Raw genomic sequence first — 72089 nt, forward strand, 5'->3', positions numbered from 1 at the left:
AGCTGTCTAAGATGACAATTTGGACATCATTCAACAATCATAATTTCAGGCCGTAGCATCAGCTCAGCACCAAAATATAGGTCAAGAACTTGAGGTGATGGAAGATTGAAGGGCTGTACAAGTTTTTGCTCGTCTGTATTGTCGACAACATACGACCAGCGGTGACGATCGAATCTGACTGTCATGAGCACATCTACAAGCAGGAAAAGGCTTCCGCAGTAAATATACAGCCTTCTTATTTGGCCAAAAAGTGGCAGCTGTTGCTTCTCTAGGATGACTACATCGAACTTTTTGAAAACCAAGTTTTCCACCTCGGCAGAACCAACTTCCCACACTGGAATGCCAGGAGAGACAACTTTGCGCATGTATGAGCACAAGTCTTCTAGCTTCAGCTGCCTGGATCTTTTAGTCTGTATGCCACGGTCCACTTCTAAGTTGGAAAATTCGAAACTCTGCAGCAACTGGTGTCTTTCTGCGATAGACTTGCATATATTTCGAAAGTTTTGGTTGCGCTGTGCAATAGTTTTCATGTACTGGTGTTTGGCTTCATATCGCATGCACCAGTATTGCTTTAGTGGACCAAGTTCACTGATGAGCCGAGGGTAATGAATCAAGAAATGCAGTTTGGGTATTATTGCACCAGGGTAGAGAGCAGCAAATGAAGATAAAAAAAATCGTATTTCATCTTGCAGATATGCCAAATGGTCGTGAGGAATCTTGTCGGCAAATGTTATATCTGCAATGCTTCTCAGAAGTAGGTACACTTCCCAGTGCTCATTTTGTTTAGGAACAATATCTGCAAACATAAGAGAAAAAAATCTGAATAGGCACCACTTTTGAGAAGCTGTTCCCTTGTATGCACTTTGCCCATTAAGAAAGGATTTCACGACTTCTTCCGGTTTGTTCTTTTTGTCGTGAGCACCAAAAACGAATGTGCGGATACGATCAAGGTCTGAGTGCCTAATTACTCCAGAACGAAGCAGGCCTTGCAAAATGTGCCTTAATACATGTGGAATGGCTCCCTCCAGCACATCGTGCATCAAGTCCGGAGGCAGTTGCACTGTCACATCAAAATAGGCAACATCTGTGAGTGGAGATTCATCTTTAACGCCGTACAGTGCTGTGCCTAGCTGCCTATTTATTTTAGCACTTGCAACGTGGTTTTGGTGCAAGGGCAGATTTCGAACCTGAACATCACTCTCGTGAAAGGCAGTGTTGAACGCCGAGTTTGGTGAAGTACAAAATCTGCATGGACGACCACGGCTGAAAGAACACGTGAATCCGCCAAGTCGATTCATTGAAAGGTTATCACCGGAAAAGGCAACAAGAATCGCTCTCACCTTTACCGCAACAGAGTTCTTCCACAGAGTGAAACCAGTCATCCATAAAGCTGATACGTCATCTACAACTGGCTTCAAAATAACATTGATTCCGTGCTTGATGACAAGTCTATATGGTGCAACTAAAACTACATGGATAGAGCTGAGCTGTGATCTGTATTTGGCATGGATGTTTACCACGCTGAAATACACGACAAGGATTTTGTGAACACCCCGCTTTGACCCCAGCGGATTCACTATCTCCACTTCGTCGCTGTACAACACAAAAAAAAGCGTATACTGCGCGCCATCCTCGAGTAGTGCATGCAACTTTTCTTTGTATATGCAGCCATCCCTAAAATTATGCAGCGTTGGTGAAGGCGCTCCTGTTGAGAAATCTAGCTCTATGTGGTCGCGGAAGTTCTCAGAGGACATAAGATTTCGCATGACACCACTTATAGGAACAAACTGAAAAGTCTCACCAGCACCAAGATCACGCACTTCAGGCTTTACGTATGGCAGGTGACGCTTGGCGAATTGCTCTCGCTTATATTTACTACTTGCTGCTTGAAAAATATCCTCTAAGAATTCACCAGCGAGTAACTTGCGCAGTTCGATTCCTGCCGACTCCATCGCGATGTTATTTTCAATGACAGAAGCGAATGTCCGAATTATGTCGAGAAAGGTAATCTTGAAGTCATTGAAAACACTTTCTGCCGTAGAGTGCGGTAGCTTGTGCACTTCTGCAACACGAAAAAAAAGTAAGCACAGCTGTTTTTTTATTTTCAGCACGAAGTCGTTGATTGTGGTCACTCGAGCAGTGGGAACAGAGACCGCATCGCATTCCGTGTTGATCATGTTCGACGAGCAACCAGATGAAAACATTTCACTGTGATCACCCACTGTGTCGTGCGCAGCGCAGCTTGTTGTGGCACGCACCGGTGGTTCTTCGAGGACTGTTGGTTCAACACCGGCTTCCTCTGCGTCATCCATGTCCATATATCGTCTGTGCACACGGTAAATGTGCCTTCGATAAGATTCGAACTCACTGTAGGTTTTCGCACACCCATCCACACCGCACATGATAGAAAATCTATTGTCGTGGCGATGGTCTCTTATGTGCCAGACGACTTTGCAGAGCTTCGTGGACGAGAACGCACATCTTGGGCATGAGTGTAACATGTTCACTCGCGGCAGTATTTGCGTACAGCCGCTGGGCGGTATTCTGGACTAAGTACGCCGACGGCTCACCATGATTACAGGTAGCTACATGGCAGACGTAACTGCAGTTCTATCCGTAGTTTTCACCAGCCGAACTGGGCCAGCATGGCTTACCATTTAGGACCAAAAAGTTGACAAGACGGCGGAGGGCGAAAAACATGAACCGGCAACACGTGGAAGCTCCGCATTCTTTGAGGGTTTTTGCACGGCCGGGCTAGACTGCACCTGGAAGGCGGGCGTCGTGGAGGAAGGGGGGGGGGGGGTGGGTGGCAAGGGTGAGATATTTTCACTGACAATAAGGATAAGGAGTAGTTGCCTTTACACGGGAATTCATGTGCCGTCTTAGCTGCGGGTAGCGAGAGGGTACACATTCCTACACGTGTCTAGCAGCGCCGTGAATATTGGTCGATGCAGAAACGGTTTCTTTCAAAATCAAGTTCAAGATCTAGTGAAGGATTCGACGAAACACCGTCTGGCGAGGGGCATACGTGTCTTGCAAATAAACAAACACTCGCCAAATTTGCAACGATATACGTTGCAATTAGCGAGCGTTTGTTTATTTGCAAAACAAGTTCAAGATTTGAAAAAGCCACGCTAAACTGGACGGACATGCTTTTCGTGGAAGTACACTGTGCAGGTGGATTTCTTGGACCTGCCCTTCATCGTGCCCGAAATACAGGCTGCCCGTAGGGAAAGCGCATGGGTTGGTTTACTTCATGCCACGCACGTGCTTATTGTGACATTTCATTCGTAGGGCAAGTATTGAACTTCCTGAGAAGCTACGGCAACATAAGAGCGATGTCCCCAAGTTCCAGTGACAAAGAGTACGTTCGCGGACCACGGCATCTATTTTCACAATGCCGGCGTCGTCGAACAAGATGCAGCTTATTTAAACAGGTTTTCGCGAAATCCTGGCCTATCCAAGACAGTCAGTCAGTCAACAAACTTTTTACACATTCCCCTGAGGAGCTGACGTCTTTCAAGACGGCTGGTCGGCTGCGGGCGGCACCCACGTCGGTACAGGAAGGGCATGCCCCTTTCGCAAGGAGACAGCCAGTAACTTCAACCGGCTTAAGGTGCGCTGCTAATCGAGTGCGCTCAATATAATTTCGCTCATCATGAAGAATAGGCACGACCCCACGGCAGGAAGAAAAAGTACGCGAATCGTGGAATTTTTTCTTGCAGCTAAAAAAAAAGAAGAAAAGAAGTGGATATTTCAAGGGCTAGTTTTTCTTTGTTAGTCTTGATATTGCACCTAAGAACAACAAAACAAAACATTTGTTTACTCCTTACTTTGATTGGCGTCCCTCTGTTTCAAGTAAAGTCCATTAATTAAAGGACTGCACAGCAAGCATAACCGCAATTAGTCTCCTAACCATGGTTATAGAAATTAAACGGGTGATTCCACGGGAGATAAGGTAATAAACCGAACTGAAGTGAGATCGACAGGAATCTGAAAAGGATGTATCACATTTGATTGAGTATTTCATATTTTATGTATATAGCACCAAGCAGCCCGAAAAGGAACCCAGTTTTCTTTTAAACTGCATAATTTATGGGATCAAAAATATGGAACATATTCAATGCGGGGGACCAATTTCATCACCCGTCGTTCTCGACAGGTGATGAGGGTGTTATAAGCAAACATTACCGTTGAATTTTTTGTGTGAAATGTATGCGACAGAAACAGTAAAGTAACATTTATGAAACGTACTTGTAAAGCGAAGGAAACTATTTTTGAAAAATTTCTGAATATGCAACACTAAGTATAAATTGTTGTTGGGCGATTTGATTTAACGTCAGTAGGGTACATAATACCGCAAACTTGGAAAAAACACAGATTCTAGTAAATAAGTAGGAGGGAGCAGAAAGGTCGTGCGATAAACTTCTTTGTTTATTTGAAAGAACAGGCCACCAGATTACAAATCTCTGCGAATGCGTGCGTCAAAATCGGTAAACACTGGTCACATTCGCGTGTCAGAAAGCTGCAGCTCGTTTTGGTAAAGTAAAATAGTCGTATCAATAATGTAAGCTGTGCCTCTTTTCTTAATGTCAAACGCCCCCAATAGCTCGCACTAATGTTTCGTTGCTTCTGCCTATTATCTTGACCTCGCGAAGCCGAGGATCACATCTGCAGGCTATACCATGCGCAGGTAAATACGCATTTCTTTTATTCTTTAGAGATAAAGGATGCTCCCGAGTCGGTCGTTGAGACAGCGTCCTGTTTGGCCTACGTACGTATTCCCACACGACAGCGGTATTTATGCAACCGTCACGCATTTCACATAAGGTATGGTGTGCTTCTTCAGGCATCCAGGCATTTCTGTCAACGTGGCTGACCCACGGACACCGTCCAGCCAACTTGTGTGGTGCCGAGATTACGCCCACGTACCATGCTTATTCCAGCTCACAATCATCAAAAGGTAGCAAAGGTTTGCTTTTGCGTCCACGTCTGGTGATGATGTAAAAATTTGAACGACTCTCGAGTGCAACGATCCCGGCGGCGATACCAAATGTTTGTTTTGTCGAGAAGTGGGTGACACGTGTTATTGGTACCTACTTTACACAGTGTTTAGACTTGAGTGAATAGCCGTTTGTAGAAGAATTATTAAGATGCTCGCTTAGCCGAATGTTTACACACCGACACCAACTCGAACAATCAGCCATTTTTACACACCAACCCGGTTGCCCCACGTACACCCACCTCAGTTGTCTATTGGCACAATGGTCACAGTAACTTAGAGTGGTCTAGAGTGGCTATAGACCACTCTGGGCTCCGTGTTTCGGAGCACAAACCGAGATCTCAACCAAAAAGTGTCACTTTTTTTGGTCTAGTGAAATATGCCGATGGAATATGCATGCCGATTCGACGCTGCAGTGTACTGGTTTAATATGGCAGACAGTGTGCCATCTTAAGAAGCGGAGGTTGGGAATACTTTCTAAGAAGAATAATAAAACATTAATTGGACAACTGCAGATCGAGAAGACATACGCGCCCGATATGTTTGAACTCTTTAGTGTGATTCAGCGGTCCTCTGGATACCATTCAATTGTACGATATGCCGGGGCCATCCTGATTAAATGCGTCGCAGTGGTCTAGCTAAACTATATATGGTCATATCTCCGACGAGCTTTGTAAAGGCAGCCACCCGCCCCATTATTCTGTCAACTAACATGATTTTAATTAGAACTAACAGACAATGACTCCAAGAAATATATAGAGGGTGTTATTAGAAGTAATTGCAATGTACATGTAAAGAAAGAAAATGGCATGGAAAGATAGCAGTCCGCTGGTAGGGACCAAACCTGTGACCTTCGAATAACGCATGCGATGCTCCAGAGCAGGGGTTCGCAACCTGCGGCCCGCGAGGCACTACTATATATGTGGCCCCGGCAGGACGTCCACCCCCCCCTCTCCTTCTAACCTTATTTCTTCGTATACTTAAAGGACCAGGCAGTTTTGGCCTAAAATGCAATTTTTTTAGTAACCAATGTTTAATTGGAACCTCATGACGCGTGCTTAAAATAAACATGATTTTACAGTTTTTTTACATTATCCCTTTGCTCGCAAAGCCCCCCCCCCCCCTTCCATTTGGCCCGTCGCTGTGCCAACTTCTGCTCTAGAGCATCGCACGTGTCGAAGGTTCGGTCCCTGACTGCGGTAAGTTACCTTTTCGTCCACTTTTATTTCGTCAAACTTACATTGCAATAACTACGAATAACATTCCCTATACTATCTCTGGCATCATTGTCTGTTAGTCCTCATTAATATTCTGTCGAACAAAGAAAAACGAGCCGTTCAGTTTTCACTTCTTTCCTTCAGCCAATGTATGTATATCTTTCCTAACAGAACAACAAGACCTTGAAGCAACAAAAAAAATTTCTCACACAGGTTTTGATAGTGAATATTACCTACATGCAACACAATCACTCCATTAGAGTCTCTCTCGGAGTGAGACCGTGCGGAAGTGACATAATATCGCTTGTAGAATAAATGATGTTGACACCGGTGATTGTTTTGTCACGAACTCAATGGCCACGATAAATGAAATCTTAGCACTTCATTCACGTGCTCGGAGAACATATTCAAGTTCTCATCGAATGGCCGAGAGATAACAGAATTCTTTGCCTACATTATGCTTGAAGCAGTTTGTTTTTACGAGTGGCCTTGAAAACTGTGTCTCACACCTTTCAAAACAACACGTGGGGAGCTGCATCACACTATCTGAAATAACACAACCGCTGCTTAATTAGTATTGAGCGAAGTGGTAGCTGCACATGACTTCTGTCGTCGTAAATTCACGTTAAAACGGACGTGGCATCTGCCTACACGAGCGAGTCATGCAGCAGAGAATTAATATAAATTAATTAATTTGTGCGCTCGATGCACACAAATTGAATTGAGTTAGCTTCTTTGTGGTGGTCTTACTTATTTGTACCATGTCCATCTGGTTAAGCGCATAATTGTAAGCTATATAAACATGGAAGGTGGTGGCGCGTTACAGTGTCGAACGTTAGGGGGGGGGGGGGGGCAGTGGTTTTCAGAATCGGAAAAGAAAGGAAAAGTGAACCCCGCAAATATTTGCCGCCAACTGCGACACCTGAGCAGTGGTTCACTGGGGAAGGGGGATAATAGACTAGAGTGGAGAGATGAAATGGGAATAAGAAAGCGAGAGAAGAGACCAGGAAAAAAAAAGGGGGGGGAGAACTTGTTCTCTTTTCATGCCCTTCTACTCACTCGCTGTCCCCAACTGGACCGGCATAATGAATAAAATGTTCTTTATTACCTTCGCATGCCAGCTACAGGTTTCAGACAGGACAAATTTCCGCTGCACAGAGCCAAATGGTCTTCAAGATTCAAAATTTTAACAACAGACAGCGTCGTTGTGATAGTTACCTTCAGGAGGCGCTGATTACTGAAACGCGGCAGGGGGCGCACACATCGACGGAAGCTGAGCCAGGCTAGGGTGGCTAGCCAGGCAAAGAGCAGGTTGTCGCAGTGTGAACGTGTCAGCAGCTTTCCTCCCGCGCCCACGTGCTTGTGTATTCATGGAGCCGCCGGAATTCCAATATTTGGTGTCATTTCAAGGCCGCAAGAAGATTATTTCTGCTCGTGGACCGACGGAGGCGGACATTTTGGAAGCCTTGAAGACGACAGACTTTGGCCATTCTTTGCAAGCATGCCGGATTGAGGTATGTTGTCTCTATCCTGAAGTGCATCGAATTGCATTGTGACAGTGGCCCAAACAGTACTGATTATATTCCGTTGTTAGCACGTGCTTCAACAGTTTTACCAAGCATGCGCTCGCGCTTTTCGAAGCGTGGGGCTTTTCTTGCCCTGCTCTCTCACTGGAGCTGTCGGCCCGCGAAGCGTGCACGTGGTCTCGGAGTTGCTGATGGGAGATGTAAACCAGGTTTAATCTCCGCTTCGGCGGCGCGCAACCACCCTTTGCTGGCATTCGCAGTGGTTGTGTTGCGATAATGTAATGGTGCGAATCGGCTATCGGGGTGGTTTTAAAAAAAAAGTGAAGAAATAAGTGTGGCCTCGTAACTGTGGCTCACTTCGGAGGTCAACTCAACAACACTGCACCGAGGATGGGGAAGTGGGAATGACAGATGTAGAGGATGAGAGGTGAAAATGGTAAAAAAAAATGCGCACTCGATCTGTCTCTCGGAGGCACGCACGAACTTTCATTAGCGGAAAGTGGGGCAGCGCGCTTGGTCATCCAGTTATCGAGCAGGCAATGCACCAAGACACGGCGTTGGTAAGATGAGTGGCCGTCGCTGAGTTCGTTTCCTGGTGTTCAAATTGAGCGAGATTGTTCACGAATAAAGGCATAGCTAGGATGTTAAGAGGTTAGGTATGTAAGGAGATCAGCAAAAAAAAGTAAGACTTTTGTACCGCACGTAAAACATGAAATCAATAAAATTGGACTACAAGAAAGACTTATTATCAATTTCGAAGGACATGGAATAGGCTAATTTCTGTGGTTACTGCATGTATCTTCCATAGTGAAAATAGCGTGGGTGCAGAAGCTGCTTGTTAGCATCGGCATGCGCAGGGTTCCCCTCTGAAGAGGGGGGCTGGGTGAAGGTTGCACGCCGGGCACGTTCTCTCCCCCCACCCCGAAATTTTTTTTCGCTCTGCCTACACAGAACAAAATGAACGTTTACCTGCCCGGTACCCACTATAGATCAGAAACGTGCCCTCCCCTCTGAAAAAGATATCTGCATACTACCCTGGCTGACTTTGCGCTGCCTTCTGAAACTCAGCACCCCTCTCCCTATTGTGTCAATGAGTGGGGCAAACATGGCGACCCCCTTCTACGTCTTAATTGACAATAGGGTGAGGGGCGGGGGGACCGCCAGCTGTGCTCCCAGGTATGCTCGTCAGAAACTGAAAATTCTCAAAGCTAGCGTAAAGTGTGTGTGTGTGTGTGTGTGTGTGTGTGTGTGTGTGTGTGTGTGTGTGTGTGTGTGTGTGTGTGTGTGTGTGTGTGTGTGTGTGTGTGTGTGTGTGTGTGTGTGTGTGTGTGTGTGTGTGTGCGTGCGTGTGTGTGCGTGCGTGTGTGTGCGCGTGCGTGCGTGTGCGTGTGTGTATGTGTGCGTGCGTGCGTGCGTGCGTGCGTGCGCGCGCAGTCTTGTGTTCTGGATGCTTGTTCACCAATGCTGTACGTTTGCCCCACGGTCGGCATTTCTGTCTCGCAGGTGTCGTTAGGTGTGTTTAATGCTTTGTATTCTTTGATATATTGTGTTGCTTTGTGTAGTGAAATCATCAATAATTATTAGGTGTGTGAGTATTCAAATTACCAATGGAATAGCGACGGATCCTTTATCTCTATTTAGCTATTTCATTGCCGAAATGTGTGCACTCGAAACATTAATGGGCTATCAACACTGTATTTATTAGCGCATGATTTCGCTTCTGCAAAAAACTATGGTGTTGCCAAGCGGTGGTGTTGGATGTTGAAACACAGTTTGAATTTTAGCCATTTTTGTAAAGGTGATAGCTGCCAGGTAAAGCCAGCTACATAGGTCAGAGAAAGTGTTTCCCAGAAACAGTCTGGAAGATAGAAGTGCAGCATAGCGTTCTTGCAGAGTAATATGAGAAGCACGATCATAAGATCGACTTCGACATCGCTTCTGTTCTTGAAACAGAAAGGAATCTATGAAGGAGGCTCTTGTTCAAATGCTGTTACATTCAGAACACACCTGTAAACATGAACCGGTCGTTAGGAACAATTCCCTCTGTATACGTTCACAGCCTCCGATACGCGAGAGAAAGAGAAAGCAGGGGCCATTGTCAAACAAGACGGGGAGATGCTTCCATGACCAATATAGTCATCTCCTTAGGAAAATACCGAATTGGTTCCGAAACGTCGAGATCTCTACGAACTTGGCTAGAGCCATTTCTAATTTCTAAATTGTGATACACTGTAGAAGAAAAGTTTGACGACAGAGATAACAACAGAGCTAAAAAATTTGCTTCAGCTTAGCGCACGCAAGAAATGCAGCCTAATAATTCCTTCAACGTGCGAAAATATAAGGCTCCATGGTCTATTGAATGAAGACTTGTGCCATTAGCGTATACAGTATTTTATAGATAGCAGATACTGTGAGTGTGGTTTTTCGTTGTAGCACAGTGATTATCTTCTGCTAGTACAGCAATCATTAAATGCTTTTGTTTATTTCTAATTGATGTTATGAAACAGTGAAATTTCACAAGTTTAATTGTCACTATTTCACAAATCTGAACTTACTGATACCGAATGTCCAGACGAGTAATTTACAATGCTCTTTACAATACATACATTAAGGGTTTCTCGACAATACACACGGCATCATGATAATAATAAAAAAAAACAGGACAAGTAAAGTGATTCTAGGGTGCTATTGAATATAACATTGGTAGTCTGCTTACTTCAGGTTCTGTGCCTATTGAGGTAACTTTATGGGAATTTGAACATCACATCTGAATCTCTTTCAGGTATACAACGTCCGACATGATGAATTTGTGGACCCACCAGCTGGCCATGTCTTCTCTGAGAAAGATAAAATCAGGCTTGTGTGCAGTGAAAACTTCTTAATGAGCTGCAGGTCAGTACCTAAATTTCAGGTGCCAAGTTTAATATTGCTTTTGGAAAACTGCATCACTTACTAGCCTCTGTTTTCAGCACAACTGACAAAGTGACAGCAGTGCATGAAGGTAGCCTGCCCAAGACCCTTGAAAGTAATGAGCAGTCACCTAGTCAGCAGCTTGCCTGCTGTGAAAATGATTATAGGCTACCACCTGTGCCCTTAGATATTAAGGATGCGATTGAAAGGACACAACCAGGAAAAGTGTCCAGTCACACTAAATCCCGCATTGTAGGGTGGATTGCAAATCATCTCATGACTATAACAGTGTAAGTATAGGCATGTATTTGCATGTGTTTAATTCAGTACAGGTTTTAAAGTTGCTCTTTTTTACAGCTATCCAGGAAGCCTCTACGAAGCAGCTGCAAAATCTCTCGTGTTGGAATATCCAGTGCTAAGGGACACTATTGGCACAGGCTGGGTAAGCACTAAAGCAATGGCATTCCTATAACTTTATTGGGATGTCATACATGTTGGTGAGCTAGACTGCAGGTGCCCTTCAAGTTATTTTGTTCTTGGAGAGCATTCAAGAAGTTTCAACCCCATATTTATTACATTTGAATAATTGCCATGCATGTTCTTAGAGTCGTTTCATCGAACTCTGATAATGGCAGACATTAACTTGAGGGTTTGATAATAATCATCAACTAGGTGCCCATGGCCAATATATTCATATCATGCATTAATAAAGTTAAAAACTGGCCCTGGTTATAAGCTTTAACACCGGTTTAAGAGGATAAATACAGATGTAATGCATCGCTTCTGGGGATTGAATATTACCACTAATGGTATATGTAGTTTCTAATCACAGCTTGAATAGAGGCTCACACAAGCTCAGTTCTGCGACTGAAATGCCACGATCTTCGCCATGCCGCATGGCTCCAGCACATACATAAAATGCAGGAACCGGAGTTTGGAATGAGCAGATAAAGCTAAAATACAACAGATATGCTGATATTACTAGGAACAGCTAAATTTGCCAGGTATTGTCACCTGAATCTGCTTCTGCCCCATAGCAGGTTAAAAGCAGTGTATCAAGGTTCCCAAAGAATCATTTGCTTCAAAAGTGACCATGTTCAAAGAGGACAGTGTCCACTGTGCGGAAATTTGAAATAATAAAAAAAATTGTTGTTTCCAGGACTCATGGAAAGTCTCCTTGAAATACAAATTCGCATATATGAGGAAGTCTCTGTGCACAGTTCCAGCTGTTCAAGCAGCGAGAGCAGCTTACGGAAAACGCAAAGACTTAGAAGAAAGCACCAATACTAAGCGGCACTGCCATGTGGTAAGTGAAACGTCAAATGGACTGGTACATAGAACTCAACTATGAAGTCACTCTTATTTTATGTGTGAGCTACTGAAGTAAAACATTATTCATGTTTTTAACGATATAACCTCTTCATATCAACACATTAAGAAGCCAGGCAAGTTTTCAGGGCCATATTGACAGTTAAAGTATAGTAAATGCAAAATAAGACAAAATAAATTTGGTAAACAAAAAAATCATCTTATCTCCTATGGAGAACAAAACAACAACTTTCACAGTTTTCATGCAAGGCTCTATTATTTGAGTCAAGATGGTAACGCTCTATCAAACTTCTATGTGTCCCTGTATGTTTAAAACTCGGCGTTTCAGCAAGTGCCGCGGGCATGTTGCTCGATTCCTCATTCTTTTCTTCATTTTGTAGCTAGGTTCCCGACTTGGCTGATTCCATGCTCCTTGGTTAGCAAGTAGTAGATTTATTGCTCGGTATCAGCTTGTTATTGACATCATGCATCATTCCAGCTTTAAATATTGTGTTCTACATTTTGCACCATACTTATCACTGAAAGTGACTGACAATCCTTTGATTCAACTATTAAACTCGCATGAGTACTGAAATAAGTGGACAGGTGAAATCAAACTACTGCAGCTCAGTGAGCATGTGATGTGAAAGCTCCAACCAGCGATAATTAATGCCCTTTCAGTGGCCACCATAAACAATGCCCATATGCTATGCTTGGCTTCAATATCTGTCTGTCCTCTACATTAGAAAAGCTCCTTATTGCTCTTTATTTGTTGACTACACCATGTAACTATACATAAACCAATGTTTTTCCAGAAGCTTTTTAGAGGTGAACATTTTTTTTTGGGGGGGAGGCAAGATACATATTAGGTTCGAAATTTCAAGTTTTCAAACTTTCTTTTTATATGAAAGAACAAGCACTACTAACTAATATCTGGTCAAAGTTTTACATATATGACATACATATAAAGGCAACAACTCTTGTATTCTAACACCGACACCGCAGTTGGCAATATTTAAAATCAGTGTTACCTCTTCAGACTCCTTCTGATATAGGTAGGAGGCGTGGTTCACTGGTTTTACACACACATTTGCGATATGCTGGTTCACAAGGTGTAAATTTGGAAGTGGTGAAGTGCCGAGGTGGTCGACATTGGAGAGAATCATTGTGAGAACTTTGATATTAACATAATTTATGACACACTCGCAGAGCAAGATGGTATCAGTACACACTGCTTCAGTTCTCTTACGTAAGTCAACCCTGTAATTGAGTTCTCTACACATGTCCAGTTCAAAAAAATGCCAACATTCTTCAACTGAGCTAGCAAAAAGTTGAGTTTTCATGTCTGCCTATTTCATGTCATTTGTCGTGATCTTTCACTGTGCAGTACCATCTTTTTTTTGCTGATTAGATTGTAGATCTCTCCCAACATGTCGCTTCTCAGCATGATGAGGCTACAATTAATAGCCATATTGACTACATGGTGAAAGAAATCAAGCGGCCTATTCCTGACATGCAAAAACTCGGTGATTCTATGGAGCAGACAAGACCATCTAGACAGAAGTGGATGAAGGAAATGAGGCCATCAACAGCAGATGTGGTGCTGAAATACCCTGCTTTGGCAAAGGCTGAAATGGTGAGCAGAAACAGCTGTGGTTTTGATCCTGCTGCAGAAATGTATGTGAGAGAACTTAACAATGAGTTTTTTTATGTTATCGATAGTTGCAAATTTGTTGGTGATTCGGTACAATTTTTTTGTCGTTCTAGCTTCATGAGGAGTTCATTGCTCTCACTGGCGTTAACTTAGAAAAAAAGGTCCTGGAATTTATAAACCGGTATGGAGACCGGTGTTTTGAGCTTGCGAAGTGTCGTCGTTGCGCGAAGGAAGCTGTGAAAGCAATTGAAGAAGAAGTCGAGGCACTGGATGGTGACGAAAAGAAATGTACGTGTAGAAGCTTGCCAGCTTTTCCAGTTTTCCCAAATTTCCAAACTTTTATAAGTCATTTTCATAGGAGTATTACTGTCAATGCCCTTATATGTGAAAGTTTGATGTGCCTAAAAATATTTCGTCAACAGATCGCTTTGCCGTTGGCATTGTCGAGTTGCTGCCCATGCTCCTAAAGGAGCAGCCGCGATTTCTGCAGGGACCGGTGAGCTTATTTGCTTTACCTTTTTTTATATCAGCTAGTATACTTTTCATCAGTGATGCTGATTTTATGTATTACTCATTTTACAGGACACCTACCCTGCCCTTTCGCTGAAGGGCAAAAATGCCTCTGAAGCTACAAACATAGTTGCGAGCTTTGAAGGGCTTAGTGTAGAGGTGCTTGATGTAATTGCAGGTATGACGGCGCTTATGGAAATATACTGGATATTCGATGTCAAGTACAGTGGCGCCAACAAAAAAACATTCACTCTACTTGAACATTTCTGTGGCTTGCCGACAAGTGCAAAGCAGATGCCGCTAGTCATACGGCAAATATCATCGCTTGAAAAGGCAACTTAAGTTATGCCTACAGACGTGTGTTATCAATAAATGTTTTCATATAAAAATGCACTGTGTGGCATATTTCATTGCTCCCTGGCTTTTGGAACAATGCATTGTTTTGTTCCTGACAATGTCAGCCGCATAAACCTGTGGTTTTATACGGCCGTTGACACTCAGCAGTGAATTTGGAGGTGTGTTCGTAGTGTCTTTCATGATAATATATTTCGCAGTGTGGAACAGAACCAGGTGTTTTCCAAGAAAAAGTGCTAAATACCATGATGCAATACATTGGCAATTATTCTGATTTTATATGTATAGTGCATATCTATATTATTGGTATATATACCCGCATTTTCGTCGCATTCATTACAGCTACAATGTTCTCGGTAAAATATGGCCATCAGAATAATCAATTCAACTAACCTGGTGTGCACACAATTGTGTATTCGAAGAGTCTGTCGTACCTCCATACCAGCCGTAGCTAGTAAGAACGTAGCATCGATTACTAACATATTAGCTTCGTAACTTTGGAAGAAGGTAGTGGAACTTGCTACTTTTGGGTAGCAACGGCTTGTCACATATGTTACAACCATATTATAGTAATGGGAGTAGTAGTAACTATTGCTACATATGCCGTTACTAACAGGAAGTAGTAATGGCAAGGCCAGTAACAGTTACTACCCTTGTTGTTGCTACCTGCTGTTAGTAACAGCAACGGTAGTAAGGATTCCTACCCTTGCTTTTACTAGCTGCTGCTAGGAACGGCAAGAGTAGTAACAGTGACTACGCTTGCCGTTACTAACTCCCGTTACTAACAGGGTTGTAACATATGTGACAAACTGTTACTACCCAAAAGTAGCAAGTAGCACTACTTTTTTTTTAAGAGTGTAGGAGCATATTTTTACTAGTTTATTCCACACATGTTCTGCCTCTGGGATATAAAGGCGATGCGAAGAAGTTCAGTCTGAGAAATTCAAAGAGATATTTTAGTGCTGGCTGGCTAAAGGTGCTTTCAAAAAATGTAGACATGTAGAAATTTCGCTGTTCTTATTGAGCATCTTGCCCGGACCAGTCATCATCATTTCACTGACATGTGTGAACCACTTCCCTCCCACGCAGCACACGTACGCTACAGTCGAAAATTTAGTTCTGCTTGTGAAAGGTATTGGGCTAGGCACAATCCAAGAAAAACGCTAGAGTTTAACACAAAAAGCAACAAGCGCGTAGAGTTGACCGCTAATAACTCATGTGATACACAAAATGCTGGAACACGCAACGAAAGCGAGTAGCAAAGTATGTAATGTGTAAGAATTATAGCACTAGTGCGCGTTCCTCCACGTTGTTGTTTTTTCCTCTCTTGGCCGTTTAATTCCTTGTTGTTCTTGTTGATTCAATTGCCTGCGCTTCTTTCATTTTTTTTTCTTTCGTGCACTGGAAGGATTATTTGGACCTTACATAAAAGTGAGGTTCTATCCTTTCATTCGTTTACGAAAACATATTTGGGAAAATAGTCTTCAAGAGAAGCTTCAAAGTTGCCATTCATGGGAGACATTTACATAGCATATTATTCCTGCCAACGGCAGCATTGCAGTGACCTCGTTTGTTTAGATCATTTATTCAGATGGTGTAGCTGTAAAGTCGTAAATTAGTGAGAACGTTCAGTTGGCTAGGAATTGTTCGGTCTCGTAATATATCAATTAATACTTTTGCAATACCAATTTCGAACGCGCATAAATTAGTGGCCAAACTATACCTTTAGACAGCGTGAAAGAAAGTCGCTGAAGCTCGGTAAACTTTTATAGGATATTGATTTAGAACTGATGTTTGCATCAATATTACACACACTGCATTGCAATAGCACTTTGATTGTGGTCGTGTTTCCCTTATGTGTCTTTGTCGTTTAAAGCACTCGGTTACAGCACGCCGTACACAGAGGAAACGTCATTAAAAGAACAAGGCGAAGCCGCTAACGAGGCAGATCTATGATATTACCATGGCCAAAGCAAAGTGTGATCACCGCTTGCAGTTGCGGCTTCCTTGATTGGTACACGTGTGACAGCAACACCTGAACGGTACAAACTGCTAAGTTCAGTGACTCTCCTAAACTACAAGTGAGGGTAATTAACTTCTGCAAAACGCGAATGGGTGATAAAGAATTTTCGTGAGTATTGGGGCAAGCCAAAACAGTGCTAGGCACCCCCGTACATCGGCAGTACCAATAATACAAGACAAAAAGATGGCAGTGATTTCAGGGATATGTGCAATGCAACTTTTGCTCTGACATGCTTGTATAAATTTTATTGAAATTGCGTCGAATAGGATTACTTGTTGCATGACGTGTTACATATTTATAATGAACTATTGTCTGAAAATAAATACGACACTTTACCGACAACTCTGAAAATTACGAACGTCGACGCAAATTGAAAGTGCGTTTTTAAATGCAAATTCGGTTAAATGGTCTTCTCATCGAGCTCTGCAAAGTTCATGAATGCACCTATTTTTAAATTTTTTAGGACTTAGACAGCAAAGAAATACTTTTATAAAGTGAACGATACAAATTTCTCAAAGTTCGGATGTGCCGCTACCTATTCCAAATGAGTGATTTCAAAGGTTGGTTGATCAGGTGAAATTTATCTATTAGAACAACTTGCGACAAAGTTCATCGCTTACCCGCAGGATCCTGAAGTGTAGCACGAATGGAGGGCAGACAGCCTAAAAGTGTCTTATATATATAGAGTGAGGGTTCAACAACAAGTTTGGGTAATACACGAGCGAGAAATCTTTTCACGATGAAATAATAAAAATGAAAAAAATTCAAACTGTATTTGTTAGTGCTGCAGTGGAAATCTAACACGCATAATACAGGGAGAGGCAGAAATGGAAATAGCGTTACCGCAGCTGCTTAGAGAAAGTGTACCTGCCTGCTCGACGGGAGAGGGTAAAAGCGCTCAAAGCGTACGAGCCACTCGCATTTCCAGGCAAAGCCAGGTCGAGGTCAAAACGGCGCCTTCGTTGAGTTTGCGCAAGGGGTTGTTGTACTTGGCGAAGAAATCCGGCAACTGGGAAACGGACCGTGATAAACAAGATGCCCATGCAAAGTGCTGAGGAGTTTGAAAGACTTTCTGCAGTTGTCTGCCAATGGGGGCTTGTTTTCAACAGCGCTTCGAACAGAAGCTGGGAAAAAAGCGTAATCTTATGCACATGGCGCGCCTTTAGTGCTCCCTTACGAAATTGTGTTTGCACAATATAAGCGCCGAAGTTGATGCTGAGTTTGCACATCTTTCAGAAAGGAGCTCCACGTTTTTGTAGTCACCATAGTGTAACGCTTACACAACAATAATCTCTTCCTCGTGTATAACGTGGTTGCTAAAAGCTTTAACAGGGAAAGAGTCGTACTTTACATACATTTCTTATCCCACTACCGGAGTAAGACTTGCGACGTCATGCACAGAATAAGTAGGTAGGCAAGCCAAAAAAAAAAAGAAAGAAACCAACGCATAAAAGCGTTGTAAAACATATTTGGGGAAACCTACATTGGTGTGCTTTTCTGAGTTCAATTTAGGTGCGGATACTTCTATGCATACACATAGGACAGCCGGGCAGTTTTGTTAATCGAAGATTATAGGATGATAATTGCCAAATTACTGAAAATTTTGATTTTTTCGCCATTTAGCACGTTAATGCGCACTTAACTTAGGTGAATGCACAGCTTTAAGAAGCTGCTAGGACAAGAAAACGCATCTAGTAGTCGAGGTTTCACATACTAGTACCAATGGAAGCGCACCAAAAAGCCCTCTGTTAGTCAGCTTTCTCAGTGAGCAAATAAAAAAAAATATCTAGGCTATCTTCTCTATCTTACACCCGCGTGTGAGCATTATTGAGAAGTCAAGCTTTCATACCGTAGCATACGCAAATAAGGTCTAGTTCCTACTATATTTCCCACTGCCGTGCCCCCCTTTGGTTGACAGTCCGCATTCGCAACCTCTTTTAGATGCAAAGCAACGTTAATGGGGCATCTGTGGGTGGATGAAGAAGTTATAAGCATGCTTTGCCCTGATAACACTAACAAGATAACGCAAGGTTCGTGTCCTACCCTCTTGGTCCTCCAGCGTGGCTGTTTCAGTGACGTCAGTGCAAGCCTTTTAGGGAAGCTGATTTTCGAAAGTGCACGACAATAAAGTATTTGTTGCTGGTATTTGAGGTTTCAAATCTACGATGTGATTACGCCAGATGGCGGAGTACAGGACGTCAGAAATTTTGTGCTGCTGGGGTTGTTTAACGCGCACCTAAATGTTCAAGTACAGAGCTAGCAATTTTCTTTATTGAAGGGTAGGAGGACATTTGCCCATACCACATGACACGGTCATTTTTGTAGAGGGAGGTGTGAGGCGGGCACCTCTTTTAAATTGTCAGTTTCTTTCCTTCATATGCCATGGCGAAAAAAATCGGGTTTAGGAAAAGGGAGGACGCGCCCAGTATTCCCTGGCTACGCCACTATGCCACTTGATCAATAAAAAAGCTACGCAAATTTATTAGCGCATCAGCTGTCGGTGACTTTGTCATCTGCTAATTTTGCGCTGCAATTACTACATGCTGCAAGGTCAGTACAGTAGAATAGTAATAACATATTTTCATAGGCCCTGAAAGACTCAAGAACATTTCGCTTAAGCGTCACTGCCTTTTTGAGAATTGTTGCTCTGTGCGCATTACTTACATGTAATTATAGCATGAACTCTTCTGCTGTTCTTATTCACACGCTAACTTACTGCAGTAAGATTTGCAAGGGCAACGAGGTTGAAGCCAGGCTGTGTTTCCAATGCTGGAACTCGGCGTGCTTTGCCCTGTCATCTTAACTTTAACAAAAATAGCCTCAAAAACAAAATTTGATTATTCATCTTCAACCAGACTTCACAATTTAAATTTGAACTAATATTATGATAACTCAACCAATCAAAATTGGTCTGCGGCTTCTGGGGATCTCGCCTTCTGGCCAATGACGGAATGCAGCGTTGCCTCAAAACTCAGAAACCATATATCAGTAGAAAAACTCGCAACTGAAGGTCTTCAGAGCCACCATACGTGCCATCTAGCGTTCAGGCCTCGCCACCCCGACCGCCGAACACACGCGCGCACACGCCCCGCCAGAAAGGGGGCGGGGGGAAGTGATTATGAATGAAAAGAAGAGAAAAGTGAGCCCAGTAACTGTCTATCAGGGGGAGGACGCCTCAACAGTAGCTCACGAAGAAGGGGGGTAGAGGGGGGATTAAAAAGATAGGATAAAAGGTAGAGAGATAGAAAGAGAGGAAGGAGTGAGCGAAGCGGTGGGACAGGGAGCGACGGAAGTAAGGAGAAGACAAGAGAGAAGGACACGGTTGCAGGAGTCCGAAGACGGGGCACCACTGGCGGGAGCTCTTGTCGGCGACAGGAGATGGCGTAGGGCTAATGCAGTCTGTCAGAGCTACGCTGTCGTCATCGTTGGAGACCAACGACACGAAGTGGCGTGGGAACTGCGCGGCCCTAGTGTCTAGCACGTGTAGTTGTCGGGTGGCAATTCGTGCGATTCCATCAGGCTTCAAGTGAAACCTTCTTCCTATTTAATATTTCAACTTATTTTACAGGGAAAGCTAGCGGTTACAAGATCACAACAGGGGTGGTTGTCGTAGTTGTCCGCCGCTGCGAGACATTCCGGACTGGTGTAAGAAACAGTATCTTGGATGAAACGAGGTTAAATCTGGGTCTTCTTTAGGGCAGCCTAATGTCCTATTACAGAGCCATGCCGGCGCTCAAAACACTGCTGCAAGAATAGCCTATACAGGAGTAATGTCAGGAAGGTGCTGCGTTAGCATGTGTAACATAGAGTGTAGAAGAGTAAAAGAACAATCAGTAGTCACCGAAATGCGAATGCTGTAACAAAGCGTCAGACAACCGAAATTGTGCAATGAATGGGTCGTTGAATGCCTGTATCCCATTACAAAGGGCTCAGTCAAATTTCTTTGTTATTAGACACCGCATCAACGAAGTGCGCTTAATACCATGGAAGTGCGCAGTGCTGGCTAGCTCTCTTCTCCGCAGGATGACGAATATTGCGCAGGGGCACTTCTCAACTTGACAAAAATTGTGAATAAGGTATATTGCAGAGGGTATACCTTGCAAGCGTACTTGTATTTGTAGCATCAAGAGATTTTACTTATGATTCTGGATATACCACTCTTTCCCGCTTTTGCTTTGACTGTGCTGCGCTTTAAGAGCAGGTCTGGGGTCTTTCAGAACATTTCAAAATTACCTTGCCCCTGGCAAGAATTTTCTCTGTTCTACGTATACATACACAATTTGCTGGCACACGGAACATAGTTAATTTCAGTTTTATACGCAACGTACACTGTTGTGTTGAAGGCTTTCTTGGCAACAAATCTAACCGTTAACCGTCATGGAGGCCAACGAGTCCAATTATGGGCAAGAATGACAGTGAAATATTATTAGTTTTAAATGAAAATGCGAGAATTCGCTACACAGAATACGGGTACTATAAGCAGCAGCGACAAAAATGCAGGCCTACACACAATATAAAAGTCATACAGGAATACGCAAAGACTGCTGCCAGAAATTTATCGTAATCCAAAAAAATTACAGAAAATGTGATATTTGCTCGCTGCTTTTACTATTCCTCTTTCGGTAGCAGCGCCGGCACCATGAGAGTGTTAAAAACATCCTTTGGGGCAGTAGTTCACCTAGTTAATTAGAGCCTAACCTAGTCGACTTGAGATGTTATGTCAAACGAGACATAAAGTTCTTAATGAAAGGGACCCATCGCAGCTTTGAGATATAAAAAAGAGACCTCTATGAATTGTTGTGGTGCAGTGAAGTTCAACCAAATTCATCAGTGAAGCCGAAGTCGATGAGCGCTATAAACAGGCGACCAGAGTGGCGTCATTGTTCCAGAGAGCTCTTACAGAGGTGAAGGAAAGAAGGGGAATTTCAGGGGCTTTGTTTTTCATTGTTAGACACAATATTAAGAAAGACTAGCAAACAATGATGCCATGGATATGATAGCGGATGTTATTAGCAGTATTTTATTAAATAAATGGAAAGAAATTTGTAACGACAATGTCATTCTTGAAGAATTGAGGCTTTCATGTACGCCCTAAAGATTAAATGAGTGCTGGGCACTCTCATTGGGAGAGTACTTTCTTGTCCCATATTTGACTCTCTTTTCCAGAGTAAATCACCTCTTGCTGAGGAAGAGTTAGGTGGTTCCCCGATAACGGGTAAAATCCCTCCCCCTCAACAGAGTAACGTAACGCTGCTTCAAAGCAGAGTAACACAACCCCACCGAATAGACTAGTAGTACACCTCACAAAAAAAAAAAGAACTTGAGCACAGACTGGGCTTTTTATTTGTTTTTGTGGGATTTCTTGGCGCCTAGATCATAAGGATGGCTAAACAGGGCAGTAAGACAAAAGAGAAAGAAAGTGAAAGGTAAAAAAAAATTGAGTGAGACTCAAAACTTCAAACTCAAGATGCCGTGCACATAGCGAGCCTGCCACAGCAACCACTACACCACACTGAAAGGAGTTAGATAAGCGCATAATTCTTCAAGTCTTTAGTAATGTTTGGAATCTCTCGGAATTTTATTGTTTTTGAGCGTAGATTTGAGTGTCTGCGCGCTTCTCAAAATATGCCACACTGTTGGTCACATGTTTTGTGTATTCATTTTATGCTTGGTGGGATCAGAACGTCTATCCGACACGTTTTTCACAGTAGAGAAACTGAAGATTAGCGCAACCGATGATATGAACGGCATTTGAACTCACTCGCTATTGTTAGCGATTTATGCGTACGGAACATCGTGCTTCTAAAGTGTACATTGAACCATCCCCCCCCCCCCCGCCCCTGGACATACTTTCGGTCACTCGTTTTTACGTTCTACGACTAAAGCCAGAATACTTCCTTGTAGCCCTACCGTACGTTAGGCTTCTGGCAGCAATTCCCGTGTGCGATAGTCATAGCGAAAAGCATGAATAATAATATAAAAAGAATGTCATAGCCGTTTGGGTTGAGTTTCAATCGTGACTGACCGAATAAGATTATATTTGCTCATTTCAATACACACATTCAAAGCTAAAAACACCGACATTAAGAGTTCCAAGTGCCTTCAGTGCGCTGAAATTCACCGGCGTACCTGAAACGCTGTTTTTTTTTGCTAATTGTCTCTAATGCTGAAAATAAATGCTGTACGTTTTACTGCATATATTTGTGGTTATTAAGTAGTGCTAAAAATTCTCAGTGTGCTGACGTATCTAAAATCAATCAAGAGCAGGAAATTAATCACGTTTTACTTTTCATGCCTAAGAGTATATGGGCATATAGATTATAAGGGCATTCCACTCTCTCAAAGAAAGGTAGAGTAGAAAGCAATTTCACTATCTCATTTCATACCGAGTGAAAATGCATTTCACTCTAAAGGTCTGATGCTTTGCGAGAGTAGAACACTTTGAAGAGTAACTTGGCCTTTTTACTCCAGAGATACCCTCCTTGGGGTTTCGAGAGTGTAGTATACGAGGCGGTCATTAATAAAATCACGTGCCACGTCATGACAGCAGGCAGCGAAACAGTATTCCACACTATCCACCATGGATGTTATCGACACTGTCAATCACTCCTGGGTATAAATGCGCATATGTGAAATAAATGACGGGATTGTGCCTCAGTTGGTAGAGCAGCGGACGCGTGACTCGAGGGTTGCACGTTCGCTTCCTCCAGGCGGCAAGTTATCCTTTCGTCCTCGCTGCTTTCCTTCCACTTATGCCCTAACTGTAATGGCGAACACTTGTCAACAGACAAAGACTGTCCCAAGTTAAAGATAGATTGGAAGGTCCCCCCAAAAAAGCTAAAACGATAACATGACGAGAAAAGACGCCTAGCCATCACCATCATCATCATCACCCTGACTACGTCAACTGCAGGAGATAGGCCTCTCCCATGTTCCGCCAGTTTACCCGGTCCTGTGCTTACTGCTGCCAATTTATACCCGCAAACTTCTTAATCTCATCTGTCCACCTAACCTTCTGTCTCCCCCTAACTCGCTTGCCTTCTCTGGGAATCCAGTTAGTTACCCTTAATGACCAGCGGTTATCCTGTCTATGCGCTACATGCCCGGCCCATGCCCATTATCTCTTCTTGATTTCAACTATAATATCCTTAACCCCCGTTTATTCCATAATCCACTCTGCTCTCTTCTTGTCTCTTAAGGTTACACCTACCATTTTTCTTTCCATTGCACGCTGCCTAGCCACAGTTCCCATCAAGTAGGTGGAAACGGCACAATTGAAGATGCACCTGCACGTGCGAAGAATAGTATACAGTCAGAGAGAATTGAAGTGACGGAGGGAGGCACTATATCAGCATATCGGCAACATCGTGGCCGGCGCTTCCATCAAAACCGTCGGACACAACCTTCTCAAAGGCCACGCCTCAGAAAACGTCGGAACCAGCTTCCACCGAGGCCCTGTCAGCCGTACAAAATACTGTAAACAGGGCGCCAGAAACGGCTTCAGCCAACGATGATGCGCAACTTGTCACCATGCTTAAGACGCCTGTTGATGTCGGCAGATCCTTCACAACGGGTCGTCAAACGCCAACAGCGTTAGCCGTGCTTTTGGAGGTTCTCATTCTATTTATCGAGAGTCTTAACTAAAAGCAGCATGAACACCCATTGGAAGCCCCGTCCTCATGTTCTGCAATGAAACGTCAGGTCTCTACGACAGCGCCATGATGACCTCGTTCTTAGGCTCCTTGCAATGAAGAATTTGCCGGATGTTATAGCCCTCCAAGAAACCAATTTAAGAAATGACGAGCTCAAACTTTCGGGTTACGTAGGCGTTCGCAGCAATACCCGATGCACGGTGATGGCGTGTGGATTTTTCCACTGTACAAACACCACGCATCCACGATTTGCTTCAAAAGCGCCATTGTAGTAGATGCCATTGGATGTTCATTTCGCAGTCATTGACGCAAGTGACCTCTGCGGACGTGGCCACCCGTTTAGAGCCAGATTTTTTTATTTTTTATTTTTTGCCTATACTTGTCTAAGTCTTCGTCATTTTTTCTTCACTCTCTGCTCTTCTTTTTTTTTCTTCCCTCTTCGTCCCCTTTGTTTCTTCTCTCCTCCCGATAGAGAGAGCAGGCGTTGTGCCCCTCCAGGTGGCAGTTGATAGCTTGCTCACTTCCTCTTTCCTCTGTGTCCCTGTGTTTCCGTGTATACAAATAAAATACTACAGATTATGTCCTCTGTATTTTCTTTGGCACTATTGTTTTCAAGTTTTCATTGCAGTTCATCTTGTGTGCCACCGATGGCAGCACTGAGAACGGTGCTCTGGTGATGCAATGAAGAATATTCATGTGTCAACTTTTTTCAGCGCACACACAATAAAAAGACAATAAAGAGACTGACGAGCGCGGGTTTTCGACTATTTATTTTTGAAAGGGACTATACAAATGAGTAGTCGACAACAAGCATAGCGCATGTGGAGCGCAAGTCACGTAATTAGGGGAGCGAAAAATGCCAAAGCCAACCTTTAGTGGTTCCAACAAATAAGGAGTTCTTATTTTTCTTAATATTGTTTAGCACAATCTTTTCTGTTTGCGTGTCACGGGACTTGCGTCGCACATGCGCTATGCATGTTCTCGGGTACTAATATGTATACTCCCTTCCAAAAATAAATAGTTGAAAGTTAGCGCTCGTCGGTGTTTTTCTTGTCGCTGTGTTCTGGGCATGCTAAGAAAAGGTTAAATATTGATACATACCAACTCCCCTAGCCATCAGTTTTACTACACGGGTTATTCAGTTTTCGTCTTCATGCTAGGCTCTGGCTAAAACAGCTGCACTTTCGTAATAATTCACTCACGTCGCACGGCGTTCCTCGTGAGCTGGCTTTATTTTTCATAGAATATTTTACAGCGCAATGCGTTAGATGGCGACAGAGAAGGAACACAGTGCTGCTTTCTTCTAGTGACAGTTTATATAGCCTAGAGCGGATACTAATGCGTCTAAACATGAATAATTTTAAGCATTTAGCACTGTTCTTACCTCTCGTCTTCAAAACTATTCAGTTATTGACTCCTTTGACACGTTCTGCTATCAACTATCCAACCGGGTGATATATTGGTAATCTGCTTCCAAGTTGTAGATTTCTGTATATGTCAGAATAAACGCGGAATCACCACCCTACTTCACGAGAAAACACATCGAGAGAAAAAAATTGGCCCCGCATCTGTGTGTTACACTGCAAATGTCGTCGAAAGACGATAGTCTTGCGTCCGGGGAGAGTGAACAAAACATTTACTTGATGTTCGGCAGAAGAAAATCGGTGAATGGTATTCTGGAGGCGCTGCATTAGAGTGCCTCGAGCATGCAGCGGAGGTGAACGAGCGCATCGAGGCACGTTAGACATGATCGCCATCTGGCAGTTATCTTCAAAAACGAAGGAAGGTGCGCGCGCCCGCGGAGAAAGATGTGCGCTTGTCTTGGAGGTGATAAGGTGTAGAGCGCAAAGCGATGGACAGGGGCCACCACCGTGTAATTTTAGCAAAGCGTTGGTAACACTTGCCTTTTTGCGCATCGCGTTGCACTGTCTGCGCAGAGTGTCTAACGCTACGATCGTTAGAATTACTTGTGTGTGCCTTCTCTAGTATAAAGGCACACATACAAAACATCAACGCGTTGTTATGGTACCTCAGATATGCGCAATGACTGCTTTTTATTTGACAATCGCACTAGTATCAACGCTGGATCTTGAGCAATATTGGTGGGCGCTAAGGATGTGGTCGGCCGTTTGAGGTATCGTTGAGGGCAGACAAACAGACAAAAGTACAGACAGACAGACCAAAAGTTTTTGTCGAAGGTCCCCACAAAGAATATCTTCTTTAAAAGTACGTGACGACAACAGAGGAACAGAATAAGAAAGCGCCATAGCTTTTCTAGCAATCAAGAAAGACTCGAGGAGCTCAGAGTCCTTACAGCATAGCATGTTTTTAGGTTTTTTTGGCAACCTTGGCCTCAGTCAATACGGCAGGCGAATTTAAACTAATTTCTTGAAAGCAATGCTTTAAAATTAAAAACAGTGTAGTTGAACCATTGGTCACAATTTGTTTCTAGTTGAGCTGAACAGGTCGAGTGAAATATCTTAGACATTGGGCAATAAATGATCCTGTGGGCTTGTGAACAGCCTCTGCAATGTTCTGTATTTAAAATATAAAAGAAAAAGTTTTCACCTAAACAAAAGCGAAACCAAACCTAAATGCCATGGAGGGGAACAAATGCCACAAAAAAAAATCCCCTTCCAGAGCCCCTTGGGATTCAAATTATGCAAGCGTGGAACCAAAATACACGGTTGCGTTATTTATTCATCAGTCTATTGGCGTATTACAGTGCAGTGTTGAAAAAAAGAGAAACAACCATTCAGCTGCATGCCTCTACGTCCGTCTTCTATCATTATGTCATTTCCCTTTTGCTAATGTGAAACCACAGCTTGTGAAGATCAATAAATTATAAGCGTACAAACCGACGAGGAACAAGAAACACGCATGACACATAACCGCATTGTTCAGTATTGTCTGTGTTAGAGGGTAGCTTGAGGTAAAATGAGACACAGGCAAACCGCAACATTTTGACTTTGCCGGCCTTAACAGCTAATGCAAGAACTACTTTTGTTTGTTTCTCTTTTCCCGCGATAAGTTCGGGTTCTTGTATACATATTCATGTGTAAAATTTATGATTGCACATAGCGTTCACTCGGAAAAGATTACGCTGCTCGTGTCAGTGCATTCGTGACCCGTCAAAAGGGTTGAAATTTTGCCTGGCCAAATTTTCGGATTCATTCATGAAGCTGCTCCTGCGTCAGTGCAGTGATGCAAATATTTATTTGTCGCTTTAGACTACGAGCTACAAAGCCCGAAAGTTCAGTTCGATTGGTGCCGGGGACAAATCGGAGTTTTTTTTAGTTTGGCATGTGGAAGAAGGAAAACGCGACAAAAATGCATAAAATTGCCTTACAAAGTGTCTTATTATTCGAACCATTAACTTGCACTCTTTGTATATAACACTTCTTTGTTTAAAAGGGCTTCGACATACAAGAGAATATTATATAGAGCTTCCTGGGAAAATCAACACGAAAGGGCACTGATTGCTGTTCAGAACATGACTTTCTTTGTTCGCGCTGCGTCGAGGTTTTTCTGTGTTCGCAAGGATGTTGTAAAAACACGCATGAAAAAATGGAGGAACCTACAAGTCAAGTCGCTCACAAACACGTCTTGGGAAGGAGTTGGGACAACATTTCTCTAATACCTAATTTGAAAAAAAATAAGCGCTAGAAAATCTGAATTTAGCACAGTTTTAAATACATTGCTGCACAAAGCATGGTGGACGAAGTCAAAAGCTATGAAATGCCTGAACAGTTCTGCATCAAAACGGCAAAAAGAGGTGACGAAATTACGTCAGAACATATCTATCATCCAATTGTCGAATAATTTAATGAGATGCAAGAGTTCACAAAAGACACCATTAGCACAAAGGAAGACTGACAGTGTTCAAACTGCAAGGAATAATTTTTTTCACACTGTCTTGTTCTGCCCCACGCAACCTCACCCTTTTCCCCGCAGGTTTGGGCAAAACGGGACATCTGGAAGATTTTTTATTTACTTTTAAAATATTGTAAAGAATGGCTGCAACATGGCAATATTTATGGAGCACATCCGCTGTACCATAAAGAAAGTTTATGTATTAAGGTTTATTGTAAGTAGAGTAATGAAAATAAATAGCCATTGTTTGGAACTTTTTGGTGCATTTTACTCCGTGTGAGCCTATGTTTTTTTTGTATTCTTCTATTCATGCACTCAGAATATAATAAACATGTCGTACCGACATGCCCAAACCCTCATAACAATGCCTGCGAATATTTTTATGTGTCGCTTTCGTGTGCCATTGGTTTTGTGTTAAGGAACGTCATTTAAGCACGACAGATGAATTTCGCTTAGCCACATGTGTGTAACCGTGCAAGTTGACTCATACTTGACGCGAAGAAGACAAGCGCTATGAAACGACGACATCCTGTGTGCCTCTTGGCTATGTTTCCCTTTCAAAACACTCGTCTGTTTCGGATCAAGCGAAAGAGAAGCTCTTCGCTTACGCTGAAAATAGATGCCTCATCCTCTGTAGTCTTCAAAGCGTCAGTTTTATTATAAGGAAAACCAAAAGGCAGTAAAGCCTGCAGCAGAACCCGCAGCAAAGACGACTCTCTAAAGCCCAGGCTTTTGTTTAAAAAAAAAACGCAAGGTTGCTCCACCGCATGTAATGAGCCCTTTTATAAGAAGGGTGACATTTTTCCGTGTAATTGATTCTTTGAAAAATACGGAGGTCAACTGCTATATGTGTTGAGGCAGGAATTATTTATTCCTCTGTGCGGCTGTTTCTTAAAATCACCATTCTTATTGCTTTTATTCGCATTGCTTTCTTATTGCAATATTATTGCTTTTTTTCTTTTACAGTATGTCAAAGCGATTTCCCAAAGTAACGCGAGTGCGGGTAGCCTTAGGACCAATACTTCAGGTCATATACACTGTGGAGGTACCTGCAGAAACAGATTAAGTAGCATACTAGGAGTCCGGTACGTAAGGGCATGTCCGACAGCAAATGATGGCTGCTATATGCATGACTGCTGGCGATCCCGTGTCTCTATCTCTATCACCACCGCAGTAATAAATGTGTACTTAGATCAAATGGAAGGAAAACACCTTCTGGACGACCTCCAGCAGTCTGCATGCGTCTTGCACTATATCCGACGATTTGCATGCTTCATCTCCTTTGCGAATGTAGTCTACCCTACCTGTTAGTATAATAAAACAAGCTAGATATTGGAGTTTACTCTTTGGCTTTCATTTGCAGCGAACTTAGTGGCTCTGTCAATTACCATTATGCTTCGAAGTTTTAGTGAAACATACGTGCCTCATTATAAACGTGAAAGTTTGAGAAGAGTTCTAAGACTTTTACTTTTATTTAAAGCTCTCTGATTAAATGCAATGATACTTTCTTCCGGTCTCTATTAAAGAACGCTTCCTTATATGAGTTGCTAACTGCTTATAGCCTGTGAAACGCGGCTAACACAGCCTGGCTGCTGTTACCATAGCGTACACGTCTACAAATGAGACGTCGATTATTAAAAACTAATGCCAGAGCTCATACAAGAAAAAAAAATGGAGAAGCTAGTTGAAAATACTAAATGCTCAACCGCGTTTGTTTAGTGTGAAAAGTTTTGTTTTGCTATTAGCCGCTTTGAATACGTCAGCAGAAGATCTGCCGCGGCGGGTGCGAAAAGCGGCGGGTGGTCACATTCCACCTGTGCTGCTGATATTCAGGTCGAGCTCCGCTTGCTCGCGGCAACGACTCTTAGACGGTGAAACAGATAAGGAGTACGTTACTGCGTAAACTGAAACGGATAAAACACTGCCAAGGTCCATGTTATGGAAAATGGAAAAACGGGCTGCCGATTTCTTTCCTGCAGAAAGCGCCTTCAACAGCATGCATCTGTATTTTACCCTGCTACAATGGTAGTTATTGGGGGCAACATTACGAGCAGATGGCACAAAAAGCTATCCAGCGAAACAAGCAGAAAAGTGCAGCATATATTCACACTGGTTGAAATACTTATATTGCGATTCTGCTCACCGTGCGGCAACACTGTTCAAAGACAGCTGTTGGCTTAGTACAACAGTGTCTAAGAAGTTTTTGTTGAAAAAGTTACCCCGAAACAATATTTCATCTTTCACGCCTACGTATATTTCAACACAGGCAACGTGTTTCTAGCTGCATCTTGTCGCATCCAACATCGTTTTTCAAGAAGAAGAAGGAAAATAGTATAGCAGAAAAAACAGGGGATTAACCATTGTTTCACAACTTGTTTGCTATGCCCTATACATGAAAACAGTATAGCAGGAAGATAAAAGATGTAACATACATACTGTATTGGTGGTGTTTACTGCAATGCTGCCCATATTGTTTTTTTTCTGCAAAATGTACACTTTGTTGCGCGTGAACGGTTTTCACTTTTACCAATATTAAATCGCTCCATGTCATTTTCACGCGCAAGTAGAATTCGATCAAGCCCTTTGATAGCAACACAGATATATAATATATGCTCACCCAGAGCCGCGAGCGACGGCCTACACGGTTCGCTAAGCGACAGATTGCACGACGAAGCTTGCCACGCTCCTGAGTAGTCAGATATAGTTTCAAAAATAAAAAAGAAAAACTGCTGGAGCGTAAACTTATCATTTTAGCACGAAAGACCCCACATGTATTTAATAAAGCGTACCTCCAGCATGGTCGGGCAATTCCTATTTTAATAACAACTTATTTGTGACGCTGACGAGTAGAACTATTTTGAAGATCTTGCATCCGACTAGTAGCACAGCAGTAGTGTTGCGTCCGTGAGGTAGAGTTGGAAGTGATTGCATTACTAGTTTTTGCAAACATCAATTAAAGTCGTGTTTTACGCAGAGAGGTAGAACACGTCCTTGACTTTTATCAAAGAGGTGTCGTGAAGACTAGGCTCGACTTTTTATTTTTTTAAGACTTTATTTACACACCCCAAGTTTTCGTCACGCGCCACGTTTTCAGCCCAATCCTAAAGTACACACAAATATGCGTAGAAACGTTAAAAAATCACCCGAAAAGAACTCGGTATACGGCCGTGTAGAACAAGGGCACGAGAACACCGGGTCAGGGGCAGAGTAGCGCTGTTTACAAGATCTCGCTTTCATGCGAAGCTTAGAATTCAGGTCAAAGCGAGAGTAGTCTCAATGGAAGACGAGAGAAGTGGCGCGCAATGTACGTAGCGACAACGATTGATATTTTTCCTTCTCAACGCACATGTCAGCAGATGCAGATGCGAACTTTCACAAGAGCAGCATAACGGTTTGTCTAAATCTAAAGATGGGCGCACAACAATCAATAATAACACGACAGCGTTAAAGAACTCGTTTGGCGGAAATTTTTCGGACGGTGTCGCTGTCGACGTGATTGGTTCTGAGCGACAAAAACATCATCTTGTGCTTGAGTGAATAATCGAGAAAAATGCAAATAAATTGAATGATGAAAAATTCGGGGCCCAAAAGAGGATTGAAGCCAGGCCCTTCTGCGTGGCGAGCAGGCGTTCTACCAAGCAGCCATGCATCTGCTTATAAATGCCGTAAAAACAAACTTCACCCGCTTGGAAACGCAGTAAAAGTAACTTTAAATCTATACAAGCACACACCCTTTGTACAGGCTTTACGATGCAACATCCAATAGCACCGTAATATTGCGTCGTAAAATTGTATATTGCGATAAAGACTCAGTATTTGTGATTATCATACCTTTATGGCTAAAGCCGGCTAACATTACAGAAGGCACACATATTACTGTTCGTATTTCCTTAAGACCATGTATAGTGGGTGTATAGCAAGCTTGAAAAGTTTGAGCATTCCTCATGGTTTAACATGTTATCGACTGCACAAAATGCAGCGATATGCAAAAGCTTCACTGACACAAGCCAATTTCAGCTTTACTGATTACATTGTAGCAATCCACAATTTGAACTGCTCGAGTAACATCATACAATAAAAAAGTACACTCTAAGCGGTGGAACCACGCACACGGACAGGACATCGACATCGTCTTCAAATCTTCGTTGGGAAGCGTAAAAGTCACCCAATATTTATTGCTGTAACCATTGCGTGTGATCCCCTGTCTTGTGTAAGTGAACGCTCCTTCGCCTTGGCGAATCAGGAGCTAGTGTTTGTAAGAAACGGCACATTCCACAAGTGTTAACTATATTCTACAAGGAAATGCAGGCTTTGGCGAAGCGTGCCGGCTGGGTTAATATCGAAGCTGATTAGCCTGCTGTTTCTTGTCAAACCCATGGCAATAGCATTTCAATCACCACCATAAGTGGGCACATAGCAGAAACATTGAGTGCGCTGGTCAACGCACTGATGGTCAACTAAAAAAAGAGATAGAAAATACTTAGCCGAAGAAATGTGCCAAAGGAGTACGCCAAATCCTACTAAACATTTTGCTAAAAATAAATAGTTCAGCCCAAGTGGCTGCCAAACACAGTGGCAAGCCGACGATTCCGAATACGTAGAGAGAATACTAGAAAACAAGAAAGGCGATGGCCGCTGCCAAGACCCCAAGGTGATACAAGGCTTGCATCAAAGACGACGTGCCCGTGTGGTCGACCACCTGTGGTTCAACTCGAGCATCTGTGTCCTGAGAATCGCCGTGAAAACAGCCTGGTATCATTCAGCTAAAGCCGTAAAACGACCTAGAAGCAACCTATAAACAATGTTCATCATCTACCTGACGACTTTAAACAACCTATAAATGATACTTTTTTGCAGATTAGTTGCTTTATACTAGAAAAATTCACTTGCTGCGGAAATTTGAAGGAAAACGAGAAGAGATGAAAAAGGCTGTGCTCTTTTTTGTGTTCTTCATTCGATTTTTCAACCTAGAAGTAACTAGATATTGTAGTAAGACGGTAAGTCGTGCCAGTTGGTTAGGATCCATCTGGTGTTGCGCTGTAAGAAAGTTCACGATGGTTAACTAGATATGTCGTCAGAATTGTTAGCTGGTTCAATGCTTGTGCAGTTTAGTGCTTAGCACAAGCTCCGCCATTTTTTTCACTTTTATTTCTATCGCTTGTACTTTCTGATCGTGGATGTTACGGAACGTTTAGGTGCGGCTACATGTATTACATATATGTCATTACTTTCCTAAGAGAAGTTAAGTTAGGGCACTTTAATCAGTCTTCTTTTGTCTGTGTGTATAGTGACGCGGTCATATTTAAAGTACCTCGAATCAGCTAAACTCGTTCAGTCAGCTATATATATATATATATATATATATATATATATATATATATATATATATATATATATATATATATATATATATATATATATATTCTTCTCTTTATTCTTATTTGCATTCCATTTGTTCTAATAACTTCCCCTATACATTCCTTGGCATTATTGTCTGTTAGATAGTGGGTGAAAAAAATAACCAGCCGTGAGCAGGAATCGAACCTACGATCTTCGAGTAACGCGTTCGATGCAATATATATATATATATATATATATATATATATATATATATATATATATATATATATATATATATGAATAAAAAGAAGACACACGTCGAAAAACGAAAAGGTTTCGAATTACGCGTTCGATGCTCGAACAGCAATGCCAAGGAATGTACAGGGGAAGTTATTAAAATCAATGGAATATAAATAGGAAGAAAGAAAAGTGGATGAAAAAAACTACCAACTGTGAGCAGGAATTGAACCTACGACCTTCGAATTACGCGTGCTCGAACGCGCACATCGAACGCGTAATTCGAAGGTCGTAGGTTCGATTCCTGCTCACAGTTGGTAGTTTTTTCATCCACTTTTCTTTCCCTTATATATATATATATATATATATATATATATATATATATTGTAATAAGCGGGACAGACACAACACCCGTTCGTCGGGCAAGCTGTTCTATTGTGACTTCGTTCTTCTCTTCTTTGCTCTAGATACCCGCGCGCCGAAGCGCCAGCGTCTTTCTAGGTCATGACACTCGGCCATGACTGCGCGCGCGCGGAGCTGGCGGCAAAGTTTCTGGTGGGTGGGCTTGGCTGCATCGTGGTGGTCAGCCCGGACCACAATGCAACATGGAGCGACGGTCTGGGGGAAGCGTCTCTGGTGGACGGCACTGGCTACCTCGAGCTGGTCGCTCTTCTGCACGCCACGATGTCCCTTGAAAAAGTGCTGTGGACTCGGGTGGCCGGCACTGGCTGCCCCGGTGCGGCCGACGCTCTCGGCCGCGATTTGGTCCCGGTATCTGCCAAAGGTAGATCTGGCGGTCGATATACTGGCTGCATCTTGGAGGACGGCCTTGGCTACGCTGAAACTGGGTGCCAGAGTCTTCCTCAAGTCTATCGGGAGGTCGAGACTGGCTGCATCGTTGTGGTCGGTCTCGGCCATGCAGAGGCTCTCTGTGGGAAGTAGCTAAACATGCACCTGACAGCGCGCTTCGGACGGGCCACAAAATCGGCGGCAGACGAACTCCGGACAAGGGTAGCCGAAAGAGTATCCCACAAGACGCGCTGGGTACCTTTGGCTCTACCGGCACCATCACCATAGGCGGTTCAAGCATAGGCGATGCTGGTGTCTCCACTTGCCTCAGTAAAGGTGATATTGGGGATGGCTTCTCTAACTGAGCTGTATGAGGACTGGTAACAGCCTCTTCCACTGACATGATGGCAACGCGTACCAGCGCGGGTACTGAGAGCAGTAGTGGCGTGTCGCACCTGCGTCTGACGTCATTCGTAGGACAGGCGGAGAAGCTTACTGCCGCGCGGCTGGAGGGCTCCGAGGAACCTTCGATGTATTGCTTCACTTAAGCTCGGTGTGCGAATGGGCTTGCGTCGGTGAAGGGCAATGCAGCACAGTCGAGATGATTCTCTGCGGCTGTTTCGTTAGAGCAACGCCCTTCAAGAGGTCCAACTTCAGTAGCGGCCTCTGGCCGCAGTGAACTTGCTTCGGGTATCGACAAAGTGTCTAACTTTTCGTGTGGTAAGCTGCAGCGCACAGCTGCAGCCTCGAGGTGGAAAGCCTCTGGAGCTTGCTCCTCGATATCGGTCAGGTTGGACGGGGTGGTGGTGGAGAGGTGGTAAAGATTGCGACCAAAAGCAGCTATGAGCTTGCAGCTCCACTCCGCCCATGACTGCTGCTTGCAGCCTTCATACCGGTGCCACGCCACTGCACCTTCCCGAAGAGGGTCTATGGCCACATATTATTTCTGATTTTCTGTCCAGGCCTCGCGCATTGCTATCGCGTTGACGGTTGCCATCCAACCGTCGGCATCGTTGCGGACTCCGTGGAATTCCGGTAGTTCACAGATGGCATGTGATAGTGAGGTGGCAGGTGGCAACGCAGAGATCACCGACGCGAAGCAGTCGGGCTGGTGTGAGAGCTCGATGAGAGACGACCGAAGCTGCCGGCGTTGCTCCGGTGTGCTTGCCTCAAGGCCTTATGAGACAGCTACATCCAACGCTGCGTTAATGTCACACAATGCTGGCAACATTGTAGGAGCTCACTCGGCCATCAACGCTGTTAGTTCGTTAGTCTCGATGCGGATTAGCGCAATGGTACGCCGCAGGTCCGCGGTGCTGTCAGGCATTAAGCCCGAAGAGTCATTGATCGTAGTCTTTGAGTAAGTAGCAATTGCAGCACTCACCCCGGTGTGGTCGACGAGCAGGGAAGCCTGGACGGCGTTCCGTGGCGGCTCGTTTGTTGAAACAGAACCGCAACGGGAATGTAGGTCATCGGAAACGTGAGCGGCATTCCCAAGGGACAGGAGCTGGTGTGGATTACGACTGCGAAGTGGTAGCATAGTGTCCATTGGGTGATGCCCTGGTACCACAGAGGAGGCATGGACACCGTCCACTGATGGTCTGAAGGGTGGCTGAAGCGGCGGGTGGGACCCCAACGCTAAGGAAGCGTGAACGGCGTTCCTTGATGGAGAAGCCCGCACTGCCAACGAACCACGAAGACACGTACCGGTGGCTTCCCGCAGAGGGTTCTATTGTCGGCTTGCGCTGATGGCAGAATCCATAGCCAAGGACGCGTGGACGGCGTCCCTTGTGAAATGGAACAGGTAACTTGTACTGCAGCTGCCGAGGAGGCCTTGACGCCGTCCCCGAATGGTGGTGGCTGTGGCGGCAGGTGAACAGCTGCCGAGGAGGCCTTGACGCTGTCCTCAAGCGGCGCTTATCGCAGCTGTCCTAAATGACGAAGCCGGGACGTAAGCCTTCTTCTTCGTCGACTGCGCCATTGTAATAAGCGAGACAGACACAACACCCGTTCTTCAGACGATGATGATGATGATGATCCTTGACACTCTGGCGCACACCCACAAAGGGGGATCGGCCAAGAACCGGGCGGCAGGATCTTAACTAAAAGGCTAATGGTTTTTCAAAGAAAACGTAATTTTGGGCTAAAAAAATATGGAAAGGAAAGCCGAAAATCGAAAAAGGAGTATATCTGAGTGGGGAGCGATGCAGGCCATCAGATGCGATTTGAGACAGAGGTAATGGTGGGTCTATATATATATATAAATATATATATATATATATATATATATATATATATATATATATATATACATACATACATATACATATACATACATATATATATATATATACATACATATATATATATATATATATATATATATATACATACACATACACACACATACATATATATACATATATAGGCAGATTAACATGGCAATCGCTTTGTTTCAATTATGTATTCAAATACCGCAGAGCAGACGTCCCTGTGGCTATAACCGAATTTAATGCTGCCAAACGACAAAATTACTGCCACATTTAATTCTAATCCCAATTTTTCAAGTGGAGCTACCAGGTATCTTTTCCGCTGATGAGAATACCGGCGACAGAACAAAAAGAAGTGATCTATCGTTTCCATTTTTTGGCAAGTCTGACATAAAGGTGACGCCTTTAGACCAACTTTATGCAAATAATAATTCAGTTGAGGAATTCTGCAACGCAATCTTGTAAAAGTAACTTCCAAGTGCCGTGTTGCACACCACTGTCTATTCCAGCGGCATCTTAGATGTGCGAAATCTCGATATTTATCCAATGAGTAGCAGTCGTATTCACGCAAACAGAGGTTTCTAAACCTTATTGCTGTCGCGTAAGCCGTATCAGGCAAAATCGGGATAATGGGACCGCTAAGAGATACTGTGGCTAGTGCATCCGCCATCTCATTGAGATATATGCCACGATGACCTGGTACCCATAAGAGCTGCAGTTTTTTCAAGTTTGTCGGTATGAGTTGTCGAAACATGTGCATAAGTGTTAAGTTGGCTCCTGAAGACAGAGCAGCACATACTGAAAAAGAATCTGTAATTACGACTGCTTCCGATTCGCCCAAAGGAAGTTTCCGTAGTGCCAGTACAATAGCAAATAATTCTGCCATGAATATTGGTGTGTAATCTGGGAGTCTAACCGAAAAGGACCAGTCAAGGGAACGTGAGAAGATACCTGCCCCAGCCTTTTCATTTGATTCGGATGCATCGGTCGCAATTATGTTGTTCAAGTTCAAATGCGCCAAGTAATCCTGCAGCCGATCATTTAAATATTGAAATGGCATTTGCTTTGCGTTAGAGGGATAAATATTCTCAAATTCTATTATAAGATCTAAGTTAACGTCTCTTGTTGTGAAAATATGTTTTATTTTGACGTTCAGTGGTTCTAGCAGCGCTTGAACGAACAAGATCTGTGGGCAGTGGAATCGTGACCACCAAGTTTCAAAAAATAAACTTGGTTCTTTAATAAAAGCATAAAAGGATGCTCTCTGGGGCACAGTGTATAGTTTTAAAAATGTTTGAATAGTAAGCATTTTGAATCTATTTAACAATGACGGTAGACGCGCTTCCATGTATAGCACGTTGTTAGCAACAAACTTGGGCAGTCCAAGGCACAGTCGTAAGGCCTCCCTTTCTAATAGTATTAGCGGTCTCATTTTATATGTCGCACTGCCCGAAAATAAGACGCAGCCGAATTCCATGATAGGACGAATGTACATTTTATAGACCATTACCAATGTATTTCTTCGCAACCCCCTTTTTATGTTGCTGAGCTTGCGTAACCACCCCATGGCTCGTGTTGCTTTGGACGCAATGTGATCGATGTGGCTTTTCCAATTTAACGAGCTGTTATATATGATGCCTAAGTATTTAAGTGAATCCACCTGGGGAATCTGCTCTGTGCCATACATCAAGGAGATGTTAACAGGATCCCTGAACGAGAACGCTAGAAGCGCGCTTTTGTTTACATTTAGAGACATTCCAATTTTTTGAAGCCATTCCTCTATCATGTTTAGGTAACTCTGTAATGTCTGATAAAGTAAATGCAGATCACTGTCGCAAAGAAAGCAATGTCATCTGCGTAAAGATATAAATGAATATCGCTATGTGTTGGAATCGAACTGAGAAAGATGTTAAACAACACCGGTGAGAGCACTGCACCTTGTGGTACGCCACGGTATTGTCGATATCTGTTAGAAAAACAACCCCTTTGAAAGCAATAAAACTCTCTCTCCCTTAAAAACTCTGCTACCCATGATGTCATGTATTTTGGTAAGTGTGACCTTTCTATCTGCTCTATTAGTATTTTATGCTCCACTTTGTCATACGCCTTGGCCAAATCCAGAGTAACTAATGCACAATACTCTCTTCTACGCCTAGCCAACTGTATACGACTCTCCAAATCCGCGTGCGCACACCATATGGAGCATCCCGATTTAAAACCAATTTGACTGGGGTTCAATATTGATTTCTCCTCAATGTATTTTATCACACGTGCATTCAAAACTCTTTCAGTTAGTTTAACCAAATTAGATGTAAGAGAAATTGGCCTCACATTGTCAAGTGTATACCCAAGCCCCTGTTTTTTAAGTATCGGAATTATTTTGGAAAGTTTCCAATCCGCCGGTATCCAAGAAGTTTTCAAAGAGTAATTAACCATATTACAGAGTTCATGTGGGGAAATGTCATATAGTACTTTTATCATTGCTGAAGTTACTCCATCTGGTCCAGGTGCTGTAGGAGGTAAGTGCCTCACTACACCCGCTAGTTCCGCTAATGTCACCTCGTTGAACTCCTCCCCTGCAATTGGCTTTACTATGTGTCTTGGCATTGTTGATCTGAATCTTTCTTCTAATCCTTTAGCAACATTTTCTAAGATTTCAGTGAGTTCGCTAGGCGATAGAATTGAAGAATCAGTATTGTCTGATGGTGGTATAATTTTTCTGGAACGCAAAAATCTAAAAAGCGCCTTTCTGTTGTACGGTTTTAAAAGATAGCTAAATTTGTTAGTGTCATAGTCATCTTTTGCTTTGCGTACTGTGCGTTTAAAATCTGCTGCCACGTATTTATAGTCACACCAGTTTTTTGGGCATTGGTTGTGGATAAGTTGCTTCCACGCCGCTTTTCGTTTTCTATACCCCCTTGTACAATCAGCGTTCCACCATGGGCTAAACGACCCGCCTGTGCCTGAAGTTATTGAAAAAGTTGATTTTTTTATTGCTCTTTTCAGTACCGCACACAGACTCATAGCCCGAATGTCTTCCTGCATGTCCTTGCGAAGAACCAAAGTGGGCTTCAAGTCTTTTTGTAAGCGCTCATAATTTACAAACGAGCCAATTTTACCAGTTAAAAATATTCCGGGAAAGTTAATATCAAAGCTAATAGGAAGGTGGTCACTGTTTGTTGCGCAATCTAATGTTTTCCACGACGAAATGTTTAGTGAGGAGCTGCAAAAGGTCAGATCTATCGCCGACTTTGATTGTCTCCTAATAAACGTAACAGTGGGGAAATTTGCACAAGATAAGTTATTATCAACAGTCCATTCCCACAAGCGTCTTCCATTTACATCAGTCTTGAAACCCCAAGACACGTGGTGTGAATTAAAGTCACCAGTTAATATTACATCCTTCCTGCAGGAAGCTAACATTGCATCTAAGCATCTTGTGTCCTGTACTCCTACCGGAAAGTATGCGTTAACAAAAGAAAAAGGGGAACAGCCTGGCAGAGTGATGTCTAATACCATAATTTCATAGTTAGAATCCATGCACAGGTAGTTAATCTTCGCTCTATGACTAAATTTAGTTGATATAAAAATGGCAAGTCCACCACCTCTGCTAGGTCTGTCTAAACGAAATAAGCGATAATTTTTTAGGTAAAATTTTTGTCCGTTTGTGAGCCAAGTTTCTTGTAAAGTAATAATATCTGGGGAAATTTGCGAAGAAATACACAATAAATCTGTGGTAGCCGACCCTATTGATCGACAATTCCACTGTAATACTTTTAAGGAGCCTATTTTGATTCTATAAACCCGCCGCAGAGACTGCTTGATCCAAAAGATCTTTCTTCAAAAAGTCTTTTTTGGAGAGGTTCTCCAAAACGTCTTTCTTTGACAGGAACTTTTTAGATTTTGATTTCTGTGAAGACTTTTTCGATAGGGGAGATCTGGCGCGCTTCAAGAAATTATGAGATTCCGCATCCATATCTGTGAATTCATCAGAGTCATCTGATACGGTTTCTAGATCTGTCCGCAGTATCTTATTGGAGGGTCCTGCTTTAGGAGATGAGCATCGTGTAGGAGCTATCGGACTTTCTGTCCCGGCACAATTTGAAACCTCCAAATCCTGTGAAGTCTGATTTTTCATAGACACTGAAGCAATGATTTGGGTCAACTGAGATGTTAACAATTCAGCCACGACTCCAATAATACTGCTGGCAAGACGCTCCATCGCCTTTTCCGTTGCCTTCTCTACAGCCTCTGCTATATATTTTGCTAACGATGCATCCATAGCAGTGGTGTGTCGTGCTGTTACGCTTGCGTAACCTTTCGAGCGTTCTTGTAATTCAGTCACAGCTTCCCTCCGGGAGCAACGCCTGCGTTCCACAATTTCCAACAGCTTAACTTCTCGTTCTTTCGCCTCACAATCTGAAGAGTCTGCAGGATGCGCCTCATGACATAAACAGCACTTCTCTTCCGTCGAGTTGCACTTACGGCTGTCGTGATTTTCTCCGCATAGTCGACATCTGGCAGTTGATCTGCACCCTTTCACGCTGTGGCCATATCTCCAACAATTCAAGCACTGCAGTGGCTTAGGGGATAGAGGCTCTACCTTATAGATAAGAGGCCAAGCTTTAATTTCAGATGGTCTTATCGTTCCCGCAAAGGTTACTATGACCGATTCGGTAGGTGATTTTTTATTGTCAACCAGACGCGTGCACCTGTATACTGACACTGCACCTGCTACTGAAAATAACTCAAGAATTTCTGCAGGGGTCAGGCTCGTATCTACACCGCGGACTATGCCTTTCGAACATGCCAGATGCGCTGGAATAAACGGGCTCACCGGCTGTGCTGCAAATTCGGAACAGTTGAAAAGCTCTCGGACGCACTCCTGATCGGCAGAGCAGCACAAAATACCACCACGACCGAAATGCCGGACCTCAGTGATCTTTTGAAAGTGTGTTGTGGCTTTCCGAAGCTCCATTTGAATCATCTTCGGGTTCTTCATAGGTATCGTACCTCCATTGGTCGGTACCAAAGCCACGGGGACGTTAATAACCCCACTGCAAAGAAAAGAATCAATTGGCCAATCCTTGACCGGTATAGATGCTAGCCAAGGAGAAGGCCCTTGGCCAGGCGAAGAAACCGACATCTAGATAGCCTGAGTCGCTTGAACTCAGAAAATCATATGGCACAAACCACAAACAACTGCCGAAAAATCACTAAAACAACAAAGAAGCAAACGTTAAACTCAAGTGCAATCCCGCCGCCCGTCGTTCAAGCCGTTCCAACCCGTGAGCAGCAGCGCAGAACAGGATCAACGCGAACAGGAACAGGAACCAGGAACAGGAGCTCAGGCAGCGAAGGAACGGATCCACGTCCAAACCGACCAGCGATCGAAACGCTGAATAAGAGACCGTTTGCACGACCACGTTTTTGTTTTCTTCTTCTTCTTCTCAGACAAGCTGTTCTATTCTGACGTCGTTCTTCTCTTCTTTGCTCTACTAGCTACCCGCGCGCCGAAGCGCCAGCGTCTTTCTTGGTCATGACACTATATATATATATATATATATATATATATATATATATATATATATATATATTGTTATTATCATTTTTACTTGTCTCCAACAATAAACCCTCGAATTGCAGTTATTTTGGGACATTCTGTTTTTACCCTGAAACATTTACAAGGTACCGTTTTTATTGCAGAGTCAAGCGCACAGCACAATATGAACAATTGCCCGAAACTCAAATAAAGAGGCAAATGATGAAGCGGCTGGCTAATGGGTGTTACACACAACGTTGTGCCACAATAGATTTGTTCAGAAACATTTATGATGTTATGATCACTCTTTTAATGTCGATGAATTGAAGGGAGAGCACGCGAGATACATTAACTATTTGGTCAACAGCACTCACACTACATTTGTAGGGGACGATAGAAACAAACTCAAGTGAGCTTACACAGAGAAAATGATAGAATTATGAAGGAAAATGTGTGACGATCTAGGCCATCACCACGGCACACATGAAATGTGGAGGAATTGGCTATCGCATTACCCATAGCACAAATACAAGCGGACGTAATGGTCAGTGATTGGCAGACGGTGATACCAAACTTCGCATACGGTCCGTGGATTTACAAGAAAACTTGACAATATTATCAATAAAATGTCCACCTCGTTGTGATTGCGCTGAGTCATATCCACAAGCGAGTAACGAACCAAGAGGGGAGGACACTCATACACCATCAGTAACGAGGCTGCGCACCACAAGGCTCGAAGGCTTACACACAGAGCATTGCTTTGCCCTGTTCCGGGTGTTTCAGAAGGACCAGAGAGACGGCAGAACCGATACGTCTTCGGTTTATTGTTGACAGAACAGGAATAAAAAATATACAGAGCGTGCCCCTGGCCACCTCTTCCTCTTCGCCCCCGAGCTCCGTCTTCAATCTGGTTTCTACATCTTCCCGCCGGCCACATTCAACCGAAGCAGCCTCCGAGCGAATACAACAGTTAAATCGGCCTCTTGACTAATTTGCCATCAGGTGTTCGAAGCAAGCAGGTTCTCACTAGTCCATCCTTGCCAGGGAAAATCTTTTCGACCTTGCATAGTTTCCACTGTTTTTTTGCGCTTCTCCAAGCAGAAGTACATCTCCTTCTTGCATATTTGTGTGACCCTCTATTTTTATGCTGGCACACTTAAGCTCCCTCAGGTACTCCTTTTTCCATCTGGTCCACCATGTTATTATTGCCCGTTTTTTTGCATTCCAGTAATTCAGCAAACCGTATTCTCCGAGTCTGTTTTCTTCCTGCTTGTTCATTGCTTGCCTGCCTCCTATAACGTCCGTCTGTGTGATGGATTGTGGCTCGTTAGGATCGTAATACACATAAGTAAGAGGCTGGTTGTTAAGTACGTCTTCTGCTTCAACAACCACAGTCCGTAGTTCTTCATCCAAAAGTCGAGCACCTATAGTTTTTGCCATGGATGTCTTAAAGCTTCTGATCAGTCTTTCATAAAATCCTTCCCACCATGGAGCTAACTCTACAATAAACTTCCATTTTATTTTCAGGTTACTGTTATACTTTTGCACCCTTTCATCTTCCATCTTTAATATCTTGTTCATCTCTTTCTCAGATTTCTTGAACGCTCTTGCATTATCACTGTAAATAGTTGTACACAATCCTCTTCGAGCTACGAATCTTCGGAATGCTTGTATAAACGCTTCTGATGACATTCTCTTGACCAACTGCTGTTGTATGGCTCTTGTTACTGCACACGTAACTATCACAATGTAAAATTTTGTAATTTTGTCACCTTTCTTCTCTCGAGCATTTAGCGGTCCAGCAAAGTCCATACCAACTGTGTCGAATGGCCTCGTCTTTGTTATCCTGTCAGCTGGTGGTGAAGTTTCTTGTACCCTTGGTCTAGAATGAAATCTCCTACATGTGATGCATTTTTTAATCACATATTTTACCATCTGTCGGGCACGCACAATCCAAAACTTCGTTCTTAGATGTGGCAATGTTGCCGCAACGCCACCGTGCATTGTCACTTGATGCGCGTTCAGAACTAGGAGTTCTGAAGTGACTTTCTCTTGGTAAAATAATAGGATGCTTCTCATCAAAGCTCCACTCCACTGAAGCCTCCCTTTTACTCTTAGGACACCTTGATAATCTTCGAAGATTACGTGCCGTACAGATTCTTGTTGTCATATATTCGTGTCACTGCATTTTGTAGCGCTTCCTGCTCCTGCTTTATCAGCACAAACTCTGCCTTGTCCAATTCTTCTCCTGTGAGCGAACCTGTTTTCCTTACTTTTCGTTGGTTTCCTATATAACAAATCACCCACGTGGTTACTCGTAACGCTTTCTTGTATGATCCAAACCTGTTCACATCCATTATCTTTTCTTGACACGGGTTGGCAGTTAACAAAGACGAAGAAAAGATCGTGGCAAGCTTGTCATCCCTGTCCGATTTTCGCGTGATGTCATAATCAGGCCTTTGTTTTTCTTTCTTGATCCACGGGGGGCCTTTCCACCATAATTCACTGTTCAGCAAACGTTTCATCTTCATCATGCTTGTCGTCAAATTCGCAGGATTTTCATCACTTTTAACATAACTCCATTGACTCTCGTTGGACTTGCTCATAATTTCTGCTGCGTGATTGCGAAGGAATAGAACTTTCATCTTGTTGGACTTTATCCAGCATAACACAATTTGAGAGTCAGTTCAGAATTTCACATGCCTCAGTTTCCTGATGAAATTCTCACTTATATGACTGGCCAATCTGTCTGATATTGTGGCCGCCAACAACTCCAATCTAGCTTGTGTAATCTTCTTGATTGGAGCGACTCTCCCTTTCGCAATGATTAAATTGGCTTCATTGCTTCTATCGGAGTATTCTGTCACAACGTATGCTGCTGCTCTATACGCCATTGAACTCGCATCGAAGAACACGTGTAGAGTCGATGCTTTCACTTCAGCTGGCCTGTTGTCATAGCATCTGTCAACGGTGAAGTTATCCTAGTGCTGAAGCTCCTCCGACCAGTCCTTCCAAGCTGATCTATGCTGGCTTTGTAATGGGTCGTCCCATTTCATTTTATCCATCCAAATTTTTTTGCAGCAATATTTTTGCTCTAACTGAAAATGGTGTCGAAAAACCTAAAGGATCATATAGCTTCGCCGTTGCTTCCAAAACCTGTCTTTTTGAGAGTTGTCTCATGTCCTTGTCATTTCGCCATGTAGTGTCGGGAAAGCTCAACACGTCGTCTACGAAATTCCATTTTAGTCCCAAAAGCTTGATTTGTCCCTCTTTTCTTATCCCTCGATCCAGATAATTTCCTTCTTCATCAAATAGTTTTCTTAGTTCGGCATCATTTGAAATCCATTTCCTTAAAGTCATTTCCGCATTGCTGATGCTGATGTTGATGACCTCTGCTGGATGGCGCTTACCCACAGAGGGGGATGGGTCAAGAGCCGGGCGGCAGGATACTGAAATGAAACTAAAATGAAAATGAAGCCAATCTGAAAAACTAGTGTTAAAATAATACTACCAAAAAACAAAAATGCTTGCTGAGCAAGCGGTCAAACCATCTCTTGTTTTTGATAGACATAACTACGCATTATAAACTAAAGGTCTGAAAAGGTAGGGGTTCACTAGCACGGTAATCTTTTAGTTGCGTTGATGTAATCAAACACAGTGGAGCATACATCCCTGTGGCAGTAACCAGATTGCGAAAAATGTCTCGTGCTTCTTTGTATATCTTTGTCGATGTCGAGTATTCTTCGACTCCTAGTAAAACGTCATCGACGTAGATTCCTTTCCGGAGTTGCGCCACAACTGCAGGATATTTTTCTTCGAATTTATCCAAATGTCGATGAATTGTGGCTGCTAGAAGAAAGCTACTTGGTGTAGTTCCGAATGTAACCTTGTCATCCTCCACATTTTTATCTTCATGGTTGTCATATCTTCGCTGGGTATTCTTTCCCACCACATATATCTCTGTGCGTCTCGGTCATTTTCATGTATCTTGATTTGCGAAAATGCCTTTTCCACGTCGGTTGATATAGCGATCTTGTGATGTCGAAAGTTCATCAGCAAGCTTGTGATGTCGGGGTTTAGGTTTTGCCCATTTTCCAAGTTTTCATTCAAGTATTCACATAGATTCTGGCTTGATGATGCGTCAAAGACGATCGGTATTTTTGTCGTTGTTCGGTCCTTCATAATTACTGCTTGATGCGGCATGTAGTATACCAATTTGTTCTGTATATCTGATCCAGCATCTTCTTCGGTGTTTTCTGCTATTTCGTGCTTGAAGTACTCTCGAATAGCTTTGTCATAGGCTAGGAGCTCATCTTTATTCTTGCATAATTTCTTGGTCACTTGTATAAGCCTCTTCTCTGCAATGGTGTTCTTGTCGTCCAATGTCACGTTTTCCTTCCATGGTAGCCGCACTTGGTATCTTCCTACTTTAAACTTCATTGTTTGTCGAACATACTCTAGCACATGTTCATCGCTCAACTTTGTTGCTGGTTTCTCCTTGATGCCCATGTTTTCCAAGTCCCAGAATCGCTGCAGTTCGTCCAAAGTCGTATCCGACTTGGCACTGATCTTGAGTACAATAACCGTCAATAATTTCATCGGCACACAATGAAGTCCCACAAGACCTTCAACCGTCCATCCCAATATTATTTCTATTGCCAATACTTTTGGATGAATGTCGCAAATGCGACCAGTGACTACAGTACTCCAGTAATATTCTGCTGCAATAATATAGAAGTTTCCATATTTTTTCTTTCTTTGTCTGTCTTCTCACTGTCATCAGCCAAACAAATTCCAATCGATCTTGCTCTTTCGTGTATTGCCAACGGTGGCGATGGTGGCGCGTCACAGAATAAAACTTCTATCTCCAGTGCCTCAATCGTGACTGGCTGCGATGTGGGATCCTTCCTCACGCTGACCTCGACGACTTTCATGTCTAGTTCCATCTCTCCTCCTCCAAATGATCCTACGGTAATCCTATCGGATCTTTTTACCTTGCACGATAGTTTTTTGACAGTCTTTTGAGGATGAATGTCCTCTGGCTCCCATTGTTCAGCATAATCCGTGTGTAGCACCCGCTGTCTTCTCCCTCCGTCCACGAAAAAGGTGTCTGCAGTAGTTTGCACTTGTGTTCACCAGATTGTTGTGCGTGCATGTTGCAGGACTTGCTGGTGTCTAACCGGTCAGGTTGCGCCCTTTTACGCGCTTGCTCAACGCCATCACCACTTTGCTGCTGTGCTGACATTCCTGCAGGCGTACGTGGTCGACACATGGATGTTGCGTGCCTTCCCTTGCATGTTTTGCAGCGTACGTTAGCACGGCATATCTTCACCGTGTGGTGAGGTCTGGTGCATCTGAAACACCTTCGCTCCGTTGCAAGGCTTCTTTCTTCTCTTGAATACTAATGCTTCTTCTGCAATCCTCCGTGTAGTGTCCAGTCATCTCACAGAAGATGCATTTCTTAATCGAGGTGCTTTGAAGCGTAATTGTTCTAGTCCGCCTCATACTGGGTGGTGACTGGGTCACGTCGTATTTTTCCTCAAGAGTTTCTTCTCTGCTGCGTATATATATCTTTAAAAACTCCATAATTTCTTTCAAACTACTCATGCTGTCTCTTGACGCTGAGTCCGATTCCGTAGTTGCTGGTCTGTTGTCATCGTTCTCTATCTCCTTCATCTTCATCTCAATCCTCATATCCACCAGTAGCGCAGATTTTACAACAGGAGCTATCACTGTGGCATAACTATTCATTTCCTCACATAATGACTGCAATGCTCGTGTGTTTATTTGCAACTTTTGGAAGAGTTTCTTCAACCCAACTACACCTTTAGGACTCTTCACTGCTTCCACGTTTGCTAGCTCTTTTATGTAGGTCTCTCTCAAATGATCTTGTCGTCTGAATGTTTCTTTCAAAAGAGCGACTGCATGCTCGTAGTTCTGATTAGAAAACTGCAAACCTTCTATGAGGGACGCAGCCTCCCCACTTAGAGACGCCAGAAGCTGAATAAATTTTTGATTCTTCGGCATGTTCACTCTGTTATGCACCGATGTCTCGAACTCATGCCAAAACCTTGGCTATGCTGTTTTTCCCATCAAACTTGATCATCTCAAGACGTGGCAACTTAACAAGCTCTTGCGTCTCCGAGATTTGGTTTGTACATTGCACTGAGCTCGCCTGTTCTGTGACTATTCTCGTAGTCCGTTGCGTCGCTTGTTCAAACTCGAGTAATTGCTCCTCTATTTTTGTCGTTGCAGCGACGATCTTCATCTCATAATGCAAAACTCTTTCAAATTCTGCCTCCGCGTCGTCTTCTTCAATGAATGGTTCAATCTGTTCATTAACTTGTCTTAGCATCTGTGACACGCTCTTCATCTGGTTTAGAAGCGTCCTAAGTTGCGCTCAATTGGCGTTTTCTTCTATCTTCTTATCAATTTCTCTCGTAAGCGTTGTCACATTTGCTCGAAGCGTCTTCCACTCCTTCGGCAGGACCTCTTTATTCATGCTTAAAACGTGTTGAAAGAGCTCTTGCCTGTTTATGTGCGTCACCAACAGTCGTCGGTCGTGGTCCTTCCCTCGACGGTTCATCCTTGTGCCAGACGCCGCTGCTTCGTTCTTCAACCCGTTGTTGCGAATGGGGTTGATGTCTTTGCGTCCGTCCTCAGATCGTCCTGATCACGGCACTATGTTTCAGAAAGGCCAGAGAGACCGCAGCACCGATACGTCTTCGTTTTATTGTTGACAGAACAGGAATAAAAAATATACAGAGCGTGCCCCTGGCCACCTCTTCTTCTTCGCCCCCAAGCTCCATCTTCAATCTGGTTTCTACACCGGGGAATGTCGACTAGTAGGAGTGGGAAGATGGAATGACTCCATTTCACGAAATTACAGTACACCATATACTGCGACGTTGTACAGCCGCAGCTGCACTCGTGTAGAGGACGCGAGCAACGGTGTTGGCTCGGCGGGGCGAAACCTTGAGGCAGTGTTGGGTTCAGACGAGGCCAACCTGACAACTAGGCCACGCATACTCTTATACATCACTCGAGAGCGTGAAACTGCCTCAAGCTTCCTCCTCGCAGACAAAAAAAATACAAACCTGCTGCTCGCGTGCTCTACACAGACGCAGCCGCGGTTGCACACTCCCACCTCCTCACTCGAAAGTAAGAAAGGAAAACTATCTGGAATGGCAGCAGTTACAAACCCGACACACCCACTGCCCAACTAATAAGTACATATTGCGTCCACATTTCTACACTAAAGACAATTGTGGATCTATAGCCAGCCCTGATCATACTTTATTGGTATGTCTAGGCATAAAAAAACATCAACCATGATGCTAGCTTAAACAGCGACAGCTTCCGATAGCGCAGAGAGTCTGCGCTGCTTTGCTCGGACCCGGAAAATCACTTTGGGCCGTCCCAGCGAGTCGTGGAAGCCGCAAAGGGCCAGCAGCCCCTTGCTGAAGCCTAGGTGGAACCCAAGCCCATCCTACCATTTGCAGGACACTTAAAAAGGCTATTGATTTTCATCTTAGAAATGAACCGTTTTTTTTCTCGTAAAGTTTTCTAAAATTTTAAAAATGGTGATACTGCCGCAAGCGTTTTCGGCAACGGAAATTATATATATTTCAGCCACCTATTTTTAGTGAAATAATTTTAAAATTGAACTTTGATGTCCCTAATCTGCGCGGGACGTAAATTATTTTAAAATTAGACATCTTGACCGAAAATTTGCAATTTTTCAGGCAGATTTGCCTTGTACTTTATGGAAATTCGCTCTACGCTCGCTTGATTACACATACTTCCGTCACAATTCAATTCTACGTGAATGACAGCACAGATCTGTAAAGATGGCAGTGGTGTCAGTAGTATCAGATGTAGCGATAGTTATGTTGAATGTTCACAAAGCCGCAATTTCTCCTTATTTCAAAAATATGAATTCGATGAGGACATTGATGCGATTAAAAATCCCAAAAAGTAGTTTTTAGACTTACTTGCTTTGCATTTCGCAAAACTCTGTCAATGTCTAAGGAGAGTGAGCAATCAGCATCCACCTCGGGTGCTCCGGACAACGGGAATAGGGGCTTTTGAAGGGCGTGTGTATCGATATGCGTTTAGAAAACAGTAAGGCGGTCTTCTGCAAATAAGTCTCCTCAGGCGCACTGGTCGAAAAGAGAAAGTCTACCTTGAAATTCAGAGATGTTCATCAAATTTCATAGTACTCTCTGCTTAATTAACAATGTTGGCTGCGATTCCATAGACCAAGCCTTTATATACCCTCTTTTGTAGCCACATCAGTGTAGAAGAGACGGACGATATTAATTGAAAACGTTCACAAGGATATGATATTTGACATGGCGCAATAGGAACTCTGACGCGTGTTCCATGCGTAGAAGTAGTTAAAACACAGATATTCACAAATACAAAAGAAAAGCAGAAAGTGAGGAGTAATTAGTGTTATTTTGTTTTATTTGTGCAAATGCAATCTCTTTCTGTATTTGTTAAGCGCTGCAAATACCTCGTTCAATATTGCAATTATGCCAGCCAACCGCTTTCAAAAATGAATGACAACAGATTAAGAAATTGCATGCTTGATCGCTCATCTGATGCGTGGTGGTTGTCAAAAGTTGGATTATCTGCTACACGGGCTTGGGAAACTCGTTCTCTTTGTGTTATGCCTCAAAGCTGTCACGCATTCTTTGAAGTTAGTACATACATAACTGGCAGTTGCCTGAAATTGAAAGGTGGTATTATTAGGTTCGGTGTAAGATATCTAGAGGAATGAAATTTCGCGTTGTAATTATTGGTGGCAGACGTAACCTTTTAAACTCTTACAACACGATGAATTACAGGGCTGAGTTACAAGGTGAAGATGAAATAGAACATCATATATATCCAACGCTTTTGTAGCTAAGCCAGGTTCGAACATCAAAAGCAAATGAAAATTTATTTAATAAAATTAGCCAGTAAGTCAGACTTACGCTTAAGAAACTCCTTGGGTTCATGATCTAGACCGCTTCTTTTTTTTCTTTTTTTTCCCGTTTTGCTCAAGCGGTAACTGCAAGACAGGTTCTATAGCGATTTTTACATAGCTGCCGATGAACGCCCTTAGTCTAACGCCTAGGTATTTGGTAATAATATACTGAAAGAAATGAATAAAAGTATCGACGAAGTCTTCAACTTTTGTCAGGATACTCCCTCCATGCTCAATCTGCTCAATTCTTTCTTCTCTTTTACTGGGGTGACGACAAACCTTGCACTGCGAGCTTCTAATGAAGTTGACCAGCGTTTGACCACACACATACACGAAAACAACTTTATTTAAACACCTGAGGGACTAGCTGAATGAAGTCCCAAGACCCCCTTAACCATCCCGCGGCTCCAGGCAGCTCATCACAGGAAAGTTCCGTAACTTTATTAACAATGCTACGACCATTTTGTACAAGAATTCATAGCTATTAGCAGGTTTGATTTTTGAACTACCAGCAGAGCTGTCCGAGTCACTGGATTCATGCCGGTCATGCGGACTCGCTGCTGATGTCGCTTCACGTTTCTAGTCGCTTTAATCACCTTGCTATTTAAAAAGCCGACGTTTATTTTTGGACCCAGGCAAACATGCGTCCTCTTATGTTTACTTCATCATGCACCATCGAGACCTTCGCCAGCTTAGCTCAGTCTAGTGCAGAACTTTTCCATCATTTTTTAGACTGTTCCTTTCGAATAGCCTTTGGCTATACTGAAAGAAGTGCCTTTCATTTCCTACAATTACTCATTACCTTCTCTTTCTCACGGTAATCCATGGATTTCGTAAATACTGATCTTACATTACCTTGCCTTAGTTTGCCGACTCGATGAATTCTTTCTACCGTTTTACCTTCTACACCTAACATGCTTCTCAAAGTGTTATCTACAACGGCGTATCGTCAATATGCCTCGACCTCACTGGTGGCCTCACAAACCCCGAAAAAAAGTAAATTATCTCTTTCGTTTAGGTTTTCAAAATCCACTAGACGTTCGGTTTGTTTCTGGGGTATCACTTCTATCTTTTCCATTCTCTTTGGCATTGTCTGTATGACATGAAGATGCCCATTCAATATTTCTCACGTTTTATTGAGTTCGGCATCTTCTTTTGTAACGGTGTCTATCTTTTCACCAAATCTTTTTTGGTTATCTAAAATTCGTTGCAACAAATCTCTAGTCTTAGGACCCGAATTTTGTTACACATTCTCCAAGGTTAACAAACGTAATATTGACAACAAGCAGTTTACAGCAATAAACCAACATCGCCGAGAGCATGGAGTCCCAACCAAGAATCTATTGTCTCTTTTGTAACAAGCTGCATCAGGATTCACGCCAACCTGCAACGGTAGGATCAGTGGTTTAGCTATGCTGCCCAGTTGATATGTGCCGTGCCCTCTAAAGTGGCTGTCTTCGTGTCCGTCCTTAAGTACACCAGCGGTCACTGATGTCATCGTTCTCCTTCGCTTATTATACAGTACGATGTTTATTGTCTTACTTTCGTAGTCATGCAGCTGGACCAGAGATTGCCTATGCACGTTGCTTGACGTAATCACGGCAAAAAGAAAGTCACTACCAGGAATATTTCGTTCAGGCACGGATAAGTAATGTGGTTTGGCCGCTACGCAAACTTGGGAAGCATGAAAGACAGTACGACAAGTATTTTGATGCCATTCCTGTGTGCATAGGCGAAACATGTTTACGAATGATGACAAATCCCGAAATCACCTGCTGTTGAACTTCAAGACACGCGAAGTGACCCAGAACAAATTACAGACAGTCGTAGAACAGGGTGTCTATGTTCGACGCACGAAGCGTATTCACTTATTACTCAGCCCAAAGGGAAAAAGAAATTTTGTCACAGTAGGAAAAATCATCGTTCTATTTCTAAGTCCGAACACATTATTTGCGAGACTGAATAGCCTCCAATATTTCCTCCATAGCGTTGGACCTGATATATGAAACGGAAGAAATGGCTCCCTATATCTTTTCCTCCACGGCATCTTTGTAGCAGGCAGCGCTATAGCACGGCCACCGAATAAAAAAAGAGGTACCTGACAAACGGCGCTTCGAATTCCGATAATGCTATGGCGTCTTATATCATGGCCAGCGTGAGGTGTAGACGCGCATGTGAGTCGCGTCTGCAATTTATACCAGCCCCTGCTCCTATATAGAAACCCTCGTTTTGGCTGCACACGACTCTCAGTAGCGACAAAACCCAACAAATATAAATATCATAAGTTGGTGAAAGAACTCCCAGACTTTGAGCTTGCTTCGCGAATACGTCATACGGAGACATCTTGCGGGCTCCAACAAAGTGACGTCTGCAAATGCCCGCAAGCTTTGCGTACTTCCAAGTATGAGTGGGATGATAGCATAGATTAGAGAAAATGTCGAAGTGAGCTATACATGTGAAATCGCCATTTCCGCCAAAGCTACACGTTCATTTAGAGTGCACGCAAAACTTGGCGTTAGTGTTTGTCACACCAGAGCATGCGGCACAAGCTAACCTGTTGCGAACCCCTGCTAATTGACGCAAATAGCAGGTGCCCGCAACGAACGCTAACTTAGATTCAAAAACCCTCGAATGACTTATCAATCCTAGTGAGGAGACCAAGGTATGTTTGTGCGAGGGGAGCTGCAGGCCGACACTTCAATCGTTCTCTTCACTTCCGTAGCAAGGCGCCATGGATGCTTTGTAATTACGGTACCGAATTCCCATGCGTCTTCACTTCTTTACTTCATACGCCAAAACAAACAACTATTGATGTAAAAATACACTTTTTTCTGTGTTTCCTTCTGTACAGTGAATCTACTGAATCATGTTAGAGAAAAGCGGAGCAAAAGAGCTGACTGGTCGTACGTATTTGTTTCGAGATGAGCGCAAATGATGCCTCAGTGTTGCAGAGTTGGTTATTTTGTGTCCACTACTGCTCCAGCCTGATTGTGTCCTTCGGTGTAATATTCACCAGTTGATTGTACCATACGTTTAGGGAAAGGAGTAACCAAACGCTACTTTTCGCGAAGTGCGGCTGAAACAGTTTCACAGCGAGTCCTTGCCACACCTTTCTAAAGTAGGTCACGTAGCGCCGGTTAACATTGTTATGTAGCCTGCTGAGCACATCGGCACGTTCCGTCGATAGCTCAGTTGGTAGAGCGGTGGAGTGTAGTGGAATTCTCATGTGAACATCCATAGGTCACTGGTTTGAATCCGGCTCGATGGAGTTATTTTCTTTTTTTTCCAACATTCGTTACTTGGGTCTCATGCGCTGTGTGCCCATTGGTCAGGCCTCTTCTAAATTCTTGCTTTATTCATAACCTTAAATTTCGCTACCGAGGTGCGCAAAAGCCCTCATTAGAACGTTGAAATAGGGGGGGGGGGGGGCATTGCTGATGAGCACGCGAGTTCAAAAATGAAACTCGAAGATTTTTGCCTGTCTCCTAATATGCACATCCTATTCTCAATAGACTGTGCGTATTTAGACTGTGCGTACGTAGAAATTTGCACCGGCGGATTTCTACGTAAACAAGACTAGACAAGAAAAAGGGCAAGTTTAGTTTGGTTTAAAATGCTTGGTAGTTGCGGAGTCACCCTAAATTTTGCGCGTCTGGTCCGTCCGCCTGATAAGTAGAATATTTGGTGCGCACCTCATATAAGCTTTGTTGTCGGCACTCTGCGAGAACAGCGCGCTTATGCACGCCTTGTTCGGCCTTTATGTAAATAGTATCGAAACAAGGGAGTAATCACCAGTTAAAAGAATTGTCTTAAACAAAACGAACGCATACGGTTGTTTACTGGACAATATCTGGTTACAGAATACCAACAGTCAGCGCACAGCACACGCGGTCAATGCGATATCATAACTCGCAATTAAAAGCATTTCGTTGTTCCTTCACGCGTATGTGACACACAAGCAAGCAATAATCCGAAAAAGACTCTGGCACTACGGAAAGCCAATGCATATTGACATTATGACTAGCGATAGGTACATGCGGTGCAACCACGCGTGGCTAGGACCTTGAAATTGCGTGTACATCACTTCGTGATTTTCTTCGACACATTCGAACACATCATCCAGGTCTTTCTCGTTTTCTTAGCTAATTTTCTTAGCGCATCACTGCGTGCTTTTCTCGCGAATGTCAGTACTGTTGACTGTATCACTAGCATTTATAACACAATTAAAATCCCCCAATCAAATAACCTGCTTATCGCAAATCGTCCACCATAACAGATTCGAAAAAAAAATAGACACGCTCTTCAACACAATGTGACGCGTATATCCATATTACAAGGAATTTTTTGTCGCCAAATAGAAAATCACAATGAACCACTTTTCCTGATCGACATGAAAATACACTTTTAACAATAAGGTCGTGCATTTTTTCACAAAGATAACACACCTGCGGATGTGCCTATAGCATGGCTAACGACTGCATATTATATATCAGCGAAACAGCGCACCATGCTCCTGGTGCCCTGCTTTCCGTCAAGCTTAGTTTCATGGACGACTAGGACGTCTATGACTCGGTCAGTGACGAACCATAAGAGCTGACTTTTGCCTACGCCTAGCCACCCACCCTCTGACGTTCAGCGTAGCTTTGCTAAGTGACGTGGTCGGTGCTATGATAACTTACACGCTGAAGGAGTAGACCTGGAGCATGGTGGTTACCTTTCATGGCCAGCCACCAGCTAACTGCATCAAAGACCATCCTGCTTTCCGGCGTTCTTTTCGTTTGCCTGGTCCTGAAGTCTCTCGTCCAAAAAATGTTCGGTTTAGGCTTTCAAACGCCAACAGTTTTCTTGAGTAGTCTTTACCGGCGGTTAATCGCTGTTTACAGTCGACGTCTTGTCCCTTTCACAAGTCTTGTCGCGCACACGCTTTAGCGCGACACTGCAGACACGCATGTCCTCGCTCTCCGTCGTCTGTCCCTGGGTCTCCGTTGCGTTGAACTTGTCCCCAGGCAAGCTTCATTCAAGGCATGGTTAGGCTCGTCCGCTGGCGGTGTGACGAAAGATGCCCCCAATTGCCGAGGAGTCTCGGTCACCTTATTTCTATCACCCGACGACGACTGCCCGGTTGTCGCAAGGACCACTGGGATGCCGGTTCCTTCAACGGCTTTCTACGTTTCGGCCACATCTATGACGGGCTCGGCCACCCATTCGTTCTTCGTTGTTCCAGTTGCCGAGGCACACGTCCTCATGCAGTCAGCCTCAATATGACCGAAGAGTCTACAGCAGGAGCAGCGGGGGCCTAAGACTTGCAGTGGACGTGGACAGTACCTTGGCTACGCAGGCACTGCATTGGACGGTCAGGCACCACGACCAAGGCCCACTATCCGTGGACACGGATTTGATAAGGGTGGTCCTCAATCTTGTAGCCGCACTTTAGCTTGAGCAGCACCGTCCTTGTTGTCCAAAGTTTGTCGGCCATTCTGTGGATGCGCCACCTCTCACGACTCACTTTCACCACGTTGTTCAAAGCTCACAAAAGCACATCTTACATCGTCCTTTTTACATTCTGGAGCAGCTAGTGCAGCCTTAGCTTCCCCCGCTGATCCTGCAGGTCGATAAGGACACAACGTGGCGCCTTCACCTGAAGTTTCTTCAGAGCAAGTAGGCGTTCTGTGAGAGCGGTGTCGTTGAAGGTCACCGCCCACAAGGGGTTGAGCTGACAAGCGCCGAAGATCACCACATCAGGCAACGTTCCCGTCGGCGTCAGCGCATCCCTGAAATCTTCGACCCTTGGGTCTGGCTCTGGCGTCCCCGTGCAAAAACACGGTGTTAGTACAAGCTTGCCTTAAGGCAGCTGAGGAAAATTGAAATGGATATCATCATCCTTATTCCCGTTTCCCCTGCCCACGCGGCCCATTTTGTAGCCACTACGCTGGAGCACGACCCTGCGATCCGTTCAGCTCGGCTGTCGGAAGCAAAATGAAGCAACGGCACCACCGAGGATACCCCGTTCAAATAGTGCCACCATTCGGGGTTGTGCTAACCACAATAAAAGAAAAGGCGTCAACAAATACCTCGAGGCACCGGTGAAATTCGAACTCACGATCTCCTGTTTACTAGAGAGACGCTTTAACCAACTAGGCCACGGTGGCAGCGAGGGTACCATGTTCAGGCAGTGCTACGATTCGGAGTTTCACTAACCAGATTGGAAAAAAAAATGCGGCAACGAGTCCCTCGAGGCACCGGTGAGATTGAAACTCACAATCCTGTTTATTAGACAGGTGCTTTAACCAACTAAGCCACGTCGCCTTTTTTTATTTAATGCCTGTTTTGGTCGAAACACAGCACAAACATGACGCATCAGATAGTACATATGATAATGACGAAAATGGCAGTATCAGTCCTGATTAGACTGATACTGCCAATTTTCAATTTATATATCAATGAAGCGAAAGATTCTATCACCGCTAGCGATTCTGGTATCTATTTTTGAATCTTCACATTTTCAACAAAGCTAGATATCATTTGTCTGAAATAAGTTCTCGTTGGCTTAGCACCTGGGTCGCTGTAGTATCCTGCCATGTGAGCAGGCCGTATACAGTGGAGGGCTATCAACATTATCAAATCTAAAGGGACGCCTTCTTCATTATCCACACTTAGATACCTTATTCCTTGTGGACTCATTGGGAAGTCTTACTTTATTGTCCGCTTCAAGATGGCTTGAGAAAAATGTTTTAAGCCCTATAGGAACCTGCCAATATTTGACCATCTTGAGCACATCTTGTCCACGCCTTCCATGTATATGGCTCTGTACAAAGGCACTGGTAAAACGATATCTTCCACAGCTCTATACAATTCTTTTCGTTTACCACAGAGAAGGTTGCTCGTGTACCTTCTATCAGCTCGCAAATATTATGTACACAAGGTAAAAGAATATATATGCATTACGTCGTCTTTGAACAACTCTTTTTTCGAGAACTATCACTCAGTGGAATCGACTTCCTCCCACAATTGTAAAAATTTCTTCAACGAATGCGTTCTCTTCTGCAATGAAAATGAATGAATCATTCGACCGTCAAGCCCTATAGACATGCGTGCGCCTGGAAGTCGCTGTGATCTGTGCGGTATCTTGGTTGTAAGCTATGTTGTTTTGTTTTGGTGTTAATTTGTTCTTGGGCTAGACGAATGCTGCACTTTGGCAGGCGTCGTGATCTTTGCGGTATCTTGGTTGTAAGCTATGTTGCTTTGTTTTGGTGCTAATTTGCCCTTGGGCTAAACGAATGCTGCGCTTTGGCAGTCGCCGTGATCTGTGCAGTATCTTGGTTGTAAGCTATGTTGTTTTGTTTTGTTGTTACTTTGCCCTTGGGCTAGACGAATGCTACACCTTGATTCAATTACCATGGCAAATTTATCAATTTTTGTGGTTCATGCATTTTTTTCTCACACATATGACTTTTCTGACGCAGTTGTGCTCAGTGCAGCAGTGTATGTTTTGCGTCTTGCAAATTTACTTCTTTTCTCTTTCTCTTTTTTTACACAAACCTGTGTTAACCTCAAATTTTCATGCTCTTTTCCTGCAGCCCCCCCCCCTATATTGCCTGTACGTGCGCTGTGAGTAATAAATCGTCATCTTCATCAGCCTGACTACGTCCACTGCAGGACAAAGGCCTCGTCCGTGTTTCGCCAGTTAACCCGGTCCTGTGCTTGCTGCTGCCGATTTATACCCGCAAACTTCTTAACCTCATCTGCCCACCTAACCTTCTGTCTTCCCTTAACTCGCTTGCCTTCTCTGGGAATTCAGTTAGTTACACCTAATGACCAGTGGTTATCCTGTCTATGCGCTACATGCCCGGCCCATGTCCATTTTCTGTTCTTAATTTCAACTATGATATACTTAACCCCCGTTTGTTCCCTAATACACTCTGCTCTCTTCTTGTCTCTTAAGGTTACACCTACCATTTTTCTTTCCGTTGCTCGCTGCATCGTGCTCAATTTAAGCTGAACTCTCTTTGTAAGTCTCTAGGTTTCTGCTCCGTAGCTAAGTACCGGCAAGAAACAGCTGTTATATGCCTTCCTCTTAAGGGATAGTGACAATCTACCTGCCATAATTTGAGAGTGCTTGCCAAATGTGCTCCACCCCACTCTTATTCTTCTAGTTACTTCAATCTCGTGATTGGGCTCCGCGGTTACCTGCCCTAAGTAGACATAGTGTGAGCGCGACAAGCGAATGACTCTTTATTCTCTTTGATATCATCATCACCTGTACATCTTCTTCATCTGAAAATATCATAATCAGCGTGATTTAGCTCGAGCCTGGCTGAATAAACCGGTTCCTCACAAGTGGTGGTCTGTGCTTTTCGTTTCCTTAAGTCCTCTCGCCCATTCTCGCTGGAGCTCCGTTCCGGTCATCGCATACAACCCCCTGCCATGGTGGCCCAAAAAAATCCTGGCCCATCCAACGTCGCCGTCCTACTGCAGCCACTGCCACCCGCTCCGCCCAACAACATTCGCCTGCGTGATCCACCTGTGTTTTCCGGTCTCCGAGGCGATGATGTCGAAGACTGGATCAAGAACTACGGCCTCGTCAGCGATTTAACAAGTAGGACAATCCACAGAAGTTGCGCAGCGTCCCATTTTACTTGTCCGATGTTGCGAAAACTTGGTTCTGGAACCACCACCTGGATCTTCCCGACTGGGACACTTTCGAGTAGCAAATTCGTCAGATATTTGGTGCCCCTGCAGTTTGCACTGAGGCATCAAAGAAGAAACTCGCTGAACGCACGCAGCTGCCGGGTGAATCTTACACCTCTCATATTGAGGATGTCCTTGCACTGTGCAAGCGCGTTAACACCGGCATGTCTCAGAATGACCAAATACGCCACATTATAAAGGCATTAACACCGTCGCCTTTAACGCCCTAGCCACGCAAAACCCTGCCACCACACGGGACTTGATAACCATCTGTCAGCGACTTGACGAGCTTCAATCTCTTCGCCTTTGCTACGATGCCACCGACGTTCGTTTGCCTGCACCCCTCGACTTGCGTGCGCTTATTCGCGACATTGTTTGTGAAGAGCTGCACGGGCGCTGCTCTTCCTGTGCTGCGGAAGTTACTTTCCCTTCTGAAAAAGATAGCTTGCGAGACCTGATTAAACAAGAGATCGCCTCCGCATCGCGTCCGACGTGTTCCAACAGTCCCATCGTGCGCCAGACGCGCACGTACGCCGAAGTTTCCGCGCTCTCTGCGGCACCCACTGTTTCTGTGCCTACAACAGCAGACCATATGCCTGTGGCTTCGTTATAACCGCCAGTGCGTGCACCACCTTACTACGCACCTCGACCAAGCTGTTACTACTGCGGCTATCAAGGACATATCGCTTGGTTTTGTCGAAGGCGCCAACAAGACGAGCAACACGGCTGCTTTCCCGAAGACCATGGAAGCTTCCGTCCGACCATGAACTACCTACGACCACCCTCCCGATCGTCCTATTACCGTTCACCATCTTTTACTTACCATACGAACGTCTCGCCGCAGGTCGCCTTCGCCAGGTCGCCGTTCAGTGTCGCCTCTGCGGCCCGCCTCCCATTCCACGAACGCCCGCACGGAAAACTCCCCAATGCAGTTTTAGAAGGGGAAACTGCATCCCTTGGACAGCTAACAATTCCTCCAGAGCGGCCATCGAATTTGATAGTAGTGTTTGTAGAAGGTGTACGCGTTGAGGCTCTTGTAGACACTGGTGCTGCCGTTTCGATTATTCGTGCTGATTTTTGTTCCCGCCTTCGAAAAGTCACCACAGCTTATGGCGGCCCACCTCTACGTGCGGCGACTAACGCTCTCATTCGTCCACTTGCACAGAGTACCGTTCGTGTCTGCATAAAAGGCATTCGTCATCACATTGTTTTCGCGGTATTTCGTGAGTGCACCCACGCTCTCATTCTTGGGTGGGATTTCTTGTCTTCTGCGTCCGCTTTCATATCGTGTCATCAGCGCCTCCTGCATCTAAGTGCCACTGACTCTTCTCCGCTTGAACACGATGGACGCACTCACCTTGTCACCAAGTCAGATTATGTACTTCGGCCATACATCGAAGAAATTATAAGTGTTAATTGCACCGACATTGTGGATGTTGACGTACTAATTCTTCCTTACGGTCATACCCTGCGTAGGGGCATTGTGATCACACCAGGGCTTATTCGCTTCTTCGATCGGTCTACGTACCTAACCGCCATAAATCAAACGCCCGAGCGTGTACTGCTCCCCTGTGGCTCAACAGTATCTTGCGCGGTCGACAGTGGGCCTGTTGCGGTTGTTACTCTTCCGAACAACAACCACAACGATGTTCCGAAGTCACAATCACTGCCATTCAATGCCTCTGCCACACCTGTGTCGGCAACAATAAGCGATGACTTAACACCTAATCAAACTGAAGATTTGCTCGCCCTGTTAAATAGACACCGTTCTCTATTTGACGTGAACTCGCCCACCCTCAGCATGACTACCACCGCTACTTACAGCATCCAGACTGACGGCTCTCGAATTGTACATCGGCGCCCATATCGCTTGTCTCAGGCAAAACGCAAGATCTTCGAGGAAAACGTCTCAGACATGTTACGACGCAACATCATACGTCCTTCCACGAATCCCTGGTCATCCCCACTTATTTTCGTTCAAAAGAAAGATGGGACAGTGCGTTTCTGCGTCGATTACCGTGCGCTAAACAAAATAACGCGCAAGGATGTTTATCCCTTTTCTCGGATCGACGATGCTTTATCACGCTGTCCTTTGCCCAGCGGAAGCCACTCACCATCGATACTCCAAAACGACAGCACCTCTCCAATCGCAGCGCTAAGTTCATCACCTGCCACCCTATCCGTCCTTGTTTCACAACAACGTGTCGACCCATACTGCAGCACCATTGTTGACCGCTTGACCGGCTCTACTACTCCTCCAAACGCCAGACTCCGTCGACAACTTAAACAATTTAAGCTTGTCGGTGATGCTTTATGTCGCTACATTTACCACATCGATGGCACCAAGTGGGCACCCGTAATCCCACGTTCTCTGCAACGTGAAGTTCTAGAAGCCTTTCATGATGATCCAACCGCCGCTCATCTAGGCTATCACAATACTTACGACAAAATACGAAGTCGTTGTTTTTGGCCTGGCCTCTCTTCAGCCGTCGCTAAGTACGTCGCCTTCTGTGTCTATTGCCAACGGCGAAAACGACCGACAACTGCTCCGGCTGGCTTAATGCAACCTCTTCCTTGTCCCGCCTCGCCTTTTGAATTCGTTGGAATCGACTTGTATGGCCCTCTTTCTATATCATCCAATGGAAATCGCTGGATTGTCACGGCCGTCGACCACCTTACCCGCTACGCAGAAACAGCTTCTATACCATCTGGGACTACCACTAAGATCGCCGATTTCTTTCTACACAACATCGTTTTGCGTAATGGAGCTCCACGCATTCTCCTGAGTGATCGTGGCAAAGTCTTCCTCTCTTCCATTGTCGAGCAAGTTTGGCTTGCCTCGAACACTGTTCACAAACCCCTTCTAGCTACCACCCGCAGACCAACGGATTGACTGAACGGTTTCATCAGACCCTATCGGACATGATCGCCATGTACATTCACCCCAACCACACAAACTGGAATGCAATTCTACCCTTCGTGACATTCGCCTATAAGACGGCTGCTCAACGCACTACCGACTTTTCTCCATTTTTTCTCGTCTATGGTCGCTCGCCGAGTTTCGGTCTGGATGTCTCTTTCCTTTCGGCCCCTGCACCCTCGACGGCTCCTTTCTCTGAAGAATTCTTATCTCGTCTCGCACACTGCCGTCACCAAGCCCGTGTTAACACCGGCCTCTCTCAAGACACTAAAAAATCTCGCTATGACTCGTCTCGCCGCGTTGTGAGTTTTTCGCCTGGTGACGAAGTTCTTCTATGGACTCCATTACGCGTTCCCGGCCTATGCGACAAATTCATCAGTCGCTTCATTGGGCCGTACACGGTAGTCGAACAGACATCTCCTGTGAATTACCGCGTTTATCCTCTTAGCGCTAGTCCTGATCATCGTTGCCGAGGAACAGAGATAGTGCACGTATCTCGTTTAAAGCCTTATGCGCGACGCATTTCATAATACTGTCAAGCGACCAGGCGGCCGATTTCATCACGCGGGGGAATTAGTGTGAGCGTGACAAAGAAATGACTCTTTATTTTATTTGATATCATCATCACCTGTACATCTTCTTCATCTGAAAATATCATCACCAGCGTAATTTAGCTCGAGCCTGGCTGAATAAAGCGGTTCCTCACAATAGTTTTTTACAACTTGAAGTGCACCATTACCTTTCTCGAAGCGCTGCTCTCTTCCGACGTTGTTGTACATTACTTTCGTTTTCTGCAGATTAATTTTAAGACCTACCTTTCTGCTCACCTTGTCTAACCCCGTAATCACGAGTGTCAATTCGTCCCCTGAGTTACTCAGCAATGCAATGTCATCGGCAGAGCTCAGGTTACTAAAGTACTCTCTATTAACTCTTATCCCTAACTTTTCTCATTCTTAGCTTCTGAAACCCTCCTGTAAGCACGCGGTAAATAGCATTGGGGAGATTGTGTCCCGCTGCCTTACACCCTTCTTGATTGCTATTCTGTTGCTTTTTTTGAAGCACAATGGTAGCAGTTGACCCCTGTAAATTTCTTCCAGGATGTTGATATATACTTCATCGGCATCCTGATTCCACAGTGTCTGCATGACGGCTGATGTTTCTACTGAATCAAACGCATTCTCGTAATCTATAAAGGCTATCTATAGTGGTTGGTTATATTCTGAGCAATGCTCTATTACCTGATTAATAGTACGAATGTGGACGATTGATGAGTAGCCTGTTCGAAATCCTGCTTGTTCCTTGGTTGATGGAATTCTATTGTTTTCTTTGCTCTGTTAGCAATTACCTTTGTAAATCGCTTGTATAATACAGGGAGCAAGCTGATCGGCCTGTAATTCTTCAAGTCCTTGTCATCCCTTTTTTAATGTACTAAGATGATGTTAGCATTCTTCCAAGACTCTGGTACTCTCCCTGTCAGAAGACACCTCGTAAACAGGGTGGCTAGATTTTCTAACACAATGTGTTCTCTAGTTTTCAGCAGATCTGATGTTGCCTAATCCTCACCAGCAGCTTTGCCTCTTTGATGCTCTCCAAAGCTTTTCGTTACTGGTGGCGTGTTATCTGGGTTACTGCTAGTTCATATAGTATTAAGGTTGTGGTTGTCCCGGCTACTGTACAGATATCTGTAAACCTCCTCCGCTATTTTACCTATCCTATCCATATTGGTAGTTATTTTGTCCTGTTTGTCCCTTAGTGCATACATACAATTTTTATCTATTCCAAAGTTTCTCTTCACTGCTTTGACGCTTCCTCCGTTTTTCAGAGCGTGTTCAATTCTCTCCATGTTATACTTTCTTACATCGCATAGCTTACGCCTATTAATCAACTTCGAAAGCTCTGCCAGTTCTATTTTGTCTGTTGTACTTGAGAATTTCATGCTTTGACGCTTCCTAATTAGATTCTTCGTATCCTGGGAAAGCTTGCCAATGTCCTGTCTAACTACCCTGCCTTCAACTTTCACTTCACACTCCGTAATGGTACTCGTCAGATCATCATTCATTGTATCTACGCTAAGGTTGGTTTCCTCACTAAGAGCCAAATACCTGTTCTGAACCGAGACTCTGAATTTCTGTATTTTCCCTCTCAGTGCCAGCTCATTGAATGGCTTCTTGCGTATCAGTTTCTGTCGTACCTTCTTCAAGTCTAGGCGAATTCAAAACCGTACCATTCTATGGTCACTGCATCGTACCTTGCAAACCTATTCCACATTCTGCATGATGCCTGGGTGTGCACTCATTACAAAGTGTACTTCGTTCTTATTTTCCCATTAAGGCTCCTCCATGTCCACTTGTGGTTTTCTCGTTTCGGTAGAAGGTATTCAAAATCCGAAAAATATTGCGTTCTGCGAATTCTACTAGTAGCTATCCTCTGGCACTCCTAGTACCTATACCATAATCTCCTACTGCCTGGTCTCCAGCCTGCTTCTTCCCTACCTTTGCATTAAAGCCTCCCATCAGTATAGTATACTGCGTTTTTACCTTACTCATTGCGTATTACACGTCTTCATAGAAACTTCCTACTTAAGCGCCATCATAGCTTGATGTTGGCGCGTAAGCCTGTACCACCTTCATCTTGTATCTCTTATTCAGTTTAATTACGATACCTACCACCCATTCATTAGAGCTATAGTATTCTTCTATGTTGCCAGCTATGTTTCTGTGAATTAGCAACCCCACTCTGTGTTCTCTTCTGTTAGCCCAGCCCCGATAGCAAAGAACGTGCCCATTCTGTAGCACCGTATATGCCTCACCTGTTCTTCTAACCTCCCTGAGGCCTATTATATCCCATTAAACACCCTCTAGCTCCTCGAATAGTACAGCTAGACTTCCCTCACTAGATGAGGTTCTAGCGTTAAACGTAGCCAAGTTCAGGTTTCATTGGCGGCCTGTCCGGATACAGAGATTCTTAGCACCCTCTGCTGTATTGCAGATCTGACCACCACCACGGTCAGTTGCTTCGCAGCAGTTTGCGACTGAGGGCCGTGAGTTAATTGACGTATGCATGGGAGAGGTAGTGACCAGATACTGCACCAGTGTTGCTCTGGTGATGGAGTGCGTTACCGGCGGTGGTTACCTGTGAGGTCGCACCCCAGGCCTCTTAATGCAGTTCCATCCCCAAACGGATTTTTTAAAAATCCGGTTGGGAACTGCGCCGCACCGCGATTTTAACCACGGAGCGTTTGGATGCGAGGCGGATGCTCTAACCACTGCGCCATCTCCGCATGCATAAATAAGAAAATAAAAATAAAAACAAAAATGAATAATCAAACGAATAAATAAATAACACAGAGAAGGTGCTCGTGCGTCCGATGTGCATCGGTAGATGCCAAGGCACTTGATGAGGGCTCGGTGCAGTGGTCAATGTTCCAGCAAAACTGTCTGGACGATGCGTTTTACACACGGCAGAAGCGGAATGAAAGTTCATATGCGTGGGGGTAGAACAAAAAAGCCGCAGGGTAGAATGGCACGATTTCAGGAACTGGTTGAATTCTCGGGAGAAAAACTGGGGGCCATTGTCACACACAGCTTCATCAGTGTAGGGTCTCGAGAAATAAAAAAACTGCCAGCAGAAAGCTTGTCACTGTGTGGGTCAACACCTCGCTGCACAACTGTACTTCGGGCCACTTGGAGAAGTAGTCTACGAAGGTCATACGAACAGGCAATTGTTTGGCGCTCTTTCCGTGGGACCGAGGATATCGATGGAAACATTCTGCCATGGCCTAACTGAAAGGGTAATATCTTGCAGCGGAGTTACTGCAGGCTTTCCACTCTTGCCTGACTTCTAGTAAACTACGCAATCGTGGATAGCAAGCTCCATTTGTCTGTTTATTCCAGGCCACCGAAATCATTTTTGAAGTCGCGCGTTGGTGCGAACTGTCCCAGGGTGTGATTTGTTTGCGCTGGAAATAACGTGTTGGGTAAGCGATTGAAAGACTACGAGGCTGCCTCATCGCAAAAGCAAGTCGTCGATCACAGACAGTTCTCCACGCACAGTAGAAATGGCTATGGTTCAACCGAGACGAACTTGTGGGGTGGCCAAGATAATGATATCCAAGACTTTACTTATTCCACATTAGCATCCTTATGTAGGGACTGCTGGAACTGCTCTGTGATAAGGCAGAGTGCGCTATGTGAGACACCACCTCTTCCTTGACCAATACATTGTCCGATTATCCAGTACGATTATCCAGTACGATGTCTATTGTCTTACTTCCGTAGTCACGCAGCAGGAGGGGAGACTGCCCACGCTCGTCGCTTGATATGCGGTCAGAATCTAAGTCAGTACCAGCAACGTTTTGTGCAGGCACTGATAAGTAATGTGGGTGTGCCACTACACAGTTTGGGAAGCATGGAGGAAAGTACAAAAAGTGTTTGTATGGCACTCCTGTTTGTTATGCACTCTAAAGCAAAAGGGTGTCGAACGGGTGTGTGGGTCGTCCTTTTGGAGACTAATGGGACTGCCACAACCATTATTCTTTTTAGGACTAACGTAACTGGGCCTAACCGTTGGTCCCCACATACTTACTAGAGGGACTAACATTTAGCCCTCACATTTAGACCTTAGCGGGTAATCGTTTTTTTTCCACAAGTCACCTCAAAGAACCAACATTTATTCTTCACATTTACACCTAATTGAGCAACTGCTAGTCCACACATTGACGTCTTACGAGTCACCATTAATCCCCACAGTTGCACCTCGCCGGACGTGATATTGGTCCACTCAAATACTCTATTCGGATGAACTTTTATTCCCAGTTCAAATATTGTTTTTCATTCACTCTCCGCGAGGCCTAACACTTGTATCGCCTGTTTTTGCACCAAATTGCGCTGAAAAGGACTCGAGAAAAATTATATAGCAATCTGTGTGCCACTGCTTTCGCAGTTACAGCAACAATGAAAAAACAAAAATGAGACAATTAAATCTTTAATTTTTCTAATTACACATGAAAATTCCCCATTCTTAAAGCGAAATCATGGTAAAATATACAAGTACAGTTGGTGAAATATACACAGTCCTCATTTTCATGTCTTAAACAGTCCTTGTGAAGCTGCTCCTAGGGAAGTCATAGACCACAGACATGGAAGACGCCAGCCCACGCAGCCTACTGGATGTTGTGTGCCCACTGGTTACAAAAAAATTGTAATTATAGTAATACGCGACAAAAGATGAAGAGGCACGTATGCGACAAGTGCGTGCAAGTTGATATAAAAATATACGGGTAAAATATGGCAGGAAAATAAATATACTTTCGAATCTGGTACAGTGCTTCTGAAGCTGCTCCAACGAAAACAATAGATGAAGGGCATTTCAGACGCCTGCGCACACAGCCGCAGGCTTCTGCACGGTGCGTGCTCAAAGCTGCACACTGAGCCTGTAAGAATAGTTAGTCACACGTGACGGAGGATGTATATGCACGCACATCAAAATACGTGGGAGGTGATATAAAAACATACGTGTAAAATAGGAGATGCAAATATTTCACCATGATACCACACATCGTCAGAAGGCATATCGATCCCCATAGCGCAATTGGTAAATTGCGGCGGCCACAGCCCTAACTTGGAGGCACCGTGAACCACGGTGCCACCAACAAGTCAGCGAGTTTTAAGTGAGAGACGTCGTTCTGCTTGAGCAAGTGAACGCGATAACAAACTGTGCGTTACACGTGGAGCGTCTGACTCTGCCAACAACTAACCTCGAACAGAAGAGCGAGCGTACACGCTGGCCGCCGCCAGGAAGAGCGCCGAGCTGGTTTGGAGCGACCGCCGAAGAAACCGACGGCAATGCGGCCCTTTTCTGCGAACTCGAGCGGGTGCGTGTGCAGCGAGCAAACGCGATTTCAACGCCACGGCCGCCGCCTACGCCCGGCGCCGAGCTGTTTGTGACCGATTGACGGCGAAGTCAACTGTAATGGCGACCGATTTTCGCAGAGTTCGACGCTAGCGAAAACCCCGCCAGCCAAAGCTGGTGCACACACAGCGTGCGACATACTACAGTCGAAGGCAAAAGGGTGTTAAAAGGGTGTGTGATTCGTCCTTTTGGAGACTAATGGGACTGCCACAACCATTATTACTTTAAGGACTAGCGGCACCGGGTCTGACAGTTAGTACCCCCAGACGAGCTCAAGAGACTAACATTTAGTCCTCGCATTTACATCTTAGTGAGTAACTGTTAGCCCCACAATTCACCTCAAACGACTAAAATTTAGCCCCCTTATTTGCACCTTATTGATCGACTGTTAATCCCCACATTTACACCTTACCGAGCAACCGTTAGTCCTGACAGCTAACCCTTGTCGGACAAACGGTTGATCCACTCAAATACTCCAATCGTATGAACTTTTTGTCCCCAGTTCAAACATTGTTTTTTGTTTATTTTCCGCCAGGCGCAATACTTTTTTCGCCTGTTTTTCTGCGCTGTGAGCAACAAATTGCGCAGAAAAGAAAACGCGGGAAAATAGTTAGCCACCTATGTGTAACTGGTTTCACAGTCACGGAAACAACGAAAGACAAAAGTGAGACATCGAAATCTTTTATTTTTCTTCATACACATGAAGTTTCTCCATTTTCTTAAGTGAATTCATGGTGAAGTCTACAAGTCCAGTCTCGTTGTCAAACCTTGTTCACTCGTTGGGGAGCTCTTCCGACGGAAGCAATAGATGACAAGCATTGAAGACGCCAGTGCACGCAGCCTTTTGCCTGTTTTGTCCCCACGGCTGCACGTACAATAGTATAGTAAAAATAGTTTGACACACGTGAAAGAGGATGAAGATGCACGCATATGACAAGTACGTGCACGTTAATATAAGAACAAGCGTTAAAGCATGACACACAAATAACTTTTCCTTCACATCTCACAGAGTTCTTCTGAAGCTGCTCTGACGAAATAGATGGATGACAGGCATCGCAGACGCCAGCGCACACAGTCTTCAGCACGGTGTGTGCCCACGGCTGCACAATAAGCATGTAAAATAGTGAGTCACACGTGACATAGGATGAATACAAATGCATATGAGAAATACGTGCAAGATGAAATGAAAACATACGTGAGATAAGACATGATAATTATTTCACCGTGATGTCACATATCGTCAAAGACCCATTTCGATCCCCGTAGCGCAACAGCTTAGGAGCGGCGGCCGCAGCCACAACTCCGCGAACCACCGTGCCACTAACAAGCAGGCGAGTACTGAGAGAGCGGCGTCGTTCAGCTCGAGCAAGCGAACGCGAGACCAAACACGGCACTGCACGCGGAGTGTGCTGCCAGGGAACTTCGAACAGGAGAGCACTTGGCCGCCAACACGAACGCTTGGCCGCCGCCACGAACAGCGCCGAGCTGGCTTGGAGCTAGCGCAGAAGAAACCGACGGTAATGCGGCCCTTTTCTTCAAACTCAAGCGAGTGCAGCGCGCAAACGCGAGTCCACCGCTGCGGTCAACGGACGGCGCCGAGCAGCTTGTGAGCGACTTACGGAAAAGCCAACTGTAATGACGACCAATATTCAGTGAGTTCCGACGCTACCGAAAGCCCCGCCAGCCCGTGCTGGTGCACTTAACAGCGCAGGACATACTACAACCAAGCTCTTTACGAGAACCCGCAACGTGTTTTCGACGACTCTCAACACAGCGACAAGGTCTCAGCCCAATATCGTCAGCCCGGAGCTCATCGCGGCGGCGAAGACAGGTGAGCACTGGATGAGCGAGCGTAGAGGAGGACGACGGCAATGGCGGCTAATTTCCAGGCGGTCGCGAAGCACAGGCGAAAATCAGACGCCGAAGCTGATCTTCGCGATGCATTTCGTGCGTGCGATATACAACACGACCCCACCCGTTGCCGGCAAGCGTGATCCGTATGCCACACGCGACAAGTAGAGTAGAATAAAGAATGATAACCTACTTGTCTTATCCAGCGCTGTTTCCTACCCTGAATCAGACTGAATTATATATCCGATAGGTCTGTTGTTTTCTCGGCCGCCATATTGGCCTTCCCAACTGTTGCTGTCGTGTATTGGTCGTGACTTTCTTGAAGCCAGAGATAGACAGCGTGGCGTGGTAACGTGTCGAGACTTGCTGAAGACTTCATGGGTACAGCGAAACGCAACAGCAGCAGCCCAGGCTCATCCAAGCGTACACACAAGCACCACGTCGTAATTCTTAGATCGTCGAATCCAGGCGGCCGTGGTCGAGCGCTCCCCGCGCGACGCGACGCGAACCGTCGCCGGCAAAATACGGGGAAAGAATAATCCAGAAGAGGAGGAGAGTGAGGGCTGGTCACCTTGGCAATGCTTTTCGTGCTGCCTGCGATCCCAGGGTGGTTCATCCCTTTGGAGTGTGTTTGGAGACTAAGCAGTTTTGCGTGGCACGCTTCCCTCAGTGGTTGCTCCTCAGCAGTCTATCCATTCATCGCGCACGCTTACTGGGGCTCCGTGACTTCTTTAACGAGTAATTTTGCCTTAGAGTGTACAACTAATCCCGGCACAAGAAACTGTAACGTGTTTTGGACACTTCGCAACACAGCGACGAGGTCTCCACCAAATATTGTAGCCCCAGAGCTTAGCACGGCGGCGAACACAGGTGAGCATTCGGTGATCGAGGGTTCAGGTGGGTGACACGAATGGTGGCCAATTTCCAGGTGGTCACAAAGCACAGGCGAACCGCAGACATCCAAGCCGACCTTCGGAGTGCATTTAGGGCGTGTGATGCACAACTCAACCCAGCCCATTGCCAACAAGCGCGATCCGTATTCCAGTAAATGCGATCCGTATCACACACACAAAAACCACGGCAGAATAAAGATTGATCACCTACTTTTGAAAGAATTCAGCGCTGATTTGTGCTCTGAGTCAGACTGAAATAATGTATTCGATAGGCCTGCTGTCTTTTCGGCCGACATGTTGCCTTGATTCACAAACAGAGGTGTCGTGAGTTGGTCGATACCAATTTCACTAAGCCAGAGATATTCAGCGTGGCGTTCCGACCTGTCGAGACCTGCTCCAGACTTTATAGGCGCGGCGAAACGTGGAAGCAGCAGCGCAGGCTCATCCAAGCGTATACACACATAGCATCGTGGCTAATTCCTTGAACGTCGAGCTCTCAGGCGCGACGCAACGCGAACCGTCACCAGCAGAATAAAACGGAAGACTGAGCCAAGAGAGAGCAGGTCAGGAGGATGGTTAGTGCCCTTGACAACGGGAGGCGCACGGCCCGGATCTTCCGCGCGGTTCATCCCTTTGGAGACTAAGT

At 44.4% G+C, this 72089-nt stretch overlaps 1 protein-coding gene, 1 long non-coding RNA gene and 1 other non-coding gene across 3 annotated transcripts; 2 read left to right on the top strand and 1 right to left on the bottom strand.

Annotated features, from left to right (window-relative positions):
• The first annotated feature begins 7070 nt into the window (after nt 1-7070).
• LOC119172985 (sterile alpha motif domain-containing protein 3) lies at nt 7071-14518 on the top strand. The gene is made up of 9 exons (XM_037424120.2): nt 7071-7733; nt 10528-10637; nt 10715-10945; nt 11013-11097; nt 11815-11961; nt 13375-13599; nt 13731-13905; nt 14040-14113; nt 14200-14518. The coding sequence occupies exons 1-9, from the start codon at nt 7590-7592 to the stop codon at nt 14467-14469; spliced, it is 1461 nt and encodes a 486-aa protein (XP_037280017.1). The 5' UTR covers nt 7071-7589; the 3' UTR covers nt 14470-14518.
• Nucleotides 12002-17315, bottom strand: LOC142788472 (uncharacterized). The gene is made up of 2 exons (XR_012889347.1): nt 17125-17315; nt 12002-16516 (listed from the first exon to the last, which is right to left on the bottom strand). It is a non-coding gene; the product is annotated as an uncharacterized LOC142788472 (long non-coding RNA).
• Nucleotides 17316-54358: 37043 nt separating this feature from the next.
• Nucleotides 54359-54449, top strand: TRNAY-GUA (transfer RNA tyrosine (anticodon GUA)). The gene is given in 2 exon segments: nt 54359-54395; nt 54414-54449. It is a non-coding gene; the product is annotated as a tRNA-Tyr (tRNA).
• Nucleotides 54450-72089: the final 17640 nt, after the last annotated feature.

Source organism: Rhipicephalus microplus, unplaced genomic scaffold (assembly GCF_043290135.1).
Source record: "Rhipicephalus microplus isolate Deutch F79 unplaced genomic scaffold, USDA_Rmic scaffold_62, whole genome shotgun sequence".
Taxonomy (NCBI): Eukaryota; Metazoa; Arthropoda; class Arachnida; order Ixodida; family Ixodidae; genus Rhipicephalus; species Rhipicephalus microplus.

Excerpts from the sequence above, each read along its gene's own strand:
- LOC119172985 (XM_037424120.2), top strand. The coding sequence starts at position 7,590 with ATGGAGCCGCCGGAATTCCAATATTTGGTGTCATTTCAAGGCCGCAAG. Across the intron at positions 10,946-11,012 it reads CATCTCATGACTATAACAGT|CTATCCAGGAAGCCTCTACG; the intron begins GTAAGTATAGGC and ends TCTTTTTTACAG. Across the intron at positions 11,962-13,374 it reads CTAAGCGGCACTGCCATGTG|ATTGTAGATCTCTCCCAACA; the intron begins GTAAGTGAAACG and ends TTTGCTGATTAG.